This window comes from Dermacentor silvarum, chromosome 5 (genome assembly GCF_013339745.2).
Source record: "Dermacentor silvarum isolate Dsil-2018 chromosome 5, BIME_Dsil_1.4, whole genome shotgun sequence".
NCBI classification, from domain to species: Eukaryota; Metazoa; Arthropoda; class Arachnida; order Ixodida; family Ixodidae; genus Dermacentor; species Dermacentor silvarum.
Window position 1 is genome coordinate 20,383,228 of NC_051158.1, and position 57,607 is coordinate 20,440,834.

Genomic DNA, 57,607 nt, shown 5'->3' on the forward strand with positions numbered 1-57,607 from the left:
GGGAAGTTGGGCTTGCCTATTCTGGATGCCTGCCCATTCGCTACTTGGCGTTAATTAGGCAGTCCACGCGCACGCCCGAGATCTTGCCAACCGGGCACCATTGGAGGATGACAACCGAGCAGAACCTCCTCTCATTACTCTCAATGGCATCACTAAACGATACATGCCGTCCCGTTGCTGATCAGGCGCACAGCGTGGGAACACACGTACTTACAGACGGCGCTGTTTGCCTGTCCGTCTTGTATCCCCGAGTAGAGAGCCTATAATTACGTAAAAATTACGAAGCCCATGGGAATGTCAGACCTCTGCAAAATGAGGATACATAAAAAAAAAGTAAGTAAAATAAAAGGGGAATGCCTTACCAAGTGGACAAAAAGTTTCGAATTTAATTGCTCGAGAGAGGTAGGCTATGCACTTGAACGCTAGGGAGCCTCCCTACACATGCCCACATGGGCAAGACGCCACATCCCAGTTGGAAAGCACCGCCTAGCAAGAAGTAGTTTATTGATGTGAAAATGTAGAGAGGTCGGCCGGAATATGGAGCATCTGGCCTAGCAAACTATGCATCTTACAAAGTCGACAGCATTCTTGGCATAATATGCTCCTGGACAACTGACATTACTTTGTTCTTTGCTGACAGCCATGATATTTTAATTGGCTTAATTTAGTTACATGACGAGATATAGCAAACAGTATGTGCCAAGAGAAAATAAGAAAAGGTACAATTTACAATATATGGCATTTGGAACTTGACAGCAAAACATTGGGCAATGGGTGGCTGAGAGTGAGAAAGGCAAGCAGCACTGAGGGCATTGAGCTACGACAGGACAGCCTCTGTCCAATGTGAAATCGGACACTTTTTGCTAACAATGTGCAGTCAAGTGGCCCCTCTAGCCTTTTATGGAGCACACCAAGCAGGCGTGTATCCAGGCGGTTATCTGTAATCCTGGTAGCAAGTCCCAACTCGTTGCTCACTAAAGAAGCCCACACACACACACACACAAAAAAAAAGGAATAGTTGCAGACGTTGGCAGCGAAATGTGAAGGAGTCTTTATTATACTCATGACCGTCATGATTTCAGCACCAAGTGCAAGTGTCGTTGTGGCTGCGAAGACATCAGTAAAGCGCAGCACTTTATTCGCATGAGTAAAGGTCTATAAAAAACACAATTCAGCGACAAAAACTGCCAGATTCTTGCATGACAGCAATGCATATGACCACCAGCCAACATTGTGCAACAGCAGCTGAAGAGAAGCCTCACACTGTTGGCACGCCTGCGTATAGGACGCAGGCAGCCTATCTAATCAAGTCTTCCGGATGCCACAAAAAAAAGAAATGCACCCACTGATACCATGTCATGCAAGCTGAACAGGAGTTGCAGCGCAATGATTGCGACAGCGGGGGTGTCGATTGTGTTGCAACAATAAAAATATAAATACTGTACACAATTTATACAGTGCTCTCCTCGGAAACTTGCTAGCGCATGGAACAGTGTGGGAACCAAGGAGTGCCGTATGTAGATCTGCACTGCTGCTGCCTGTTGCACTCCGGAAAGCATTCCATGACCTTTCTTTTTTTTGTCTGCGGACACAACTGCACACTGAGTTGGGCCAACAAAACAAACACCTTATGACTGCACTTGTGGCCACGGCTGCAGACAGCACCATGCATATATACACAAATATCGACAGCATAGTGCCGAAACAACACTCCTCTGCTTGCGCCAGGGTGCAGCTCTTTCGTGCCAGTCACGCCAAATGTTCCAACATTCTTTGGTCGGTGATGCAAGAGTTCAATTGCAGAGGGCACTGGTCACATGGCAAGAATTGTATCCGCGATTGCAACAAAGTGCGTGCCGCAGCGACAACTCAACTGAAATCCCCTTCAAAACTGTGAATTCAAAATTCACAGCCAAGAAGACTATGTACAGATACTAAAATGAAAAAAAAAAAAAAAGACAATTCGAGCCGGCACTCGACGGAAGCCAACAGGAGAGTAAAGCCTGCTTACCGCACAGCGCCGACAATTAGGTACATTCTCGGAAAGTCAGTACAATCCTATATTTTAAAAACACTTACAAAAAAAAATAATATTAAAAACTCCCTAAGCAGCTTTTCATCAAGACATATACATATTCATCTCAAGTTGGCCAACAGGAAATAAAGGCAAAAGAGCCTAATTAAAAGAAATATCCCAGTGCTCACATCATACGATGCAATAAAACTGTACCAAGCACTAAAATGTCATCTTTCCATTCCAATTTGAGGGCGGTCGCTATATACATTCAGCCATTTTATGGCAGTGCTGTAAAATAACCACAGTTCCTTGTCTTCTTCCATAATGCAGCCAAGCATGGTCACAGACGCGACACGGGTGTCGTTGTTCATTGCAAATGAGACGGCCAGCCTAAACACACGATCAGAAGACTTGTGTCAAGGAGCAAGCGTGTGGCGCTTTGTCCATGGACTTGATTTCGGTGAAGCAAGCAACACACTCGCAAGTTGTCTTTTGGCCATGTGTGTTACATGTCAAACCCACGGTCTTTCCAGCTTGACAAACTACCTGCGTGTCTCGTCGGGATCTTTCTCCTGGTAGTAGACGACACTGCGATCTGCGCGGAGGTGTACAGGAACGTTATCAGTGCATCAACTTATAATATGACGTCATGCAGCAACTCAGTACTTAAAGCAATCTGTCACATTAACCACGTTCGTGTTTACTCGGCAGAATAAACTGTGGGTGGAACAGTTACTATAACAGATAACAGAAACTAAATAGAAACACTTAATCAGATTAGGCCAAATAAGTATTACAGTAGACATATTACTTCTACTTCTGGTCATTCTATCCCACCAAAGGCCCCGGCCAATGCTCATGTATTTCTATTGGCCTAAGCCTTCATTATTTCAATCCTAAATTTGGCCTTTGCCAGACAATGTGAACTTGACCAGTCAGCATGACCCCTATTGTGGCCCTAATAGCGATCCCTTTAGTGGAAGCATGTCTTGGCGGAGCTTAGATGACACGTTGACCATGTGTCATCTGCAGAAAAATGCATATTTCGGCCTGCCCCCCAAAGGAGATATTTAAGCAATAACAGTAGCTCACAATATGCGATTATGGTATTTGCCCGATTCTAACAACTGCACTTTCTTTTCTTTTTTTTGCTTTCCAAGAAAACTGGGCGGTACATTGCCTGTGTGTTGCAATCGACTATGAAACTAAAACAGTGCTTGTGGATTTCGTATGCTTTACCGCACAACACAGCTGTATTGCGGCAAAGCTGACTTAAGGAAAACGCCCACTACAGGGTCCTTGCCCATTTTTCTAGCTAAAAAAATCGGGCTCGCGTTAGGGTTCCCTACTTCGTTTAGGAGATTGAATCATTTCTATGTGGGTTTTTCTACTTTGGACATATAGAAAGAGGCTGCATATTTGATTTGATGGCATATTAGTATTGGGCAAATACTGCCAATATTAACGAGCGGCGTGTTTTGGCGTTATTTCTACATCTTGTTTATTTCGTCCAGCCGGATAATTCCATAAGCTTCGTCTGCCCCTTGATGGTCAAATTAACAGAAGTCGACTGTATTTGAAAATTCCATTTTCATTAATTCCATGGTATTAAGTAATTATTAGGGAAAAAAAAAAAGAACGCCAACTCCTACTTCTTCAATCTCGTGCCCAAACCCAAGTGCCACTAAGTCAGTGTTACTTTCTATCGTTTATTCGTACAAGTTGCTCTTGCTGTCTTCCACATAAGTTTTGGTGATTCTGCAGCTCCCTCAGATACAACGTGCAAGTTCAAGCAATGCCAGGTGCCATGGAATGTGCGACTCTCTTGCACAATGTAGTTGGCAGAACCTATGAGAATTATATGCACTGAACTTTTACCAATCTAGAAGTCGACAAGCTCCTCCTCCCCAGCGCATCTCTATTCAATCCTCTTAAGACAACGGTGTACTCTTGTCTGGACTGCGTGCAATGGCTTGGACTGTGCGGAACTCATTGTCCACAATTAGTCGTCCATAGTCCGTAGGCTGGTCTGTCCACGTCTAGGCACCTCTAAGCACTTTTTCTCTAGTGGCTTTTGTCGCTGGGCACAGCCAGAACAAACGGGGAATGACATACTGCAAGCACCGATGCCACCATCAATGTTGATTATAAAAGGAAGTGCTTACAATTTCCATCACAGGCTGCCGTGGCTTGTTGCGACTGCTCCAATTGGGTGCATGCACGCTTCCACACTGCAAGAAATAGAGGCAGCAGTGTCTTAGCACCATCAGATTTGAACTATATATGTGAAAACAAGCCAAGCACTTTTTACGACCTAGCAAAACACGCTCCAAGAAGCATCACTGGACCCTGAATTCAGGAGAAGTGGAGCATTCATCCTGTATTCGTGTGCGCAAACCAATAACACATGTGCAGGAGTGAATATAATGCCGGGGCGGGCTGAATGAAGTCTGAAAGAAGTTTTTATTATACGAAATTCTAACAGGTGTTTAATGCGACCTGGCAACATACAGTGTAGCAGCCACGGCCCAGCACTTGGAAAAATAGAACTGCCGCTCTCAAATACTTGCAAGAAAGGCTTGTAAAAGTTCTTCTGTCCACTGTTTTTGCTTAGTTCCAGCTACCTGCTGTTAAAATGATGATCATCATCAACCTATATTTATGTGCACTGCAGGACGAAGGCCTCTCCCTGCGATCTCCAATTACCCGTCTTGAGCTAGCTGATTCCAACTTGCGCCTGCAAATTTCCTAACTTCATCACCCCACCTAGTCTTCTGCCGTCCTCGACTGCACTTCCCTTCTCTTGGTACCTATTTTGTAACTCTAATGGTCCACCGGTTATCCATCCTACGCATTACATGGCCTGCCCAGCTCCATTTTTTCCTCTTAATCTCGATTAGAATATCAGGTATCCCCGCTTGCTCTCTGATCCACACCGCTCTTTGTGTGGTCCTTAAAGAGTCCCTGAAACGGTTCGGATAAATTTTGTAGACGCGTAGGGTACAGCTACAGTAAAACATTCGCGTCTCATATTAAGCTCTGCGTCATGTTGTGACGTGTTGTCGTCTACTTCCGGTTGTCTTGGAGCCAGCGCGCAAAGGCTCTCCAACCTCTTTGCTAGCCGCCCGGCCGTCGATCCCCAGCGAGAGTGATCAAGCAGCGTGGGCTGCGAGCGCTTTGTCGCCAGCGCCGAGCGCATCCGGTATTCCGGTAACCACAGGCGAGCTGGGTGTTTTGATGGATTGGCAGAGACGTAAACTAAAGCCCTTCCATACCGCTGTGATGAAGGAGCTTTGTAGACATACGTGAGCGGCCTGATTGCATGCACAGTCCAGCCATCTGGTAGCGCAGAGCTTAACCAGCCAAATACAGAGCTAATATTCTTGTAACCAAGTGCAAAACATTTTAAACATATAAAAAGACAACGTGTTCAACATTACGCTCCTGCCGAAAATTTCAGCCAGCAGCAAAGTAGAAATAACTTGGTTACTGCTGTATTAGCTGTGTGTTTGGTTGAGCTTTGTGCCACCAGGTAGCTGCACCATGCAAGCCATTCACGTTTGCGCCTCCGTTCATCACGTAAAACGTAGTAAAATGGCCAGTACACTTGCGCTTTCGTTTAGCTGAATACCGGACAAGTTAAGTTCTATTGTGGCAATCCTTCAATGTGAATTGACGGCCGCAAACACGTAGAGGCTGGTGCCGTTTGGATACCGACAGTCCGATGCGCTGCAGCCACTCCGCTCGTCTGCTGCCTTGCAGCGGGGCACTATGTTGCAGCTTGACATGTCGCCGATCGCTACGTTTGCAGCCCACAACTTAACAAGGGCGAACCATGGTGCTCGCGAAAAGAAAGAATGAGACCAACACTGACCGCGCAGCTCTCGTCAACACAAAGCACATTTTAACACAAGCAGACGACACTTGCTGTGGGCCGGAAGTGCTTTTAGTGTAGTGATACATGTCCTTGTGCATTCTCTTTCTGTTACTTTCTTTTTATAGAAACAAATTACTAACATCTAAACTATTACGAACAACATTTGTTACCCATAATGTTGGAAAAATTATCGATGATGCCCAGCCAATCGGATAGCTGGCCTCAATTCGTTCTCATTGTTGCTGAATAGAACAATGTCATCTGCAAACTGAAAGTTGCCGAGATATTCAGCATTTATCCTCACTCCTAAGCCTTCCCTAAGCTAAAATGGTGCAACCTAACGAAAAAATTACGCGTACCCAACGCACATCCTGGAATCTATTGAAGCAGTTAATCAAATGCCATACATTTGCCCATTTCATTCGTGCGTCGGTGGCGTAAAAAAACCATCTTTACTACCTTTATAGGTGTGCAGGTTGCTGGCCTTGTTTTTGAAATAATTACTCTGATAAAACAAATGATGCCAAAACATACTTATTGCAACAAATATATGTGACCAAGAGCACAATTCCTTTAGTAAAGCAAGCCTTTCTAACCGTTCGATGCCTACTTTCCTAACCATTAGGCCACAATTGCACATATACTTCTATTGTGCCAACATGAACTACCTCTTGGAGATCATCACTGCGTGTTGAGAAGCCGGGTAATACATTTGAAATAATTAAAAAGACATGAAGATATAGAAGAGAATATATAAGTTGTCACTTTGTGTAGCACAGTTGCACAAGAGCCATTTTACTTTACACCATAGATGCAGAAATGAAACAAGCAAATTTAGAGCCTTTCATTAGCCACTTCACAATAGCTTCGCTTCACAAATTCGAAAATGTACGTTGGGTCTAGCGAGCTCTCCCAGACATTCCTGACCATGGTGCTAAAGAGAAGTTTCGTAGATGGCTAACACATATATAAAGATAATAGAGGTCAGCAGTTCGTAACAATAACGTGGGGAGAGACGTGAAAAGAGAGGTTTCAAAACTTCCAAACCGAAACAAACATATTGCAAGAGGCCCATGTTGCACAGAAACAAAAGTTTGAAGGAAAGCGCAGAAAGAAAATGGCCACAGGCACAAACAAAAGCTTCAAGAACAGACAACAAGGAAACTGGTTACAGACACAAAAAATGGTATACAACACACAGGCATCACTAATATTTAAGCATGGGCAATGACACGTGATTGTTCCCAATTATAACAAAGCATGCTCAATGTTCAAGAAACTCGTCCCCTAGTACAAGTTCACGATTCAGATAGTTGACTTCCCTTAATTCGACCGTGACGGGGCAGACGAAATTGATCGAATTATCCGCCGGGTTGACTTAGACAAAATGCAGAAGACACTCCGAAACACACTGCTGATATATTTGGCAGTATTTGCTCGAGTTTACCATGCCTCCGAATTAAGGGCATGCCAATTTTCTATGCTCCGATGATGGACCCCTGGCAGCCTAGCCCCGGGCACCAACAGCCATAACCGTTGGACAAATAAAAGTTTATTCCTATCCTAATTTTCTATGTGTACAAAGTAGAAAACTAACGTAGAAATTACTTAAAACACCTAACCAAAGTAAAAATGAAACGCGCACCTGATTTCTGAAAATAATGGTTGGTTTCCTAAAGTCACCTTCGCCGCAATACAGTCATGTTATGTGGTAAAGCGTACGAACGCCGCAACGGCAGTTATGGTTTCTCATTGCACCGCACAGGCAATTTCGGGCTCAACTTCCTTAGAAAACTAAAGGCGCAAGTTAGAATTGGGTAATACTGTAAGCAGACTTTGTGAGCTAGCATTATTGTTTGAAAATGTTCCTAAGGCAGACCAAAATAGGTGTTTTTGTCAGGGAGATGACCTGTGTTCAACGCATCACGTTCCCCTGAGCTCCGCCGAGACAGATGCTGCCGCTAAAGGGGTTGCTATTGGAGTCAACATATGGACCGGACGTGTGCATGCAGGCTGGTCAAGTTCGAATTATCCGGCGAGTGCCAATTTAAGTTGAAATAATGAATGTTTGGACCCATAGAAATGCATGGGCGCTGGCCATGACCATCGGCCGGGATCGAACTAACTGAAATATCGAGTTAACCGGAGTTGAATTAATGGTAGTCTACTGCATTCAGTGATACGTGCACGAAGCCCCAACAGCAGAGGGTATATGGCCCTTTGCCGCCATCCACACAGAGCTGGTGGAGAACCATAATCTTTACAGATTAGATACCCGTCTCTCACGCACAGGTTAAACTGACAGCAGTACATGCGAAGCAGAGTTCAGTTTTTCGAGCGATCAGCAGCGGCAACTACTGCGAATGTCTACCAAGTTTCTATGTGAGTGCACTGGTAGGAACGGCAGAAGCTCACATGTGGACACAAAGCCTAAAAGCTCCGAACTAAATTTGTGGAACACTGCTTAAACTGTCACGGTCACGTGTGCAATATATGGCTCAGTGCGAAGCACGCATCGCTGATCAGCGGTCAAGGAAAGTTCTCTCAGTCGCTTAGACAACCCCCGTGCACCTGGATCGGGCTGCCGCTTTCTTTCTTTTGTTCATTTGTTCGCTCCACGTCTCCTTCGCATCATCCTCGATGCTTTCCCATCCCATCGGGGGTGCACATCGTAGAGAAGTGAGCACGCTACCGCGCTTGTCTGCAGGATTCTCTTGCAGAAGCCACATTATAACTGATAATGTGGCTAGCCCGCCTGCTGAGTCGGCGCCATAAACTGGACCGAGTGTCACGATGTAGCCGCGGAAGCGAACCTTGCGCGTGGTTGTGCATGTGCAATAATACACTGTATCGGCAAATAATGCATGGCTGAAGCAGCCTACAGAAGGTGAAGAGCCACGTCGGAAAGGCAGACGGAGCGGAGAAGCGGAGCAAGGAAGACGCGTTGGCTTGGGTCGGACGTCAACGTTCAGGAGGCCAACAGCTGTCAGAGGGACCCCGTTGAGCACCAACGCACGACGGGAGCTCTAAATGACTCGTCTTCCGCTGCTGTCACTCAGCAGATCAACAAGAGTCTGCGAGAGATAGCCGGCCGTCTCCGCTCGTGCAGTTCGCCATTGGGCGACGCACCGCACCAGCTGTTGGAGCGATCCGGTCGAGCGTCAACGCTCGAGGGGACCTCTTATCGGCACGGCTTCCGCTCCCGTCAACCAACCTACGAACCACAGTCTGCAAGGGCTCACCTGCCGTCTCTGCAGGTGCCGTTCATTGAGCGACGCAACACCACAAAAATTGTGAGTGCACTGTGGTAGTCTCTCTGAACGCTTGGTAGGAATGTTTGGTCTCGCTTGCCCCCATGCCGTGCCCTTGTACATGCATTTCGTGTATGTTTGAATATATGTTAGTGTGTCGTGATTGTTGCCATTCCTTCCTTGCTGCCCTTGGAGGCATCTCTTGACTTCTATCGACACCCTCTTGCGCAAAGCCTACAAGCTGGCTCTGGGAGTACTAATCAGTGCATCTACCGACAAGCTGCTGAAACTAGGGCTCCACAATACCACCGAAGAACTCATAGAGGCTCACCTGACCAATCAACGGGTACGACTTTCTACCACTACGACGGGACGAACTATTCTCAGTAGACTGGGCATTAATGCACCACTGCAGCATCAACCCTAAACGACGGCCTTGCTACCCAAGTGCGTACGGAGCCAGATCCTGGTTCAGCCACTACCAAGAAACATGCACCCTATCCACAACGCAGAAAGAAGGGCTGCAAGGGCTAAAGCCATCACCAAACAGTACGGCAACCATCCACTAGTCGCTTACACCGACGTGGCCCTGTAGCCCGGCACGAGCCTCCACATCCACCGTAATCGTAAGTCAAGAGCACCTGACAAGCGTCTCCATCTGTAATGACAACCCCGTCGTCTCCGAGGAAGTGGCCATCGCCTCGGCGATCGCACAGACGACCGCAGACACCGTCATAACAGACTCCCAACAAGCGTGTCGCAATTTCTCTTATGGCAGAATTCACTGAACCTCCTGACAAATACTCCAGAGGGACTCACGCAAAAAGACGAGTAAAGATTGTGTCGGTGCCAGAGCATCATGACATCCCAGGCAACGAGATGGCGCATCTCACGGCTCGAGGTTTCACTAACCGAGCCCCTGGCACAATGGAGGAGCCCTGGCGACCGCACCCTCTAGTCTCTTATCAGGAAATCACTATGCACTATAGGTTGCAACGAAGAATATTTCCGACCCCGCATAAAAAACTAACCAAAGGTAATGACCGCATGCCTAGAGCACTGCAAACCAACACCTTCCCCCACCCATCTAGAAACTGCCACTTCACCCCCTACATGTCTTCTTCACTTTGCCACTTTTGTGGAGCACTGGGCACCCTCTACCACATGGCAGGGGGCGGTACAGAATCACCTATTAGAGAATCAGCCAATCCATACCACACACACCTGAGCTTTGGGAGAGTGCCCTAGCCAGCTCCACCCTCGCAAGCCAGCGCCAGCTGGTAGCGAGGGCCATAGATGCGGCAAAACCCTATGGTTTCCTGGAAAGGGGAGACCACCCCAAAGACAACTCTTTAAATAATCTCTCAATAAAGATGTTTATTCTCTCTCTCTCGGAGGCATCTCTGACTCGCACAATTAAGTCGGCTCCTCGAACCACATCATAAGACTGGTATTTGTCTCACAAGGCTGCACTGTGAGCAGTATGCGTAATACATGGAGTTCTATGGAAGAGTAAATAGGAGTCGGAAAAGGCCACGTTATGGCCAGTTCTGCACTATAAGACGTTACGTTACAAGTGGTCTAAGCTGTAGCCGCAAGAACGCATAAGACACGAGCGCGATTCTGCTGGAACGAAAGAAAGCCCCACAAGCAGTTGTAAGCTGATGCAAAAACCACAGGGCGGACGAGCTACTGGCACCACATAAAACAACATAGAAGATATACTAGATTTGATAACGAATGAAGAGTTGACAGAAATCTTGCGGGCACCTGTAAACGTCGTTCCATGACTCAATGAAGGTCTGTTCACAATTGCGACGAGACATCACCGATGGCAGAAAGGCGAACTAAAACTTGCATTTCGTCCCACCCACTGATATCACTACTTTCTTTCTCGTTGCCTTGTTCCCACAGTGCAATGTCCTCACTTCACAACGCATTTAGATGTTGCACTTTCAGAATGCTCACATTTTCAGCTCAGCTTGAATGTGGCCTAATGCCGCCGTGATCCAGTTCAGTACTCCACTGAAGCAGACATGTTGAAGTAGACAGATGTCTGAACCCGCCAAGAACAGTGCCTCAGAACGTTTGCGAAATCATCGCATTTGCCTATGCACTTCATCTGTGTTCAAACAGCAATTCAAGTTTCACTCACTGCTATTAATGCTATTAGCATTCTTTGGGCATTAACCACAGTTCACGGTACGTCTGACTGTATCTATGTGTCTGTCTATATATATGTATGTATATCCGTGCCCTACTTTTTGCCCACTGACTAGGGTCACTGGATACTCTACGGTCAAATGTGCAGAGGGTTGGGCTGCTGTGCTGAGGGAACCGGGTCCAAAACCAACCGTTTGACCAACTTATGTCTCTGGGAATATTCCGCTCTTCAATAAACCTGTTTGATGCCAACTTGGGTGACTGCGTGTCTGCTGCCTTTCATAACCACAAGGCTCTCCCCAGATATGAAACTAGGGGCACCCAACAGCCCTGTCAGCATGAAGAGCGACACTGCAGTCTTATAAAGGTTAACGATATACATAATGCATGTACGGTTGCCCTACTAGTTTGTTAACAATGCTATGTGTGATGGACTTCCAACTGGATTGTACTGCGTTGGATTTTTTGTGCCAATGTGGCCAGACAAAGCGCAGGATGCGGATAGAGACGGGGCACAATGGCCATTTCCGCAAGATTTTCTCGTCAGCTGTACAACTGCATGAAATGATCAAAACCTGGGAGTCGCCTAGATAATTCTGGATACTTGGCAGGTATCTGACCCCAACCTCCACTTAGATGGATCTTTACATCACAGTTTGAATTTAACAAAACCACAGAACGCCAGATTGGCACTTTGTGAAAATACCACTGCTGCAGCAGTGCGCAAGACTAATCTCTGCACAATTTGTAGGTCCACGCTGAACGTGTTTGAGAACACAGATGTTCTGTAAGCTGAAAATGACTTTCGAAACCAACAGCGTATGTGTTGTGTCATCAGTCACAGACGCAGTGGCCGGAGGGGAAGGAGTGAGAATGAAAGGACATACCAAGCCACAAGGCGCTAAGTGGCACGCAAGAGATGCGCATACTCTTTAGAATGGTCGAGAAGTGGGGACGACTGGTTCCAACAGTAAGTTCGTTCCGAAACAACAGCTCGTCTGGCTGGTCGCGCACGTATGAAGATCAGTTGTTCAAACAGCATATTGTTGGTATTGTAATGGACACGCGGCTGGACATGTAGACGCATGATTCACAGTAAAGGTGTACTGATGGCGGCACGGCGCATATTCATACAGGCTAGTTTGCTTCTGCGGTGCATGCAATTCTACGTTTTCTTGAATAAAAATGTGCAACAAGCACTTCAACACAAGTGAGGGGCACCGCAGTCTCACATTATGGTGACGTGGGCTTTTAGGGTTAGTGTTGCGATCAGTACATCAAAAACCATTGTGCCGTACGAGCAACTTGCAACGTTCATGAGTAAAAAATAAGGGAACTTTCATGCATTCGACCCAGCCTTGGAGAATAAAATCAGTAAGTTTGCTTTTCACGATCTCTGGAAACTGTCTGAGACATGCGTAAATCTCAGATAAGCTTGAGATGTATTTCTAGTTTCAAATTATCGATATATCAAACTATTTCGTGATTCGCTAGTTTTCGATATATCTGGGAAGTCACCAATAATCTCTCAATGCACTGCCGATTTCTTATTTATGTCATTCTCTCGTTGAAGATTCCCACGCATGAAACGTTTCCTCACTACAAGCACATGCACTGAAAATTAGCGGCTTTGAACACAAACCTTGTGTTCCCTTTCATATTGGCGTAAAGTGTACTTTAATGATGCTTCTCAGTGATTCCTGAAAGGAGTTGCTTGGGAGACACCTTCATGCAAGTGCATTAATGTAGACACTGGAAAGAACCTGACTAAAAAATTCTCAAAATTGTCTCAGAGTGTTACAAAAGTGTTGTGATCGTTTCAGTCAAGTAGCAGTGTTTCCCCTGAAGTTGAAGGGGAGTCAAATGGAGGAACATTCAAGAATATCACACGTGCCAACTTGGGGACCTCGAAACTTGGGGCAGGGTGGATGTTAAAAAGAAAGAGTTTTTTTTTGTCTTGTTCCAGTCCACAGCATCGTCAAGAAACTATGCGGCCACCTAAGCAATCCTTATTATGTGTAAATGCGAGAGCATTACTTGTCACTGTGTCGCCGAGTTATTTCGCTGTTTACCTGTTGCGGCGAAATGTTGCTGGGTTTAGTGCTGCTGCATTATGTTTTCGAGTGTAATGTTGCTGCTTATGAGGTTGCAACAATCCAAGATGACAAACCGGCCCCACTGCGATCTGTCAGCTGAGTTTTATTAAGCAGAGTTCTCAATAAAGTAGTGTTTGACACCCATTGCGTTGAATGTACTTTCTCGATGACACCACTTTACAGCACGATGACAGTATGCTTCCGAGCGGCACCATGGTGTTGATACTACAGCTCGCTCTGTGTTTCACGTGCAACAGCTAGTGAATCGCCCGCCAAGCAGAACCCAACCACGTGCATAGCCTCGAAGATATTCATCACTGTCGCCTGTTGCAAAGGTGGCATAGTGGTTAGCACGCTTGTCTACGGAGCGGTAGCAGTGGGGTGGAGGATAGAATCCTCACTGGGGCCACTTTCGTCTTTAGTTAGATGAAGATGCTGTAATTTGCCTGCCGTTTTTCCGCCACGGCTTTCTGATGATGGCGGGGTTGCACAGAGAGCCAAATAATGATCTCCCATGAAAACATATCTGAATGGCTGCGAGTACAGTAAATAAATGTCTTGACCTGTGGCTGCAGGTGGCGTTGCAGGCGTTGTTAATTAAAGAGCGCATACTAAGCCCCGTCGCAGTCTAAAACGTACATGGGGTGCACAAGGTGAGCAAACGCAAGGCTTGGATCGCCACAACAATGGCAAAAACAGGTCTGCATGGGGACAAGTACAGTTACAAGAGGTCTTGGCCCTTGTACTGTGACCGGAGAAGACGCCTGCATGTGTGTATAAATAAGGAACATGTACTATGTCCCACGGCTTTTTTCTACTCTCAATATGTTTCACCGCATAACATGTGCACAGCGAAGAACCAGCCATTATGCAACGGATACCATTAGACCTTTGCCTAACGCACACTCCTTAAAACATGTCTATATTTGAAGTGACCTGTATTAGGCCTACACTAAATACCCACAAAAGGCTTGCATTTAAATCTACCTTCGGCTAGCAACTTAGCTCATAACGACCATTACAATGCGGCTCTGCTGTGGGAGGCGCTTCCTTTTAATTTGCGTGTGTGTGCTGGGGTTGGGGCAGTTTTTTGGGACATTAACGGCTGTGTCCATGCAATCGGGATGATTAGTCAGAATTTGGGAGTCTCCCAGACAATGTTGCAGGAGAGTTGGCAGGCATGAAATATGGTGTTACTATTTGCCTTCAGTATCCTATCATTATACTGTCTGCATCATTTCCTCATCAGCAAGAAAAACGGGATGCTCACTGGTTTGCAGGTAGCCGACGACTTGCTCGTGGTTCTGTGAGGCGACGTCAGGAGCGTCGCCCCTGACACCGCTCTGTGACCGCCGCCCGTTGGCTTGGCTGTAGGGCGGCCGTGAGGCACTGCAGCGAGATAAAGTGAAAAAGAACAGTGACACAAGTGGTAAAACAAAAACTAGACATATAGAGTTGTCCCAGTCATAACACTTCTGCGCAGTTCGCCTCAGAGGTGGCCTACAATTACAACTGAACATTGTACCCTAACAAGTACAGTCAGTGATACAAAAACAGCATTGGGGCAACAGGGTTCAGCAATCGGAGGAGGCAGTGGTTCACATTACTTCTCCGGGACACATGATAAACTGTGTTGTGCTAAAAATATGTGCTATGACACAGTTTAAGTTTTGCAGCAGCGAGGACATGAACTGAGTTGAGCATGGAGGACTTCTGCTTCATCCCTGGAATAATAAGCTTCTGCTTAGTTTTTAGAATAAATGACAAGAAAGTGCCCTTTTCTCCACTATGCTAGTATTTCATCCGCCACAGGTCCCAGAGCCTAGCCTTCTCAACCAGCAGGAGAGCTCCAGTGTTTTGCTAGTGCTGTAAAACTAAAATTGGGGGTGTTCCTGCATAAGTACCAAAGACGTCAATTCAGCTATCTGTTTGTGGCAAGAAAGATGGTTTTATTTTAACGGTGCTTATACTACACAAACATTATTACTTGAAGTGCTTGCTCATTCGTATACTATATCATGCGGCAAGGCGTCTCCGAGTCAACTATTTACAGCCCTGAGTAACAGACAACTAGCCCATGCACCGCGCGGAATGCAAATACATCGTGTCACTGCGCTTGCTCATCTGACTGGCCCACACAAATGCTAGCTTTTAGAATTTTGCCTGACTCAGAGCGACAGTATGTTAGTTATGACTTGCCGTGGCGGCTCAGTAGCGGTCGGCTGCTGAGCTGAGGTCACAGGTGTGATTCCTGGCCACCGTGGCTAGCTTCTAATGGCAGCAGAATGCAAAAATGCTTGAGTACATAGCTTTGAGTGCATGCAGAAGAAACTCGGGGGGTCAAAATTCATATAGAGCTGCTCACTCTCAGAGTGTCGCTTCGGGAGGTTAAAACCTACCAACCAATCAAACACTAGAGATGATTTATGCATTACACAAGACACAAAATATGGAGCACTCTTCGCAAAACATTTGAGTGGCTCGGATATGCTTCAAGTCCTATGAAATGCTGTAACTACTAGCATACGCTCTTGTGCACCAACCAACCATACTTCCATTTATACCCAGCAGGCAATGCCGTGAAAGCTACTCGGGTAGAGAGAGAGAGAGAGATAATTTATTTGAAGGAAGGCAGAGAGGTCGGCCTGAGCTAGCATGCTCTAGCCTGCTACTCGGGTAGCGTGGTCACAGAAGTGGTCACAGTACACGGAACAACTACAATAACTAATTACGACAACAACTTGTGGACACATGGTCATGTCAAACTGAACTACTTGCACACCTCTGTGCCTCCAGCATGTTACATACTGTTTTGGTAGTAAACAAAAGTGGTGCAATGTGGCCGCTGGTAGCAGAAATGTGCCATTCCACTCATTTCGTGGCAAATAGGTTCATACGTGTGAGGCTTTCCATGTAATATTTTCATCTAATTATTGCATCATACAGTCAAACCCGGATATATCGAATCTGAAGGGGATCACAAAAAGTGTTCGACATACAGGCAACTCGATGTATAAAATAAAAATTTTATACAAAGCTTTTCAAAAGATTTTACTGCTGTTCGGTATATAGAACAATTCGTTATATGTGGGTTCGACTGTTATATAATATGAGACTTAATTTTACATCGAATGACTTAGTGCATACTTAAGGTGACACACTATTATTTAGCTCATAAGAGTTTCCTGCAATAATTACTACAGAGAACCCTGGTGCTGCAATCATTCTGCCACAATGGGAATGATAGGTAGTACATGGATTTGCCTGATCATCGTGCTTGGGGCTTTAGACGTTCTTGTGGCTTTGTTCATTATGCTTTATCTGGGCCTTAATTGGACTAAAGTTCAAAGCAATGTATACTTTTTTTTTTAAATGCAGAAGGTAATAAGACTCTGCAAGCATGAATAATCGCTGCTAGCTGCAGTGGTTCCACTTATCCATGCGTCCATGCCGTAATGGTTTCTACATCGGACTTCTGTGCTTAGAGGCCCTGTGTTTGAATCCTGCCATCGGACAATTTTAGTAATCAGTAGGAGCTTGATGTGGGTGAGTTGGTGTAACATACATGAAAAAAAAAAAAAAAAAAACAGCGCAAAAGAGACGACAGGACCCGTCTGTTGTACCTGTCTTCTTTTTGTCCTCGTCTCTGTTGCGCTGTTTTTTCGTCAAGAATTTTAGCAATGTTTACTTAATTATTTATAACGCAGAACTTTCTTAAAAAGAAATATCACTTTGCAAAGTCATGAAGCCATTTAAAGGGACACTGAAGGAAATATTAAGTCGAGCCAGGTCATCAGAGTATTGGCCTAGCAGTCTATCATCGTTTTCTGTGTGTCAATATATGAATTTCTTGCGTAGGAAATTGCCGTCGAAGTTCCTGCTGCTGCTCCTCAATTTGAACCGCCCGTGCCAAGGCAGAGGACGTGTCATCTCCACGTGACCGCCCTCCATGCTGTTGTTATCTTTAGCTCTATATATGAAGCATGCTGCTTGGCGGGTGCAGGTGTTCAGCTTGCGTGAGTCACTCTGCGGCATTGCTTGGGTTTAGGTTACCACTTACGGTCACTTAAGCCTCCACAGCCGGAGTTGGCAGGGTGGCCAATTGGCACATGTTGCCGCCTTGGACGTTGTAAACGGAGAAAAGCGATGACGCTCGCAGTGGCGGTTCGTGGCCGCTGTCTGTGCATTACAGGTGCCGACGCCAAACATAACAGGTACCGTAGTCGAAAACAGACAGTGCCATTTCGATTTTCTCTTTACGTCATTTTCTCGCTTACAGAAGCTCCCGTTTTCATTACGAATGAAGAATTCGTTATTACAGAAGCCTTATCTTTCAATCTAGTTCAACTTAATATTTGCCTTTAGTGTTCCTTTAAGGCCGGAAGGATGAAATTTAGGCAAATCCATGTATGACCCATCCTTCCCACGTTGGCTGAACTGCCCTGCCTGTAGCTCCCGTAGACAGTAGTGCCACAGTTCCCTCTGGTAATTGTATGAAACTCTATCGTCTCGCTAGCTTTGGCATTGCCACCTATGTCTGAAGTGGAGCATACACATGGCAGACCACGGGGTAAAAAATAAAAAAATAAACAGTGAACCTCTGTAATATGATATGTATAATTGGTAAAAAGCTGTAATAAATCAGAACAGGGGGGGTATTCTGTAAGTGTCCATCTGGTGGACATGTCCATCTCGTCTGCTGCTAACGTTCTGATTGGCTGGGCTGGGGCATGCGAGAGACGGAGACAGGCGCCACAAGCCAATCAACGTTTCAGCAGCAGACGAAATGGGCATATCCACTCGGTGGACACTTACACAATACACCTCCAGGGGTTGTATCTCCGACTGATCACATTAGGGAATACTTTCACGTTTGCAAGACGCCACTGGTTATTCTTGCTGTTGACTTAGCACCACTCAGTGTTTGTCGAAAGTGATCGACCCAAAATAAGGCACTGAATGTCACTATGGTGTTCACTCCTGCCTCTTAATGACCCAGTGTATGAATCAAGCTGGCACTACGCCAATGCGCATCTTTTATCCTTGCGCTCGGAACAGCTAACTACAAAAGTAACGACACCAAAAAAATACCCTAAGGCACTCCGCATAACCACACGCCAAACACAATTAACCGTACGTGCTACAACCTCTTAGCTTTGGTACCATCGGATACCGTCACAAAACCACACCGTCACTGGGCGTAACCAACCTCCGATACTAAAGCACCGTCGCGATCTCTCGTCATCGCACAAGGCAGGAAACACTTCTGACCTCATTTCGCAGCGCAAAATACTTCGCGGTCCAAGGCCGGTACTTCACAGTTGATCGTAGTTCGAGCAGTTACGGAGCTGTAAACAGCGCACATCACGTTCTAGCAGAACGGGTTTTTCCCTCCCGAGGAGTCGACCTACTTTACGGACTTGCAGAGCGAACTATTCAGCATAATCCCACTGTTGCAAAGGGGAAAAAAAAATTATACGCAATTTGATTGATACGAAATGATAATCTTATCACTCCAACACGGAGCGGGAACACGTAAAACATTTTCTGACTGCACTTAGTGAAACAGCGAAACTATGCAGATGGCAGCAAATCTCCGTACGGTAAACGCATAAGCGAGCGATCGGCTGTAACAAAGGGGCTCGCGTTTTTTTTACAGCTTGCGATTTTGCTTCATCCGGTGCGCGCCCAGCGAGCGCACGTCAACAAAAGCGACGCCGACACGCCGGAGGCGTGACAGGAGATCGGCGATTTTTAGGCCTGACCCCGTGAACCGCGCGCGACAGCGGCGTGCGATGTGTCACGTCGACCGACGCGCGCGCCGGTTAGAGCCAACGACCGAGGAAAACCCCCTCAAATTCTAAAAAAAAAAAAAAAAAAAAGCATCGGCACCTCGCACCTCCCACCAAGCAAACGCGAAATAAAAAGACTCACCTCATCTCCGCAGGCCGCTGAAAGTTCGTCCGCTGCTGCTGCTGTGGGTCTTGGTTTCCCGCCTTGTACGAAGAGACGCCTGCAAAAGGCGGCAAGCGAAACGTGGCGTCGTCAGAATCGGATACACGGCCAAGATCCGAGATGAAAACACCGTCTCCTGCCGTTCATTCAACGCCCGTACCCCTCTCTAAAACACGGGCGGCGAGATCGCTTTTTTTTCCTTTGTATATTTTTGCTTCCCCCTCCCGTTCTTTTTAGCCAGCGCGAAATTCCTCGCACCGCGCACGTTCGCTAACTTGCTCGCCGACGGGGAGAGGCGAGAAAGACTACTACATCGGCCGCGTTCCCGAGTTAAAACAACTCACGATCTCGCGTGCTGCTGCAAGGCGGGGAAGAGGACTTACCCGAAGCGCGGCCCCTCAGCAGAGCGACATTGTTCGCGGGAACACCTTTCGAAACGGCGAACATGCTAAAAATGAAGAAAACTTCTCGCTCGCTCGCGCTTCTTGGTTCACGGCGATCGACGGACGGCCTCCCGATGACTGTTCGTCATTCTCCAACACAACTGTGCGGTCGTTGATGAATTCGCCGGGCAAGCAGTAGCGTATCGGTAAAAAGCCCTACGGTGGCGTATCGCCCATTCAGCAGACCACTGCCACGGTTTTCTCTTTCTCCTGTCAAACAAGCACAACAGTTGCAACAGCGGCAGCGTCGGTGGGCATTTCTAAAAGCCGCCGCCGATGGGGCGCATTGGCGCTGCAATCGACCAAATAGAGACTTAAAAACCACGTCAACAAAGTACAGTTTGTACAAAAACATATGCAATATAGCAATATAATTTTTTAAAAGAAAAACGCATTTTGCAAGCAACGGGGTAAGTGGTTGCGGACTAAACATTTTGGCACTCGACGACAAAGTCGAAACGCGGTCGAGACAAGACAGAAACAGGTAAAATGGCGGCGCCCAGCAGATCCGAGGAAAGTTACGACGAGGACTTCGATTATCGCGGAACTAGGAGAAAGAAACCGTGCCGAGCATGCTCAGACTTCAAGGCTTGGGCCAAGAGTAAGGGTGGAGCCACTCCCAAAGAAGCGGTAGGTACTGGCACGCTGTTTGCGCACGCTGCGCGTTCTGCAGTCCATGCATCATTTTGCTTGAGGTGATGTAACAATCGCACGTTGAGCGTGAAGCCATATAACGAAGCTTTAACGCCGAGTTTGAATGACCGTTGTTGACTGCTCAGCCTAGCTTCTGCATGTGCACACGTATGTGTATCACAACTTTTCCGGTAGAACTGCACCGTTGTTGCGGAGCGGTCGCTGGCACATGCTCCGTGTCGTCTGCTACGAAAAATAGTGTTTGAATGTAACGAGCTCTATGCGAGTGATGCGAACAGTTCTTCTGGTAACCCCGTGAATGTTTGTCTTTACTTTCTAATAGCTTGACTAAGCTTGTACGAAATACCACGTCTGGGGAGCTTGGGCGTCTTATCAGGGAGTGCGAGATAAACGCGAGTTACAACATTTGCTTCTGAGATAACGAGCGAGGTCGCCCACGACGTGCTGTCCGAAAAACCGCATTTACTGCACCACGGTTGAGTGGATTGAGTGGGCGGAATTTCGGCGGATGTGTGCAAGATGCATGGTTGTTTGAAGTGAAATATGATTTTATGTAGCATAAAAAGAAAGCGATCAAATCAATCGGAATACGGCCGCCGTGGCCGGGATCCAACCCGAGCTCGAGGATTGGATCTCAACCACGGCAGCTGCATTCCGATGGGGGTGCAATGCAAAAACACTGGTCCAGCGTTGCATTTGTACTCGTATATATCTGATAATTTTTGTCCCCGTTGTTTATTACGGGCTTCGACTGTGATAATCATGCGTGATCACTAAGCGCGCATCCCCCCCATTTCCTCTTTGTTTTTAAAAGTTGAAATTTCTGTTGTCTGTTGATTATATATATATATATATATATATATATATATATATATATATATATATATATATATATGATCTGCCGCTGCTATTGCATAACAGGCCCTGTTTCAATCTGCTATTGTCATCTTATGTATTGTGTTACTCCCTTCTGCAATGCCTGTGCTTGGGCGTATGCCAAATAAATAAATCTGTGGTCAGAGGTTAATTGGGTTTATCGCATAGGTGCTGGTATAGTGAAACTTTCGATTTTCTACACAAAAACGAAAAGCTAAACTTTGAATGTCAAATTGAATAATGAATATTTTTAAACACGGTGAAATAGAAAGGTTCCGTGGACTCCGTTTGGCCACAAAGGGCTTATTTCGTTACCTTACACATCTGACGGATGCCAGGTCAAGTGGAAAGTTTGCAAGTCGAGAAGTGCGAACAATCGCCTTATCGAATACGAATAGTCCATGCCATTCGATTCGAGAATGAATTATTCGAAGTTGTCAAATATTCGTTAGTTTCGAGGAGGTCAAAACACGCATTTCACTCTTGAGGGAGAGAGAGAGAACAATTGATTTGGCGAGGGCTGTTCAGAATGCGGCAGGATAGCTGTGGTAGATGGCGTGGCACCACCCATTTCTGCGCGAATGCATGGGGCATATAACTTCTGGGCAGTAATTTCCAGTAATTCATTGAAAATGACTCGCTTTTAGGCAGCCTATAAAGGGATTTGTTCGGGTTTATTTGGCCAGTCTCACCATGCTTGCAATCCTTTAAAAACTATGTGCGTTGATGTAGTGTCGTATACTTCTCTCATTCAGCGAACTGTGTACGTACATCTAGCAAAACACATTGTTTAACTACTGTCATTATCATGGTGCCCCAGATAATTGAAACCGGTTGTTTACCATTCACAATCTCCTCAATTGCCCGGACACTTAATTGTGAACGATATTAGATGTGTATAGTTGCCAATGCGTGAAAGCCCGATTTCTTTTTCTTTTTTTCTCAGACGGACTCCACGCAAATTTCTCATTTCGTGTTGCTTTAGAAATGCGAATATAATCGAGTTGCGATTGCATATTCGGTAGCCGTGTTTTTTCGAATATTAGCTTTCGATTCCTCTTGATTCTAGAAACAGAGAACAGCTGACTGTACTTGGTGCAACATGACAATGGGCGTAATAAACGCCACGTCTCCGGATGTCTTAGTTATCATAATTAGATAATTAAGCAAATTTAATTATCTGTGCTTCAGTTAACTTTGCCTTAATTACCACCAAAGGTCGGGGGTTGCCAGGTTGGTATCCTTTTTGTACCTTTCGTGTCGTCGACGTGTTGTCGCACAAGGTCGGCTGACTAATGAGACTTATAAGGCTTTCTTCGCTTTAATAACAACGAGCACAGTGTCACACCCTATTGAAGTCCGCCGTAGCACCCTTGCAGCAGAAAACAAATCGCGGCGCCTTTGAGAAATGAAATTACAGCCATCGTGGCCCACAGGTGAGCGCAACCACAAATGCCGCTCCCGTTTCTGATCGATCCGTTCGGTCGGTCGCAGGGCCCGACGCAAGCGGGCGATGCTGGTCCGGCGGCCGACCGCGAGTGTCCACCGGACCGGTCCCAGCTGGGCCGCTGCACGTGGTCCCTCCTCCACTCGGTGGCCGCCTACTACCCCAAGAGGCCCAGCGCGGAGCAACAGCGTGACGCCGACCAGTTCTTCCGGCTCTTCTCCAGGCTCTACCCGTGCAGGGACTGCGCCGAGGACTTCCGCGCAGAGTAAGCATTATATGAGGACAGTGGCGCAATGACGGGAGGTGGGGGGAGTTGTAACGCCATCTACCCATTTAGTGGTCATCCGATCCAGAGATCGCTTTATAATATAAAATGAGGCTTATTGTTCGGAACAGGCGGCTGGAGCAGTTACGTCGGGCAGCATACTGAACCGTAACTCCAGCGTCGTCTTGCGTGAAGCGTTGACGATGCCGTTGGTGGTGTCGGTCATCTTCATCACAAATAGGATGTGCTGAGCTAGAGTAGCTGTAAACCGACACTGCACAATACACACACCCATTCCTGGAAGTTGCCTTTTCGGGGTGATCACGCAGAAGAGAGTGAATATGTATATATTTACGTTATGGTCGGGGACAAATAAGTACCGACCATGATATTTACGACTATTTTTTTTTTGCATTGAATGAAGGTCCTAGACCTCTAAATCTCAAAAAAAGAAAACGCTGGCAAGCCTCGGAGCACCCAGGACGTAATATAGTTTTTGTACAGCCAGTTTCGGTTTCGTTTTGCAGGCAGTCACTGTGGCATGACCTGGGAGCAGGATATTTCGACGTTTTGGCACTCTCTGGGGCTCGCTCGATCGTGCTGCTACTCCTAGTGAGCGCCGAGGTAGCCGCGTAGCAGACGACCGATCGAATGTGCAAACCGCGCAGTGTCCTGCTTTCGCGTGACCACCTTCTGCGCCATGACGCAACGACACGCTAGAAACGAAACCGAAACTGACTGTCGAAAAGGTTTTTTTTTTTAAATTCTTTTTTCTAGGGTTGAGAGATCGCTGGCCGTCATTTAACGGGGGAAATGCGAAGAGTCGAATATATCTTGTCAGTGTGACTTTTAAAGAGACACTAAAGAAAAAAGAATTCTGTATTAGTAAATTGCCCTTCCGCAATACGAAAAGCACCACTCTTACCACGAAAAGACGCTTGGCAAGCCAGAAAAAGCGTGAAAACGAAATACAGGGGGCGACGCCTCCTTCAAGTTCCCGCACTAGCTTGCCGTGACGTCATAGATTTTGATGACATCTTCTAGGGCCTGCTTAATTATTTAGCGGTGCAGACTGACTACATTGTGTTCTAAAGGAGCGCAATATTAAACTTGGCAAGTTTCGGGAATGTTCACTGAGGCAACGCGGCCCAAATACGAAAAACATAATTTGAAATCAGTCACGTCACACTGACGTTTACCGGCGTCGGTGTTCTGGCGCGAAATTCAAAAACTGATACCTTGATCTTCATTTCCTCATCTGATGATGCACATATTATTTTGAAATTCCCGCCTGCAGGGTTCTCAAACAACGCTGTATCAGTCTAAACTGATTTAGTGTTTTGCTTTAGTGGCCCTTGAAGGATGTGAAATGTTGCTGAACTAGCTTTAAAAAAAAAAAAAAAAACACCGTCGTCAAGCGACCGCCAACAGACGCACAAGAGACACGCAGGTCACCCGAAATAGTGGCTTTGCTGTTGCGCGAAATGCCAAGACACCCGTGTACCTTGCATTGGATGAACGTTAAGGAACCCCAGGAGGTCAAAATTAATCCGAAGACCCCCGCTATGGTGTAACTCATAATCAGATCGTGTTTTTGATACGTAAAACCCCAGAATGTAATTTAGACACACAGAAAGTATAATTGCATAGTCGTGAGAATACACATTTATGAGAAACATAGATTGTTTTCTTTCAAAGGCATCAGTTTACCGCGGAATAAAGAAGGAAAAAAAAAAAAAAAAAAACGGGACAAACCTTACTATCGTTCAGGATATATGCAAGGGCGGGGACGCGTCAATAAAATAAAAAAAGGCCGAAGGATAGAAGGGAGGCAAAGTTGACAGTCATTTCAGCATACGCTGAAGAAGATGAAGGCGAAAGCCTCCGCGCTAACGAGAGATTCATTAAATTACTTGAAATTGTCATTCGAATGCGCTGTTACTTCCTATTGCTCGTTTTCTCCCACCAAAGGTCGTGGGGTTCGAGTGCCTTGCTTAACTCTACCATAATAAACTTCGCCTTAATTAACACCAAAGGTCGTGGGGTCGACCATCAATTTTGGTGCCATAACGTCGGACGGTCAATTTTTTTTCGACCCATGATCCACTTAAGGCTTTCGCCTTAATAACTTTGCACAACTCTTTGTTGGTGCTCAAACATTTTGATGAAATTCTGGGGTGTTGCGTGCCAAAACCATAATCTGTTTTATGAGACATGCTGTAGCGATGAAGTTGATCACTTGGGCTTGTCCTCAATATGCGTACATGTCTTTTTTTTTTTTTTTTTTTTTTTTCATTTCGCCCCCATCATTTCGAGATGCGGCCGCCGCAGCCGACCCCGCGACCTCGAGCTTAGCAGCGCCATCCACTAAGCTACCGTGGAATGTGCTTAATCGTTTCCTATTAAATGCAGTTATCGGGACTGGGTGTCATCACAATGGACAAGTCGTAAAGGCCTCACCACAAACAAGTACGTGCCGGCTCACGTCTTATGGCGAAAAAACAACAACAAAAAACAAAACAAAAGAGAGACTATTATTTCTGGGCTTCTGGATCCGAACCACTTTTGCGCAATACAGTGTTGCCCCCATTCCTATGCCGATGGCAAGCTGGTTGTCTTCTTCAGAAACGCCTCCGCACAACCCCGTCAAAAAAAAAAAAAAAAAAAAAAAAGGCGGGGACCTCGAAAACTTCTGGAATTTTTATATCTACAATTTATCGTGAGCACAGGGGTGTTTATATATATTTTAATAAAACCTATTATAAATATTGTATGTATACTAAATAGTCCTTCTTTACTTTTTCTTCTTCCAGTAATTCACTTTCTTTTACTTTTTACACCTTGGTGTTTCATCCCTCTTCTGCAATGGTCAGCGACCACCAGAATTCCGCTCTTCCTTCCAACAGCCGCAAATGAGTAGTCGCTTTTGCCACACTCAGAAGCAGCGCTCAAGAATTTCTATGTAGGCTGCCCTGCCAGGGTGTTTTCCCACAAAAGCTATCGTCGTCCACAAGTTACATTCCTCGCTCATGTCGCCCCCCCCCCCCCCCCCCCCCCCCCTTCCTCCTACACCAGGTAGGTATCGCGAACACAAAAGCATTCCGAGAAGCTACTCGAAACCTGTCATGTCGTCATAGTGAGTGATCGAGTGGGTGATCCTAGCTCATTTACCACCTCTAAACCTTTGCATAGCAGAGGGATGCTCAGGGTTTGACAATGGTAAAAGCTCAGTTGTTAGATGGCAACAGTGCTTAGTTCTACTGGTCGGTGGTGAACCGTAATGTTGGGTTGTCGAATACCTTTCTCGCGGCGCGTGCGGCAGCGTGGTTGCAAATTACACGTGCACGTGTCGTCACTACCTGCCTCAAGAATTAGGATTAAGTTTTCAGCGACGCGTAAATAATAATAAAAAAAGAATAATAATGAGAAAATTGAGACAAACACATAAATGAATCGAAATAAAACGTGTAAAAGAAGATACCTGTGAAGATTGGAAAATTCCGGGATAAACGTGAGTCGGCCGTCGTTTTCTTTGACATACCTCCGCCGAACGCGTGTTTTGAATGTACGAATCGCAGGGGATGTGCAATCCGGACTGCAGAGTGCTGGCCTCGAGCTTACGAAACAGGGGCAGCCACGTGGATTTAGATGCGTTGAGAGCGAAATGGATCTTACGCGCGCGCCTTGTGGTTATTGAAACGCATTAGGAATGTAGTCTTGGTACGTAGACTATATTAGCACTGTCGCAGTAAATGTTTCCTCGCATGTTTGAAGCAGAAGGAAAATACTCCGACTTTTTGCGATTGATGGGTTGGTATAATTTGTGGACAAACTTTTGCACCGAGACAGCTGTATACCAGCTCTCTCGGTGTCGCTTCTAGTGCCGGCAACACACGTTTTCCGACCACGCAGTGAGGCTTGCCATGTGCACGTACACAGGTCAACACACTTGTCTAGAACACATTCCTCGGGGCCAAAGCAGCCACCAAAGCTTAAGCCGACCACCACTGCGAGAGAAATCAATCTAAACTGTAAATATAGTCACGCGGTCTCATATACAGCCGATTTTGTGCCACGTGTCATCTTCAGATATTGCCAGCGCAGTCCTGAGAACGTGGTTCGTTCGTTCCGGAGAAGTGCGTTGACCTCTGTTCGCGGTAAAGACCAAATATGTGCACGGTGATGTTGTACGGTTGAATGGGTAAATTTGGCCGTTTCGCGCGAAACGAATCGCCTTTACAGCTAAGCGAGTGGTGATTCGCATGACGAGATCTCAGAACGAGAAGTAACAGGGAAGTCGTCAGAACTGATTGCACTAAGGAGACGATCTACGGCGCAAATTGAAGAAAGACGAGATTGCGACGTGGGGCGGTCGTGGACAGGGCATTACTAAATATCGTAACCGCCGGTCGTTGCCCTCTTGGAGCTGACCGGAAAAAGGACAGTTATGTTAACGACGAAAGATCCAGAACGATGGCGTCGAGCCGTTTTTACCGCACTTTATCCAAATTTTCTGTTGTCTGTGACTGAACATAAAGATGATTTTCTTCAAGGTTCGGTAACGTGGTGGCCGTGGCTTGGATCGACAGCCTGTCACCCAAAAATACTCCCGCTCTCCAGCCTAACTTACTTAACAAAATCGGCATGTGTTGCAGGACACGTGGTACCTGTGGGTGCACATTTTGAATTGCAAGATCTCGTACGAAACTTTCGATTATAAGGAAGCGTAGACTCGAATCGCGAAATCTCGCCGGGGACGACCAGGTCAGATGCGAACAAGCGCCCCAACTTCCAAAACTACATTTTTTATCAATAAACTCGGAGCGTAACGAAGAAAACAGTGACGATGAGTCGGACAGTGTTTTCTTCTTTGCGGAATAGTTAATAGTCATGGAATACAAATTAGGCCCGCTCTGAAGTCATGCTAAAGCTACACTTTACTGAGTGAAACAATTAATGTACTATCCAGCTGCCAACTCGAAAAAAAAAAAAAAACTTATTTGATATTACAAAAACAACGCAGCAGAAAAGTACAGACAGAGAAGGCGACGGCGCAAGCGCTGATCGGATACTAAAAAAAAAAAATAATAATAACAATAGGCAGCAAATAAAGCACTGAATCGGCGACTTACCTATGCGGCGGTGATAATTTCGTCGCTGGCCAGACATCGCAGGTCAAAAGGCTCGCAACGTGCGAAGGGACGGCTTGTCGAAATGACGTTCCCGCTGAAGGAGATGGGGTCGACTACGGCGGTGCACACTCGAGAAGACCGGGACAGCGCTATGAACAGGTCGGTCACCAGCTGCAAGTGTTGAGAGTCGAGGAGTGGCTGCCTGTCGCAACTAAAAGGACATGTATAGGCGGGGTCATTTCGCGAAGCGCCCACTGTGTTCTACGGGAGAAAGAGAAATTCGTCACGTGCTACACCTGCAAGAACAAGAACCCTTTACTCAACCTCCTGCCATTCTCAGCTGGCCCTTCTCTTCTCTCTCTCTACCCCCCCCCCCCCCCCCCTCTTGTCATTATGTCTCCTTTGACTAGAAGGTGAGAGACCGACCGGCTTACTCAAGGTCTCCTCCTTGGGATAGTCGTGAAAGGAGGACTCGACTACCATTGTGCCTTTGAGGCTAAGAACGAGCGTACAATTTGACTGGGACGAAGGTGGTGTACACAGGACAACAGCCTCCTGGTGTAGCGAGCACAATGGAACATTATTTTCAAAAGAAATGTTGATTAATTGGCTGCTGGAGGAAGGCTGCAAGGGTTGACTGATGGGCTAGTTGGTTCATCATCGCAGAAAAAAAAAAGTTGACAGTCATTTAAGTCATTTCGCAGGATGAAGGCGAAAGCCTGCGCGCTCACGAGACATTCATCAAATTACTTTGACATTTTCATTCGAATGCCGTTTTACTTCCTATTACTTGTTCTCTTTTTCGGTCGCCGAGACATCGCCGCTGGTTCTGCGTGGTTAATGGCACGTTAGAACGGTCGTGGCTTTCTTTTTCGTTCGTCTACTTTCTCGTAGCTCAGGCAGAATGAGAGGGAAGGCACATTAGACAAACGCGCTGCGCGAACTTTCAACAGATTTATTTCCAGTTCTCGCAGGCGTACTTATACTCCTCAAAACGTCATAAGACACGTGTTCATTGCTCGGCAAATGTGAACAAAACCGGGAAAACCAAACGCAGACACTTTTGTGGCCACACTGATCATTTAGAAGGGTGTCCGTTCAACGCGAACAGAGGTAATCGAGCTCTTTTGTTGATAAAGAAATTGATGACTTATTGGCCCACGCGTCACCAAATGTGGCTATGTTCGTAGCTTCCAAGGTCATTTCGAACTTGCTTCCACTCGTGATAAGTTCCTTTAATGTGTCTGAGACGTCACCTGAGGTGTTACTTGAAATTCGGTGCGATAACGCCGGACGGCAGTCGGATTTTTCGACCCATGAGCCATCTAAGGCTTTCGCCTTAAAAACAGCGCTCCACTATGGGTCACAAGGGAAAAACCACACAAACATACACTGCGCTGACTAACAACTGCGTGTTAATAATCTTGCTGAGCCTTTTATACAGAAAAGTAAGGCAGTACCAACAAGACCGTGAAAAGAAAACACACAAGGGATGAAAGGTAAAGAAGGAAAAAATAAACTGCATTGTAACAAGATTGCGTTGGGCGAAAAGGTATTTTTCTTATTTTCCTATCGTCCCTTGTGTGCTTTCTTTTCATGGTCGTGTTGGTACTGCCTTACTTCTCTGTATAAAAGGCTCAGTAAGATTGTGTTCCCGTCTTGAACCGCTGTTTTTTCTGTGATCGAGAAAGGTATTAACTTTACCTAACTAATCCAGACCACAAACTGGCAGAAGAAACTTTAGTTCCCATTGTGCACCCGCTCTACCGCTGTAGTTACCGCTGCCGCGGTAGTTAAGGGCGTCGAACGGTAACAATGCATCTGCCTAGATAAGTGTGAGGGGAAACTATGACGACACGAAATTTTTGGGCGAATTCTCGGCAAGCCTTTGTGCTCGCGTATTTTTTCGTTTTTTTTTCGGAAAGGGGCAGAGAGGGTGTGTCTGTGGCCGCACTTTTTTGCAGAATGACAAGGGGAATGTGGATGAAAATAAATTGTAAATTGAACGCTACAGTTCACAAACACCTGCGTGGACACGACATGGAGCAAGAGGTCAGGAAACTGGCAACAACACAACTGGTACAGAGATGGCATATTGGATGCAAAGGATGGGGGGGGGGGGGGGGGGGGGGGTATGAACACGTAGATTTACAAGTACGTCAGAAAAAAAAATTAGGAGGGAAAAATTACTGTTATGACACAAATTGTAATGTTTCCGTGGTGGTTTACTATTTGAGGCCCGAGCTTGCTGCCTAAGGTCACAATAAATAAAAAAATACATTCGTGAGCAATTATGCACCACCCGATAAGGCATGTGTGTTCTGCAACAATAGTCCAGAAATGACTCAGCACTTCGTAATAGAATGCCGTGATATTCACCGTGCGGAACCCGTAGGGAACGTCCGGTTTCCACAAGAGCTCTGATTCAAAGCGGATGGAATCATTAACTTGTGTCACCAGTCGAGATAAGCAAGATACATTTGCAGTATTAAAAAGAAAAGCTGCGAAGAGATTGATAGAACATAAGTTACGATATAGAGATAGAGGCTTTAACGAAGAGAGAGTTGATCAAGAAGAGATAGGCAGAATGCTAGACTGCGATGGATATCGCAAAAAACCTGATTCGATCAAGCAGGCTAGGCGATTATCTGCCGCCGCCCAGTTTCAAGGGAGATGCCAAGAGAAATAATCAAATCGTCATTAAGAGGGAGAAATGTAGCTTGTGGGGGAGAGTTCTGTCGAAAAACAGCCTTTCAGGGCCGCCGACTTGCAGATTCTTGCGAAACAGTTTCTTCTCGATATGGGACGCTGTGCGATCTCCTTAGTCTATCTCTTTTGTGAAAACGGAATGGGGTTAGAGTATTCCCTAAATTTTCGACGACAGAAGTCGCGTGATTGGGGCGAGCGATTCCCCGCTTAAACGACACTGCAGTCCAGCTGTCTCGCTCGGCGCTTCCATTATACCTGAAACACGTGTTCTCCTAGCACGCGGCGAGCCCCGAGGTTCCACATTCTGGCGCTAGAGGTCGCTACGAATATCGCGAATGGGTCGGTAAATCGCGCACCGCTGACTTCATTGCGGAACCGCTCGCTTCTTTTGCATCAGGTTGTTGTCAAGGCAAGCAAGCTCGCCGTACAAGAAGGCTTGCTTGCTTGCTTGTTCTTCATTTGTGGCGCTTACCCACTACGGGGGATTGGCTTAGAAGCCGGCGCTTAAAGGTTAGGGGCCGAGGGAAAAACGAGAAAGTAAATGAGGGTGGCGTATAACGCTTATGACAATTAGGAAATAGATTTATCTGGCAGATATAGAAATAAAGATAATTGGAATCATACATAAACAGCAAATTTTGTGGTTTCTTTTTTTTGGTGGTATTAGAATAATTTCGAACACGCGATTGGCGATTTAGTGAGCTTATTCCATTATTGATGTCGAGAATTAACGTGGTAGTCTTGTGTCGCAAATAGCCACGCAGATGTTCCTGTGGCCCAATGAAGAAGACCCGAAGGAGAGGATGGCTGAATTCGAAGGAAGGACGCTGCCACGTGCGGTTTGGCGTCCTCTCTTTCTTTCAACCGGTGCACCCTCGCATCGAAGTAACCGGGGAAAGGGTGGGGGGGGGGGGGGGGTCGGTGGCACGTCTTGTGATGCAGCCGCATTCTTACACCGTGGAGGCAGCTTACGCCTAAGCAGTCTCCGTTGCTAGCAGCGTACTTCAAGAGAGAGCGAGCGAGGAAAGGCAGGGACGTTAACCAGGGGCGAATTTCCGGTTTGCTACCCTGCACTGGTGTGGGTGCTATAAGGGCTGGACAGAGGGCAAAGAGAGTGTATTTCAACTTGCGCGACGAACCTAGGCTCCGAAAAAAAAAAAAAAAGCAAACGCCTCTGGGCTTAGCGAAGCGTTTTCGTGTCTCTCGATCCACAAGTGCTCGAGAAAGGAACGTGAATGAACCAACAAAAGAATTTAGACGGGAAAGAGGCGGCGATTACATAAAACAGATAAGCTCGTCGCCCTTCCTGTTAGGTTGCCAAGTATATACATATTGCCACCTGTAGGTAGTGGGTCGAGGGCAAGCGTGGGTCGAGCCCAAGAGAAGAAAGAAGACCGCGCGCCCCCTTCTCTGCTCGAGCCAGCCCCGACGGTCGCGTCTTCCGAGAGCCAGCTGCTCTACGGGTTATTAAACCTTCAAGTCCACTTCTAGAGGCTCGTGACAAACTGGTGGAGGTGCGGGGTAAGCGTCCTCACGGATGTTGCAGACCCCTCCAAGGATCCGCGCTACGAATCCAGTGCCTGTCGACACTCCCGTGCATCGGGCCAGCCGCAGGATCAGGGGACTGTCCCCAGAAGTCGTCGACGCTACGGTTCCCACCACATCGACCGGTATGACCAGCGCCACCCTTCAAACCGCCCCAACCGCTACGGGAAGCACGATGTCGAACCGTTACACACTTGAGAGCCCACGGATCCCAAAGACGTTTCATGGCACAGTGTTCGAAGACGTCGAAGACTGGATGGTCGAATACGAGCGCGTGGCCTCCGTGAACGAATGGAACGACACGGAAAAACTCAGACACGTCTACTTCTACCTGGAGGATGGCGCGCGTACGTGGTTTCAGAACCGCGACGGGCAACTGCCATCGTGGCGCGAGTTTTGTCGTCAGCTCCTGGAGACCTACACCAGTTCTGATCGCCACGAACGAGCGGAACGAGCGATTCAGGCCCGTGTCCAGTTGCCAAACGAAACTGTGACCACGTACGTCGAAGACATGACGCGCCTCTTCCGACGAGCGGATCCAAGAATGACGGAGGAGAAGAAGTTACGTCATCTGATGCGCGGGGTCAAGGAGCAACTCTTCGCTGGCCTCATACGGAGCCCTCCGAAGACGGTCGCGGAGTTCTTGTCCGAGGCCGTAACCATGGAAAAGATGCTTCTGCATCGCTCGAACTTGTATGAGCGGCAAGCGAACAGCATGTCTGCTGCTGACGTTTTCACGGCCATAGGAAGCAACGGCGACTCACTGCGAGAACTCATCCGCTCTGTAGTGCGTGAAGAGTTGCAAAAGGCCGCTGTAACACCGCAACCTACGGTAAGCTCCATAGCGAGCATTATCAAGGACGAACTGCACCAGGCGCTTCGTGATACCTTGCCTCCTGCTAACGCTGCGGCAGTACCTCCTGAATACCCTCGTGCGACCTACGCGGAAGCCCTGAAGCGCCCTGCTTCCTCTCCGCCGCTATTCGTTCGTGCTCCTCCTACGGTGTCAGTTCAGTCGGTGCAGCCGATACCGTACTACGACGCTGGGTACACGCCGCCGCCCGTTGTTCATGCCGCTCCATTTGCCCATCGTACGGAGCAAGCGGTTCACTACGTCGACGATAGACGCCCGCCCCCTCGGAAGTCGGATGTTTGGCGCACACCCGATTCGCGGCCTCTGTGCTTCCACTGCGGTGAAGCTGACCACTTGTACCGCCAGTGCCCATACCGGCGCCTTGGGATTCGCGGCTTTTCCGCATACTCGCCGCCGCCCCGATACGGCCAACGACCCCGGGACATTCAGGAATACCTGTCCCAGCAGCGCTTGCCACCGCCTGCCCGGCGGCAGTCGCGTTCGCCGTCTCCGAGACGATTTTCACCTCCGCCCCAGCGGTATTCTCCCGAGCGGTCGACCAGTCCCCGCCGGGAAAACTAACTGAAGCGATCTTTGGGGGCGAGGTCGCTGACGGTCGAAGCGCTGAAGACCTCCGACGGACGCAGTTACGGAAAGATACCGACCCGACACCACCTGCAGCAACTGAACGAGACGACCGGCTTTCGCTCGATATACCAGTTACTGTTGACGGTTATGCCGTTAGTGCTTTAGTGGACACCGGCGCAGACTACACGATACTAAGCGGCAAAATAGCAACGCAGCTGAAGAAAGTTATCACGCCCTGGCATAACTCGCAGATTCGGACGGCTGGCGGCCACATCGTTACTCCGCTGGGCGCCTGCACGACTAGAGTTGAGATTCAAGGATCTACATTCGTAGCGAGCTGCCTTGTCTTACGCGAATGCTCCCGCGACGTTATCCTTGGGGTTGACTTCCTGCAGGAGTACGGCGCGATTATCAATCTGCAAGAGCGTCGTGTCACTTTCTCTGCCGAACGAGCAATCGACGTGCAAGACGGCCGACGGCGCGACGACGTACTTCGTGTTTCTGCTGACAGTGTAACGCTTCCTCCACGTGCCAGTGTCCTCGTCGACGTCACATGCTGTGGCTTACGCGATGGCCAAGCGGTGGCCGAAAGTAACTTGGAACACCTACTGAAACAAGGTGTTTGTGTGGCTCGCAGTGTTATACAGATTCGTGCTGGTCATTCGCAATTGCTTGTTACCAACTTTAGCTACGAGCACCGACACCTGTTCCGCGGCACTTCGTTAGCGTTTGCAGACGCAATAGCAGACGTTAACAACTGTTTCACGTCAGAAGTAGTGGAGACAGCAGACAGGTCTCTGGGCCATCTTGACATCAATTCTGAACTGTCCACCGATAGCCAGACAGCACTGCGCAAGCTCTTGCTTGAATTCAGGATCTGCTTCGCACATTCTTCCAAGGTACGCCAGACTTCCATCACTAAACACAGGATCATCACGTACGACGACGCACGCCCGATACACCAGCAGCCTTACCGCGTGTCGGCAAGAGAACGCCAAGCCATACGTACGCAAGTCCAAGAGATGCTTGACGATGGCGTCATCGAACCTTCCAACAGCCCGTGGTCATCTCCGGTCGTTCTTGTCAAAAAGAAAGACGGAACGCTACGCTTCTGTGTCGACTACCGCAAGCTCAACAACGTGACTAAAAAGGACGTGTACCCGCTGCCGCGTATCGACGACTCGTTAGATCGACTACGGCGCGCCCAGTACTTTTCTTCTCTCGATTTAAAAAGCGGGTACTGGCAAATCGAGGTAGACGAACGCGACCGCGAGAAAACAGCCTTTGTGACTCCAGATGGGCTCTATGAATTTCGAGTGCTTCCTTTTGGCTTGTGTTCAGCCCCGGCTACTTTCCAGCGAATGATGGACACTGTCCTTACTGGACTGAAGTGGCAGGCCTGTCTTGTGTACCTGGATGATGTGGTCATCTTCTCTGAAACGTTCGAGCAGCATCTTCACCGCCTACGGAGTGTGCTAGAAGCCATCCGATCGGCAGACCTCACACTTAAGCCCGAAAAGTGCCACTTTGGTTACGAAGAGCTCAAGTTCCTCGGTCATGTAGTAAGCGCCAAAGGGGTCCGACCCGATCCAGACAAGCTTGCCGCTGTGGCCGCGTTTCCAGCTCCTGCCGATAAGAAGGCCATCCGGCGCTTCCTGGGTTTGTGCGCCTACTATCGCCGGTTTATTAAAGGCTTTTCGAAGATAGCGGAACCCCTGACACGCCTTACAAGAGACGATACGCCATTTGTGTGGCATAATGAGCAACAGGCGGCTTTTGCTGAATTACGACAGCGCCTTCAGTCAGCACCCGTTCTTGCACATTTTGACGATGATGCTGATACTGAGGTGCATACCGACGCCAGTAGCATTGGCCTTGGCGCAGTGCTCGTCCAGCTTCAAGATGGAGTGGAAAGAGTTATAGCGTATGCCAGCCGCTCCCTGTCCCGTGCCGAGGCGAATTATTCGACTACGGAGAAGGAGTGCCTCGCGGTCGTGTGGGCGATCATCAAGTTTCGCCCCTATCTCTATGGTCGTCCCTTCAAAGTAGTGACGGACCACCATGCCCTCTGTTGGTTGGCAAGCATGCGCGACCCTTCAGGACGACTGGCACGGTGGAGCTTGCGGCTACAGGAATTTGACATCACCATCGTTTATAAGTCTGGCCGTAAGCATGAAGACGCTGACACGCTGTCCCGCGCACCCATTGATCCTGCCAGTCAGGAAACAGAGGATGATGACGGCTTCCTGGGCGCCATTAGTTCGTCGGACTTGAGCAGACGGCAGCGTGACGACGGTGAGATTCGACCGATCATCGATCATTTAGAGGGTCGCGACACAACCATACCACGCCATCTGTCCCACTCGCTGACGTCCTTCTGTCTGCGAGATAACGTGCTGTATAAGAAGAATGCTCGTTCGACCAGCCGTGCTTACCTCCTGGTGGTTCCAAGGGACATGCGCGACGACGTCCTCTTCGCTTGCCATGACGAACCGACATCTGGTCATTTAGGCTTTTCACGAACACTCGCTAGAGTAAGCGAAATGTACTATTGGCCCGGGCTTTCGGCAAGCGTCAAACAGTACGTTAAAGGCTGCCGTGAATGCCAGCGCCGCAAGACACCATCCGTTAAACCGGCTGGCTTACTTCAGCCAATTGAAGCACCTCACACGCCTTTCGACCAAGTCGGCATGGACATTCTCGGACCGTTTCCCCTTTCTGCCGACGGCAACAAATGGGTGATCGTCGCGACTGATTATTTAACACGCTATGCTGAGACGCAGGCGATCCCACGAGCCACGGCCTCAGAGGTAGCGCACTTCTTCATGCGCCACATCGTCTTGCGTCACGGTGCTCCCTCCACTGTAATAACTGACAGAGGGACAGCATTCACAGCGCATCTTATGGACGAGGTTTTTGAATTGAGCAACACCAGGCATCGCAAGACGACCGCGTACCATCCGCAGACCAACTGACTTACCGAGCGACTGAATAAGACGGTCACAGATATGCTCGCAATGTACATAGACGTTCAACACAAAACATGGGATCGGATCTTGCCTTACGTGACCTTCGCGTATAACACCGCCGTGCAAGAGACGACGCGCTTCACGCCCTTTCGCCTTCTCTACGGTCGCGAAGTCCAGACGATGCTGGACGCTATGCTGCCGTGTCAAGACGCTGACCTATTGACAACTGACGCCGAGGAATTTGCAGAGCGTGCTGAGGAAGCCCGGCAGCTCGCGCGGCTGCATATCGGCCAGCAGCAGCAGGCAGACGCACGACGCTACAACATCCGCCACAGGGACGTGTCCTGCAACCCCGGGGACCAAGTTTGGGTGTGGACCCCCGTTCGCCGTCGTGGTCTCTGTGAAAAACTGCTAAGCCGGTATTTCGGTCCGTATAAAGTGCTCCGCCGCGTCAGTGACGTAAACTACGAAGTGATTCCGGACTCATCATCGCAGACACGGAGTAGGACACAAAGACAACCGAGCTCAGACATAGTTCATGTTGTGCGCATGAAGCCGTACATTGCGCGTCCGTAACTTTTTTTGTTTTCGTTTTTTTTTGTTCTCTCATTCCCTTCTTTGTTTCTACTTTTCATTTATCTTTGGGAGATTGCTTCTTCGTTCATTGACTGTGCCGGCGTGACGGCTACTTTTTATTGCGATAGCAATTTATGGACACTCAAAAGCAGATTTCTGCCGTCGCCGTCGCCGTGAGGTTCCGTATGACGTCAATGGAGATGAAATCGTCGCCGCGCGCCGAACGCTGCATGTGCGAGTGAAAGGGCACGAGGGGCGCGCGCTTTCACGGGGAGTGAACGCACGGCGGAGAACAAACGCGCGCTCTGCGCCTTGCTCCCTTAAGGGCTGCAGAAGTAGGCGTCTATTTCCTCCTTTACAATCACCATATATGTAGAGCAAACGCGCGTTCTTCGGACGCGCGAGAGGCCGTGGGGGAGGGGGGTGAGGGGGAGGGAGGCGACGTTTAGCTGTGGCACCAAGTGCCTATTTATATCAGAGGCTCCGGCAACAGTCACCAACGCCGCACGCATTTTGAGCGAACGCGGGCAAAACGCCGACGGCGTCGACAACCGTTCTGCGTGTTGCCGGGGTGCTGCATGTCCAAATTTATACAGCTGATAAAGCTAATATCATTACTCCGTATAGCTCTCTACAAATTTGCTATCGCAATTGATGCTTCGCCTTTCAGGTGAAACTGCGACAACTTTTTTTTGTGTACTTTCGCTTTGCCTGCCTTCCTCTTCTTTGTCTTCTACGCCTATTTTTTTTATTTTTTTAGCATCGAGGCGATGCTTTTGTTCGGAAGGGGGGATATTGCCACCTGTAGGTAGTGGGTCGAGGGCAAGAGTGGGTCGAGCCCAAGAGAAGAAGACCGCGCGCCCCCTTCTCTGCTCGAGCCAGCCCCGACGGTCGCGTCTTCCGAGAGCCAGCTGCTCTACGGGTTATTAAACCTTCAAGTCCACTTCTAGAGGCTCGTGACAATATCACAATTCTTTGGCTACTTTCTATGCTTACACGAGTGCAAACTACACTTCGTCGTTTTTAACGTCACTTCATAACGCGGCGGCAAAACGTGCCGTATTTGACACTGAACTTACCTAAACGTTACGCTTAGAAGTATAGTGCAAGCAAAAGGCCATTCGCGAAAATAAAAACAAAGGTTGCAACGCATACGTGAGAAAGGTATTTGGGGAATTAAATGTCTAATTTGGCTGTGAAAGTCGAGGGTGCAAAAAAATGGCTCGATCGTGTCGTCGGTCGACGGTGGACACAGCGTCAACCCGTCTGTGTATACCGTCGCGTAACCAAGAAATGGCACAGGGTCAATTATTTCGATTGAATATACAATGTTTTATTGCCTTTTAATTGTATTGTTCGCGTTTTCATTGCGCGAGAAAGTGGCGCTGCCAGCGTGCAGGCGAACGGAACGCTGTATTGATGGGTCTTCAAGTATGTCCTCTTGACAAGATTACGCCCAGCAGTGCGATTATAGCGTTTTAGGAGTGGTGCGAGCGTACGCTGCCTTTTTAACACGAAAGTGTTTTATTCCGGGGTCCACCAAGACTTCACTGACGTATTTCCGTCACGGAAATACGTCATAGAACATAATACAAAGAAAGAAACCAGAAGAAAAAGTTCCACAAACATGCAAAATTTGGGAATCGAACCCACGACCTCTCGGTCCGCGACGATAGATCGCCGAGCGTTTAACCCATTGCGCCACAAACGCATTCGCAGAGAGCTACACAGACGCGCCTTATATATCTAACACTCCTCCGTGTACCCGCGCTCTTGCTCGGGGCGGTGCCGCCGCCTATGAGCAGAAAAGAGAAGTACTGCATTATGACACTAAAGCCCGGGATACATGGAGCGAACTTTCTCGACGAACTTCACGCGTCAAGTAACGACGCGGCGACACGACGCAGGATGTTTGCTGTGTTGCAATACATGCGGCGAACGCCGCCGCGCGTTGGCCGCCGTGTTGGCGGCGGTCCCGGCCGCCCGCTTCGAACTGAATTTGGCGTTGTCCTTGTAGAATTCACTTAGTTGGAAGCAAATGACTGCGTAAACGGCTTTCGCTTAGTCTCAGGCCGCTTCGACGACAGAGTATTATGGATAACCTTGAGTAATTTTCGAGATCGCTTCTCGTTTCGAACGCGTCTAAGCCTAGCGAAAGAAATATCCGATGCCAACGCCATCTATCGGGGAAGTCGGGAGATAGGCATGACGACAGCATGTGGCCTCTGAGATCAGAAGATTTCTGTTGAAGGTTGTTGTAGAGAGCTTGCACTGCTTGTCTGTTTCCTCGCAGATCAGCGGATATGGGATGTACAAATACAACGCGATTCCTGAGAGATCATACTAGGAACTACTCAATCGGTGCAGAGACATGCAGACACGGCAACACCAACGCGATTGCAGACGACGCGAAAAGGCGCGCGCGCGCGAAACACCAGCATGCATTGCGACCGGAACTAGTGCCTCCTGATTGGCTGTCGTCCACCGCTGCGCGCTAGACGCTTCCGGCGGCGGCGTTCGCCCGACGAAAATGTTTGGACAGGCAGATCGGCTGCGGACGGCAAATTTCTTGACGCCGGCCGTCGGACGTTCGCCGCCCGACGAAGTTCTTCGCTCGGACGCCGGTTATTCGCTCCATGTATTCCGGCCTTAACGCGCACCGACAGTGAACGCTTCGGTGGTCTCAGTACTACGACGCCTCGATGCCAGCATTCGAAGGGACGCTGGCATCAAGAAGCACTACCAACGCCACCTAGGTGGCGTTCACCGTACTCAGCACAGCGGAGCGTGGCCTCCGCAATTAGCTCTGAAAATGTTTCTGAAGTTGATCGCGGAGGCTGCAATTACGACGCGCTGTACGCGCTGATTTGACTCGGTGACGATTCAGTTACGTGCTTTGTCTTGCGCGTTGTATTAGTGTGTCAGTTACGTGCTTCGTCTTTCGCGTTGTGCTAGCGTGTGCAGCGTAGTGCAGCTTCCATATGCACGACGGTTGCTCATGGTCATCGACGTTGGTAGTCGTGATGGAGGAGACGTGCCACCAGGCGTCAGCGTGGGTGCATCAACGCCTAAGGGCGCTTTAGCCACAAAACACCAATAGACATTATATATCAATGTGCAATAAACATTACACTACTTCTGTGAAGACACGTTTCACTTTCGTGTTCTATACCGATTCCTATATAAGAGGGATCAACCACATTTTTTTTTTCCAGAATGTCGATAAGCCGGCGTCGTTACAACACCAGTGTGTAGACATTCCTTACGACAATGTGCCTTCTTGACGGTCGTGTACAAAAGGCTTAGATTGACTACTCAGACTAGGAACCTCTAGGAAACACTTAGGTTTCTTAAAAGAGAAGAAAAAAAAAAAGACTTTGGCATATGCAACTGATACGGGCTGATTAGAGTCAAAAGTGTTTTACACAGAGTAACCACACTCCCGCTGAACCCCCATGCGATTTCAGTATCTCGCCTTTACCGCGATATGACATTTCTTGTTTATGATTGAAATGATTAATAGGAGAGGCTGACGTCTTTGTGGCGGCGCCAGCTACTCCTTGTCACTTAGCGAAGGAAACAAACACGCGAAAAAAGAGTGAATAATGTCACAAAATATGGCTCTCAGTAGAGCACCAGATGTATAGACACAGTGCAGTTATAAAGTCATATATAAAGTCAAATAAATTGAACGGCCGAAACACAGAACACAAGTAATTACACTCCAAAACACAGAACAGAAATAATTACACACAGCGTAAAAAAACACGATCACAACATAAATCAATTTTGAACACAGAACAATATTTATATCACTCATTTAGCTTATTAGGATAAGACTGAAATTTAATATTTCTCCGAAATGTCGATGTGTTTGAAAAACCTTTTTCAAAGCAAGAAGTGCTCTTTTCTGAAGGCCCGCTGTTATCCATGAGCCAAGTATCTGTATCTTTTTTTTTAAGTGAATCGTCTTCTATCTAAAAGCAACAAATTTGCTCGCAATACCCTTCGTGGTGAATCATATTTTGTGCACTCGAGGAGGCGATGATGTGCATCTTCGTCCGGATGGCCACAAGAACACTGTGGACTATAGAGGCACGTTTTATCCTTTATAAGTGTAGTGTAAGTGCAGCACCAAGCGCAGGCGGTACAGTAATGTTCCAAACTTTCTTTTTTTTTTTTTTCTCTCAGATTTGACGGAATAGGTAGGTTTATACATGGGTCTATAAAGTATAACTCCTAGTTACTAGATTACTGGCCAGGCCAGGTAGTTTTGCTGATGCTGCAGTGTATCTGTCTCAGGAGCAAACGGATTTCACTTCGCGAAAGAGGAAGGTTAATTGCGTCTGCGTTATTGTGCGCCCGATTCGCAGCTGCGTCCGCTGCCGTGTTGCCAGGAATATTGCAGTGGCCAGGGCATCCGCTGAAATGCAATCACGTCATTCATTGCGGTTGCTTTTGTGCGTTCTTTGAGCGTCTTGTGCAATGGCAAAGTGTTCAAACGAGTTTTCTAGCGGCCCGTGAATCGCTAAAGATAACCCATTTTCGCGCATTTTTTACCGATGTTATATATAAAACGCAAAGCACACGGGATCGCAAACAGTTTCTGCCATTTTGAAAGATGCCTCTCGGGATAATTTGAATGTTTGCTCTAGCGCAAAATGTGGAATGACGAATGCTGAAGCCGAGGAATTTTTTATGACGTGGGAGCCGTCCGTATATGCACGTGGATGTACTGCGGATATAATGAGTAAATTTAGAATAGTGCCAGTTGCTGTGCGGCTACCATTAACACGCCTCTCTTAGATGTAATCCCGTCGACCGATAATTCTATTTTGGCACTTGTTAACATCCGTGGAGGGTAATTAAAATCCACTTTGCATAATTCAGATCTTGGTGATAATACTTTATGTTCTTGAACAACACCGTGAATGTTGAGTTTGTTTCGTTCGTTAAGCGCGAGTTTTAGTGGAAGCTTCTCGTGTTGAGTTAAGGTTCCATAAATACGTCGGCATGTTTCAACCCTTTCGTATGACTGAAACTGGTGGGTTGCAAGCTTCAGCAATTACTAGAGAACTCGAGGTAGCCTGTGGGACCTCAAGACACGCTCTCAGCCCCCTTGCCAGTAAAAGTTAAAGACGCTCCTCAGAAGTTTGCGACAAACCATGGAGAATAGGGGCCGAATAAGCAATTTCTTGTTTTCGAGTGCGTTATGAACTTGTAATCATAGTGAAGAGGCTGATTACCCCCCTCCTTGTTGTGCCAGTGAGTCGGCCAAGTACGTTTATTACAATATTGGTCTGCTTTTCAGTTGCGCGGATTTGTGATATGCCCATGGCAACAGGCGGTCTAGAATAACGGCACGAAATTTATGCTCTTTCACGAACATCAGAGTTCTCCCTTCAAGCGTACGTTTGAAGTTATTCAGCTGTCGTCTAGTGAAAGGAAGTACGGCTGTCGTTGGCGTTTGACAGACTCGTGCCTTTTTTCTTTTAATAAGGTGTCGACAATATCAAGATCCTCTTGCAGCGTTGTTTGAATGTCTTGTATATGAGATCCAGAGGCCCATATGCAGATGTCATCTGCGTACAGAGACATTGTCATCGTGTCTAGTGATCAGTGTTCCGTGCGTCCTTACGCGGGTTTTACAAAGAGACTACGTAGATCGAAAAAAAAAAGTTTTAGAAATGTCTCCTCGCTTTCCAAGGAAACCATACTGCACGTTGAGACACTTCGAATGGTAGGCTTTGTAGTACGCTACAAAATAGGAGGTCCTTGAAAAAACGGTAGATAGAAGGACTCGGATAGCAGGTCAGGTCCGTTGATTTCAATAAAGTCATAAAAAGCGCGCGTAGCTCTCTGGATTGATGGATGGGGGAAGTCAAGCGTTTAGGATTTTCTGTAAATGACAGTAACGGGCTTTTCAGCGCCTGTAACCAATCCGTGTGCGGATCATTTAGTGTGAGCGAGACTTTACCAAACTATAGCGTGGTAGCAAAAAAAAAAATTAAAAAACAACAATCGATTGCAATTTCTTCATAAAAAATTAGTTTACTGTGAGCGACACTTTACCAAACTATGGCGTGGTAGCAAAAAAAAAAAAAAAACGATTGCACTTTCTTCATTAAACAATTTAATTTACTACAGTCACCAATTACTGCCCCACGAAAGTACTCGAACAAACACTTTCCATCCAGCCTTTAATTGTTAACATTTCACAAATAATGCAAGCAGAACAAGCTGGCCTGGCTCTTTCAAAACGTCCCCTGCAGCCCCTTCGCACGTCGTTTAACTTCGCTAGCGTTGGGCAATTTGCCAAAATGTTGCTGCGCATGCGTCAAAAAGGTTCTACATCCTACATACTTCTACATCCGTATTTGCAATGTCTACTATCGAGAAAGCATGTACTTGCAAAAAAAAAAAAAGGCTTCTGCCCCGCGCCCGTACTAAGTGAGGTTTTGTTAGCACGATATACGTCAGGAATTTGGAAGGCATTGGCAAAACTCCAATATATCCCGGTATGTGGATGACTGTCTTGTGTTTTTTTTTTTTTTTTTTTTTTCTCAAGACTTCGGGCTCCTGACTATCTTTGCCCACTGCATTCCCGACCTGCCACTAACAAAAGGGCTACCAGCTGGTCTGCAGTTTAGCTTCCTCGACTTTGGGCTTTATTTTAACAAGGGCCACCCACGCATGCTGGAAGTACGCTCAGCGCTCACGAAAAGGCTTACTTTTGTTTGCGTCAGCCCATTCCAAGCTAGCGAAACGTGCCATTGCTGCGAGCAATGCCATATGCAGGTAGTGCACGCATCAAGTACAACCAATCTTTGTAACACAACGATTGATTGCGATTGATTTGTCTATACGTATCCGCCCATGCCAGTGACGCGATTCATTTGGTATGCAAGCTTGCAATGGGGGGTGTGTCTCTGATAGGGATAACGTGGAAGCGCTTTAAGTATTTATCAAGGTTGTGTGGCGCGTATTGACCTTATGTGAATTCATATAGGCTAGCTTTCGCGTTTTGAAATATAGTTAGAAGTTTGCGCCCGTCCTGTGTATACGTACCTTTCTTCGTCCTTGTATTTCGCGCTGCCCCGTTATGTGTTCAAGAATGTGCCAGCTAGCCAAAACAAGAGCTTTATTGTATCGCAAGTTCGTCGCCCAACTACCGCCGGGCTTCCTGATGACATTTTGAGGAGCCTCGCCGAACATATACTGGTCAGCATTCCCGGGATTCCTAGACAACTAGACAGGGACCTATAGAAAACGGCACACGTATCCGAACAGCTGTCATTCCTTATGTCCACGCTGTATCCGACAAAATGTGGGCCGATCCTGGCGGTAGCGCAGAAAGGGTCCAAGCGCAATGGCACATACCCCTGTGAACTAGCGAAGCTGAGCCTCGCTAAGTCTATAGCTAAGCATGGTTGTGACCACTTAGGCTTAGTCAGTCATCGATAGCCAATCAAGAGATAATCCGGAAAATTCCGGAAAATCCTGGGGATGACTTGGTAGTGCTTAGCCTAGCCCAAATACGTGGCCAATACCTTGCGATAGCCAATAAATAGCTAATCGAGAATTGATCAATAATCAATAAATTTCAGAAATTGCTGGGGATGACTTGGTAGGGGCTTAGCCTAGCCCAAAGGCCAGGACTAGCTAGGTGCCCATCAGCTCCGCTGTTTCTTTAGCATTGCGCCTCCAGTGCAAGCTACGCTAATTTTTTTCTTCTTTATTGCCGACTTTGACACTATACACCAACAAAAGACAAGATATAAAACGTGCCTACCGGTAGAAACAGAGGGTTTTTCATATGACTCTATAATGCTCCCGGGCCTCCACAGTTTGTGGAAAACTAGAGTGCAGTTTAACAATGCTTATGTCATATAGTGAGTGTGTACACGATCACTTCATTGAAAGTGTAGTTCGGTTTAGGGATGTCCGTGGGGCACTCCCTGAACAGCCAACATGAATTGAAATGCTGGGCGAATCGGCAGCATCGCAAAAATTTTAATATGTCGTGCCCGTTCAAGTTTTACCGAGGCACGTCAGCGCTTGCTAGCTTGCAGCGGGAAAATGCACTATAAACGCGTCCTAGCGCGCGAGGAGACACGCGATGTGACATGCGCGCCGCGTACCGTCGATACGTGGGCACTTTGCATTGCAGTTGCATATTATTACACCAGGTAGAACGCCATGTAGCAGATGCACAGGTAGCAGTACAAGGTTTGAGGAAGAAAAATAAGTTTAAGGAGATGTATAAATATTGAGGTAATGAAAACCATGTATGGCATACCCGATTTATTCAAGCAGCCTAGGTTACTGTTTGTTACCGTTTCGTTTCAAAAGGAATACCATTGAGTCATCATCATTAGCACCGTATCGTGCCATTTGACACGCGATGCGACATGCGCGCAGCGTCGATACGTTCATACGTTCGATACGTTCGATGCGACATGCGCGCAGCGTCGATACGATAGTTTTGCATTGCAGTTTCGCTAGATTCCATCAAGCGTCCCGACATGTAGCAGTCGCATATAGCAGTTGCATGCTGCGTGTAGCTGGACCTGGTTAACTCACGCAAGCTATACGACTGTCACCACCCCGTTTCGAAGGGGATGTCAATAAATAATCATCATCATCAACAGCAACGTACCGTGCCACTGGTCAAGGGATATGTGACTTGTGCGCCACGTGTAGCCTGGATGAGTGTGTTTACTCTTCGGTACACGTTATGGCGCCTCATCGCAAGGTGCTAACCGCTGCTGAAGACGCGAATCGTAGAGCTACGCGCGCGGCTGCAACCAGGCAACATCGGGCTCAGCAGACCGCTGTGTCAAGCCGCAGCTCGCCCTCGACGCCGGGCGGACAGTTCAGATCGTTCTCGTGAAAACGACTCGAAGATACTTCGCCTGCGAAAGTGCGTGGCGCCGAAAATGGAAGCTCCTATGGAGCCTCTCTTCCAGCTTACGCTGTGACTGTGCTGCGTGTGCCGCATAGGCCTGTGACTTTTAACAGCGAAGCTCTTTAATACCCCTGTTACGCGGGCACTTTAACGGCCGTTAAGGAAAACGGCAGTAGCCCTTAACGGCCGTTAGGCGGAGTTACGCGGCAGCGCGAGCTGCCGTTGGAAACCGTAACGGCGATTGACACCAACGGAGCTCGCCGGTCTCCGTTCCGCCGCCGTTTCCGTCCGTTCCGTCGTGAAATAGGCAAGATGGCAGCCCCCAGCAGCAACGTGTCCCCCGCTGCAGGCGAGCAACTCTTGCAAATAGTTAAAAAAACACACTGTACAGTATGTAGCGCAGAAAATAATTAGAGGAACAAAGATTTTTTTGAGTTGGCGAGGTAAAAATTTTAAGAGTCATGTGATAAATCGTCCAAACGGAAGTGAACTGACTGAACATGGAAAGTGCCGTGTGAGCGCAGCCACCACCGTTCCGTTCCCACGGCCGTTACGGCGTTCAGCTGCCGTTTGCGTTAACTGCCGTTGCAACTTGCAAGTACCCGTGTAACAGGGGTATAAGCTATCCGTAACTCCGTTAGTAGTCCCCAAAAAACTGCGCCGAGCTATGACGTCACCTCGCGTTGCCTAGTAACCGCCGGGGCAGGTGCGCGTTCGCTTCGCCCGACACAGACACGGCTCCTCCAAGCTCTCGCCAGCTGCGCTCTACTGCGCATGCGCCGTGACGTCATCCCGGTGCGTCCGTGCTCGTCGCCCGTACAGTGTGCATAGCTTTCGCCCCACTTCCCCTACGACTTCGCCACCAGCTGCGAACTAGTGCGCATGCGCCGCTAGTCAGACGTGACGTCACGGCCAACTGTGCATGCGCTCCTTCGTTCCGTATGAAAGCCGGTGCGCGGTGGCGGCGCGCCAGACGTAGACATGGGGAGACCAAGGAAGGTTCGCACTGCCGAGGAAGAAGCCTCGTACCAAGAATCGCGGCGCGCTGCTAAGCGAGACTGCCAGCGTCGACGCCGATTGGACCCAGCACGGTTAGCCGAAGAAGCCGCTGCAAAACGACGATGGCGAGCCGGAGACCCCGAGTACGTCCAGCGAGAGAATGCTAGGGAACGGGAGAGAAAGCGTCGGCTGGTCACTTGGCATTACTTCGTATACCTTAGCATCACTTCGTATAGCCAGGACCAGCTAGGAACCGATCAGCTCCGCTTTGTCTTTAGCCTTGCGCCACTATTGCAAACTACCCCAAATTTTTAACACGATAGCGTTAAGGGCCCCGTGTCGCAGAAAATCCGGCGTCGGTGTCGGCGTCAATCATCGGCGTCTGGCGGAAATAATCATGCCGAACCACATCATCCCGAACCACCCCGACCGGGCGAGCCCTTCGCGTGGCACAAGGCGTTAGTGAACAAAAATTGAATTTCTCAAAGTAAAATCCCTCAGAAAAATCGTAAAGTACGACTTGACCACAACACACAGACGTGATAGCGTCGGATTGTAATTTCAATATACGAGAAAAAAGCCTGATAAGCAGCCAGGGATCTCTGAATGCCATCGCGTTCCACTCTTGAAGACGAAGCTTAAGCGTCCTCCAATTCTGATAGTGTTTCGCTGTACTTTGTTTCTAGGCAGCACTGAGGGGAACGTTGAAAACCGAGCTTTTCTAAATGTTTTGTTTTCAACGCCCAACAAACTTGCAGCCATATGCAGACGTGTAAATAGATGATAAAATGCGAACAGGCTATGACAAGAGAGAGAGAGAGAGAGAGAGAGAAAGAGAGCACGTGACATTTGGGAAGCGTACTTCCTTAAAAGGAGACCTTCCGTTTGTGTTAGCGTGCCGTCTGTTTGAACTGCATGTCAAAGAGTTTATGTATCTCGACAATCAGCATCCGTTTGATCTTTAAACACACATTGTCACTCACCGCCCTCTCTTTCACTATTATCCACCTTTACATTTGTTTTTATTGTCCTCTTGGGTATTAGTTGTTTACATGTGTTTTTGTTATCCTTACTTTTTGTTGTTGTTTTATTTTGTCTATGCTTGCGTTTGCCTGTTGTTTAGGAGTGCCTTCAGTGTGCTGGCGTGATAGATAAAGTTAGCGATATTCGTCGGCTGTCGGTATCGCTTGCCTCATTCGATACCTGATAACTCGCTGCTGTAGTCTTTTTTTTTTTACGTTAACGAAGACGATTTTTATTGCTTCCCGCATTTTTCTTGTATATGTTTTCGTTCCTCGAATAAAACCACCAGTTGATAGTCAGTCCCAGTGTTGTCGTCTTCTCGTAGTCCTGTTGTCACCGCTGTTTGTGATCAGTATGTCGATGTTCATCCAACCAGCTCTCAAACCAGTACTCTTGTACAGAGAGGGGGGTATAGTCTTCCCCAGTTCTCGACGGCAAAAGGTCGCGTAATTCCGGCAGGTGAACATGCTCAAACGACACTATAAACGCACCAGCCGTATCGGCGTTGCTTATAGCGCGCGTACTGCCGGCAACGTTGACGTTTTCCAACCTCCTGGCGAGGCACTAAAGTTCCAGATTTGCGGCATGCAACATATTTGCAACTGTAGTTGCAAAGAGTAAACAACGGAAAATCCTTCAAAGCCGCAGCAGGTCGGAAAGCTAGTTCAATTGCGACGCGTTGTTTGCAGTACGTGCTTCGTGCCGTATTGCAGGCAGTGGGGACAGAGTAATGTATGCGTTCTGTCGCATTAGAACCGTGCAGCCTTGCTGCAAGCTGAAAGCCGTCAATATGAAAACTATGCTGCCGATTTTCGCTGCTACGTGTACCGTGTATATATATATATATATATTATCTTGTTAAGCTTATGACCGCCAACATTAATTTACGAGTAAATGGGAGGGCTAGACACAAACGTAGCTTGTGACAGTATGCTTTACTTGTCGTCTGCTGTTGTTGTACGGAGAGCAGACGATCGGGTCCCTAGTCATGGGAGCACACTATGAACTCGTAAGCTCAATCTGCTGATTGGGTAATGCAAACTGCAGGTTCTGGAAACGCCACGGGGTCAAATTTTACGAGTCATGCCGTTGTATAACGATCATTCATTCTTGTTCCAGAGGCGGCGAGGCGGTTTAATCCGACGGTGCTCTCTCGCACCGCGTCGTCTGCTTCTTGTGGATTCCAGACGATGCACCCGTGGCCGAAAATTGCTTGGATTATGGCTTGGATGAACGCTGAAGCTTGGTCTTTGGATTGGCTTGTCACGCTGGATAGCTTCTAGAACGCTGCGTCGTTTTAGGAGCGTAGGCGAAACGCGCTCCGGCATAAGTATCGACTAATTATGTCGGCAGGTCTTTGCCATCTATCTTGCGGATATATAGGCTTAGAGAAGTTCATCGATAGCAACAACAGCGCGAGAATCGTTATGACTTTTTCGCACTGTCTAGGTGCCTTCACCGGTTGTACGTGGTACATGATTTTGACTGTGCTGGTCTAGCTTGCTGTAGTTACGTTTTTATCTCGATGTTTCTACGCTGCCGCCGTTATCGCATTATCAGTGCCCAGACACACGTATGCACTACGGCCGCTCGGTGGCATTGACTATCTGCTGCCGAACACGAGGTTGTGGGTGCGATTCCCCGGCCGCATTGGTGGCTGCGTTCCGTTGGGCCCGGAATGCAAAAAAAAAAAAAAAAAAAAAAAAAAACATCCGTTTACTGAAGCTTGGTTGCACATAAAAGAAAACGCAGACGAGTGAAAGCTTGCTCGAATCACTACGCTACGGCACCTGCGTGTCTTTAGCCCCTATGTAGCTTGGGAACATTAAAACCCTTTAATTAAACCAAATCAAATGATGCCGAAACATAGGTGGGAACGTGGCCTCCGAAGGCTCACCGGTGCGATCTCTGAGGCCACGCCAGGAGCAGTTGCCTTGGCGCTGGCATTTTGTATCTAGCTTCCCCTCGGGGACTTGGCGACAAGTTAGTAATTTGCTTACTCGTAAGTGCTTGGTAGGCATTCGCCAATGCATGCGTCGTTTCTTTTAAGCGATTACTTTAGCGTACATGTGCGCGTTCATGTTTCGGAATGGAAGTTAGTCGGCGCTTGGCTGCCAGAAAATACGTTGACTTTTTTCGCATAACGTGCATACCGACATGCGTATATGAAAGGTTATTTGGTAAAATTGTTAGTCTGGTGCTTCGCACCAGTTCTACTTTAACAGGAGTTTTACGTCAGGAGTTCCTATCTAAACACACGAGAACAGAGAAATAGTTTTGCTTATTATTCACCGCACCGAATTTGACGAGGTTTGTTGCATTTGGAAGCAAACGTTTAAATATCCGAAGTTTATAGAGTATATGTCTGATCTAAGTCATCATTTTTTTTTTGAAATTGCTGAAAATCGCAAAAAATAAGAAAAGAAAAATGAAGGAAAGGTTTGCGACTGGGCAAGACAAGATTGAAGAGCAATGTCACAATCCCGTAAACTGTAATTATTGAGACATCTAAAGCGTAAAAAAAAAGTATTAGACACCGCTCCGAAAAATACCGAATAATTTTTGAGTAGGGCATTTGCAATACATTCGTAACCGTTCTAACGATTTTACGTAACCTGTAAACTCGTATGCCACATTGAAACTGCACCGATGGATGAGTTCCGTACTTGTTATGTACTCGGTGCTTCAATATGAAAGGGTAACACCACGTTTGCGTTCATTAACGGCCGCAGTTTCCCCTAGTTCTCTCGCTGAAATGAGAAAAATGACATCTTCATCATTATAATTATGTGATAGGCAGCGAGAAGTGAGGTTCGAAAATCGCATGCATTTTTCCAGTAACCATTATTTGAACAGAGATCAGATATTCCGTTTCACACTGTTCCGGAGATTATAGTGTGACACATTTATCTTGTCGACGTCCTAAAGTCGATCACATTCGTTAGAAACGCGCCCTGAGTGGTTGGCTTTAATTGGAAGCCTTTTCGACCACGTAGTCTCATTGAAAGCCTTTGAAGTCGGTGCTTAATATGTACTGCAAAGGCTTCGCTGATTGCGAATAGCTTGTATGCTGTACGTAGCTTGCCGTGGAAAGTTCCAGCGCATCCCTTCGAGTTCCCGCATGCCTCTTCATACGGGTCGACGTCAGTTGTGCCCGTATGAGGGTTTTGCCCAACACCCCTGCCCGCATCTTGTATCGCTTAAGCCACGACGAAGAGCTTGAGTTGCCGTGAGCTAATTAGAACGGCGTAGAACAGCAGTCAGAGCAAATTATTGCGCAGCATCTTCGCACGTACGTCGGGTAAATATCGTCTGTCACGCCGTCTGCCTCCGAGAAGAGGGCGCTGACGACATTTTTTTCTGAGAATAGTGAGCAGACGACGTCTGTTTCTGAGAAGAGTGAACAAGCTGCATCTGTTTCTGAGGGGAGTGAATAGTGACCAGACGACGGGGGGGTCTGTTTCTGAATAGAGTGATCTGGCGGCGTTTGTTGCTGGAAATAGTGAACAGACGGCGTTTGTTGCTGAGAATAGTGAACGGACGACGTCTGCTTCTGAAAAGAGTGAACAGGCATCGTTTGTTGCTCAGAATAGTGAACAGACGACATCTGTTTCTGAGGAGATTGAATAGCCGACGTATATTTTCTGAGAATAGGGGACAAACGACGTGCTGCACAATTGCGCGGCGAGGTCAACGTTTTGTTGGGAGTCCGAAAAATAAGTTCACGCACCTCAGCAAAGGCTATAAACTGGTTGAGTTTGTGCACATCAGAGTGGCCGTCACGCGAGCGTAAAATACGTTGTGTGTGTGTGTGTGTGTGTGTGTGTGTGTGTGTGGCGTTCATTTTGTGTTAGTAATTAGCCCCCGGGTAAGCCGCTTCGTAGTATTCACGAACTCATAATGGCGCCAAGGAGGCTTACATGCGATTCTGCAAACGAGTACACCTCAGCAACGTTCATTCCTCGCTGCAGGGTATGTAGAAAAGGAGGCCATTTTACAGACGTTCGTGGCGAATATCGCAAACCGCTACATTGAAAAGAAATTTACGCCATCCGCCTCGAACGTCTAAACCAGCTGCCGCCGATAGCGTTCGCCGTATCTCGCATTTTTTTCTATTCGTCGGTTCTGTTCTCACACTCCGCCACGAAGATCGTTCCAAAGCTTCAACCTTCCTTCCCCCATCCCGAACTTTTCTTCACCAAGCTTCAGCCGCCAGGCATCGCATCGATTAAATCTCCCGGTTTCCCCCCTCCAACTCCCGATCCTTGCATTTCCGTCTGGATGAACACCTTTGCTTCCCTCCAGCTTAGGGATGCATGCCGCAAGTGCTGGTCTAGCTGTTCGGGGCCTCGGTGGCGAGGGAGGACGCGTGCAAAGGCGCCGAGCGCTCTTGGGGATAAATCTTCTCGGACGATGGAAGCACGATCTTGCATGCGAAAGCAGCAGCTCTGTATATATACGTTTAGTTTGGACGCTTTCCGCTAGCTCTCCTGGCGTGGTTGTGTTGGCGGCCTTGCGTCAGAAGAGCGCATAGTGTTCGGGGCAGAGCGAAAGGGCTTTTCCTCGTTGAACCATTAGCAGATTGGCTTGGCCCGTCGTTGGCTCGGTGTTGGTGTAGGGCAAGCATAGGGTCAGTCGTCAGCGCCCTCATACGAGTAAGTGGAAAGGTGGTCAGTCGGTTTTGGGGCGGCTTTCTGGAAAGTTCACTTTGGGTGGTATGGAACTCCCAAGTCGCTGGAGCATCTTACTCGCCCCGGCGGTTCAGTGGACGCGGCGTTCTAATGCCGAGCACGAGGTCGCGATTTGGATGCTGGTAAGCAAGCAATTACACGAACAAACACAAACATACATAATTTATTTATTTATTTAATTCCGCACCAAGCCCGTTCGTCCGTGCGGCTTGTATGCGAGAAACAGTCAAAGGCCACAACAGTTCACGGTTGGTTTAAGATGGTCACACGAAAAGGGGGGAGGGGGGGGGGGGGGTCGAGCGACCGGTGGTCGCGCAGGTCGTATTTTATTACCGACGATCGTATTACCAATGATCGTAATAACCTTCGGCATATTGGACCATAGTGGTATACAAGGATAAATCGAATACCAGATCCTCAAATATAATGCTCAAATATGCTAATTTCCTTCTTTCCTTCCCTATACTCTCTTCTCTTGTCATCTTTGTGTTCCCTTTCCCATTCCCCCGGTGTAGGGTAGCCAACCGGACGTTATTCTGGTTAACCTCCCTGCCATCTGTCTTTCTCTTTCCTCCATATTCACAACGAAATTATCCGTACTCGAAATTTCGAATTATCGCGCACCGCCCTTGAAGCAGCGGGATGATTTCTCCTGGAAGCGGGCTCCGCGAAATGGTGCCGTGCGTGCGGTGAAGCATGCCTCCTGGTCGACGTGTCCGATGCGTGAGGCGCTCGGGCAATTGCAACTGCACATCGATACGCGTGCCTCTTCTGCCTGCGCACAAGTGATAGTATGTACTGGCGTACATCTAAAAACATGGACGGACGGACAAATACGGTACATGCAAATATTGAAAGTAGATAGGCAGATAGGGAGGTAAATAGATGGAGAGATGGATATATAGCTGGATAGCTATTTAGATCGATATGTACGGACTGGTAGAGATATATCTGCAGGTAGATAGACATAGAAACAGACATATATATTTAGAAGGTTAGATATATAAAGAGACATGCAAGAGAGAGATATTAGATAGATAGATAGATAGATAGATAGATAGATAGATAGATAGATAGATAGATAGATAGATAGAGACCGATTGAATAAGCATAGAAACGTACAGATAGATGTGTAGATAGCTGGATATAGACGCAGACAGACGTACGGACGGATAGGTATATGTATACAGACAGTCAGATGTATAAAGATAGAGAGGGGAACAGACTAGATACTACATAGATAAATAGATGGATGAATAGGTAGATTGATATATATACGAGGGTAGGAAGCGCGGAAAGTATGCCGTGTTTTGCCGTAACAGTGACAGACAGTTCCACCATTCCTTTCACCGAGAAAATTTTACTTGTCTTTTTTTCGTCCGGCACCGCAATTGAAACGTACTGCTGGTGTTCTTTGGATAACTTCGAAGGTCATCGTTCGACTTGGTCTCTGAATTTTCTTGTGATGGTTGCGTGACGTAGTTTTAGAAGGCAGCGTGTGCTTAAATATGCGTCGCGCTATACGCATTGTCCTAGAGTGCGAAAATTTTTTTTTTCGTGGCTGCTTGTAACATTCTTCTTTCGCGGGTTTCACGTGCCAAAACCAGTTCTGATCATGAGGCACGCCTGCTTGTAACAGTTCTGTGTGGGTCTCCTCTGCTGTTCGTCTTGTATTTTGTACGCACCAATACGAAAGGGGCCACCTAATCAGTACTTAATCAACGATGATCGATCGACTGCCACTTGTTTGACTTCAGTCTTCACTCACTAATAATAAGTAGCTCTGCTCTTGAAAAACGCGCACCTCTGTACGTTCGTCCTTGCTGTGTAACAAAAAAAAAAAACAGAGAGAGAGAGAGAGAGAAGAAAGAAAGAAACTCACTATCCCGGCACTGCGGAAGTGAATGTCTAGCGAAGCTGTTGAAACCCACCACTACAACTGTTGAAGGGGGTGTGCAACGCTTTGTGATTCTAGAGTAATGTTAGTACTGCTATTTAGAGTAATGATTGGAATTGAAGTCATGGTAATTTTTACAGCACGGCCGCCGCCAATAGCGGTGCTGCAACATTGAAATCAGTTTCTAGGCTGGTTATTTTATATAGGAGAGCCTAGGGACGTCACTCCCCACGTCGCAAGCTGCCGTCGCCACGGCAGCTTGCGCAACAGTAATCTTTACCACGAAATGTCTGCGGGGAGCGTTACGTGCTTTGCATTGCTATCACGAGCGCCTTATCATCAGTTATGTGGTTCGGATACTTGTTTTGAGCTTGTGCTTTATTGAAACGCATGCTATTCGGTATGTTGTATGCGTGATTCCAAAGAATCTATGCACTGTTTGCTTCACTTTGTTGAGTGCTTGTAGCCTCTGCCCTACGCGGGTATGAGCTATTACAGTTTTTGCTTGATTACGGGGGTATGATCCACTGATGATGATGGTTTTCGACGTGCTGTTCTGTATGTTGTATGCGTGGTTCCAAAGAATCTATGCACTGTTTGCTACACTGTGTTGAGTGCTTGTCGCCTCTGCCTTACGGCGCTGTGAGCCATTGCATACTTTTCTTGCTTACGGGGGTATGAGTGATTAAGCGGGTATGAGCCGTTGATGATGATAGTTTTCTGTCGACGGACGCGAAAAAGTCTCCGGGGTCCTAGTCATATACAGCTTCGCTGCAAAAAAAAAAACAAGCAAAAATTCTAGTCCTTGTACTGCAGGTCAGGTGTTCTATTTAACATTTGTCCCGACTGTACGTTCATCTGCGCGTCGCTCTTCTTTCGCGATGCAGGCTCGACTCCAGCCCTCCCCGTGTGGCGAGCCGCGCGGAGCTGGCCCAGTGGCTCTGCGAGCAGCACAACGTGGTCAACCGGAAGTTGGGCAAGCCCGAGTTCGACTGTTCGCGCGTCGACGAGAGATGGCGCCGCGGTTGGGACGACGGCTCGTGCTCCTGATTGGCCGCGGTGACGACGAACTCCAGCCCCTCTCCATTCCCGCTCGTCGCGTCGACGGACTATATATGCCGACGCCATTTTTGTAGATAACGAAACACCCTTCGGCGCAGCAGAGATGTGCAGTGACGTCATTCGCGTGCAACGAAGCTGCTACAGCGCTAGTCATTATACCGAGATTGATGAAAGAGAAAGCCTACGCTGTCATTGTGCTCTTCAACCAGCATTAGTAATTAACAGTGGTGTAATAAGGAATGTCGCTGTAGCTAACGTTTCGACAAGGAGACTTGTTTTCCTCAGGACATTGTTTGACTACAACGGCTAAGTTGCGTTAGACAAGTCCCCTTGTGTCGAAACGTTGTCTGCAGCGACATTGGTTGTTCTACGCCATTTTAAATTACTTCGAGCCTCCATCTCCCTGTGAACCTGTCTTTTGTTTGGACAACCTGCACTAGGTGCGATAGCAAGCGCACTTTGCAGAGCCCGGCGTTGGTGGTAAAGACAAGTTTGCTTCCTACTGATACTTTAATTTGCAATGTTTTGGCGGAGTACTGAGAAATGACAGCTGGTACATGCCGATCAAAAGTGTGATCGGGCTACCACACGCTATAGATCAGCTACTTTGCGGCGCATTATAGTAACTTTATCGAATCAGCTTTTTCACTAAAGTTGTTCATGGGGTGCAGTTATTGGTTAAACTTTAACCCGAGCGCCACCGGTCGAGAGATTACAACGCTTCCCTAGAATGTAAATTGTTTTACTTTATCAAAAGCAACTTATCACTATCTTATCTTAATTATCTTATCAAGGTTTGGCGACACACTTACACTAAACATTAGGTCAGCTTTCAAATGTACTGTCAATTTCGTGATAAAAAATAGTTCTGAACAGTAATCAGTCGATTGAGGTAGGAGAACGCGGTCCTACAAGCGGACGACAAGGCCTAACTGCGAGAAGGAATAACAGGAATCACGTTGACATTCGCAGCTAAGCCGATGACCGATCCAAATATGAGTGTAGTTGCACTCACTAACAACTCAAGTGCGGTTCAACAATTCAGGCGCCCAATTGGTCCTCCAGTATTTTTGGCGTAACGTTACGAAATGCCCGTGACGTCAAAGTCGTGACGTCGGGCGTCTGCAAAACAGCGCCGTCCAGAAGGAAAGTGCAAGCAACCTGCCTAGCGTTTTGTTGCCGGTTGTTCCTACCCCGCTTTGAATTTATTTATTAATTTATGCACATTTCGGATGCTAGAAGGGTTCACGCGATGATGGGCACTACATCAGAAAGAATGGGGACTAACATGTTATCAAATCTCGACTGCTCGCAGTATAACCTCAACCAGAACAAACGATCGCCAAAAGAGTGTGAAACGGTAACTTGACCGATGATCATGAATGGCTATGGCTTGCACTGACGTCATCCTAGGCGCCATCTTGGTGAACCAGCACGCTGAGCAGCAGCGTCCATTGGCGTCCCGCGCGGCTCCAGAGGAGAGATAGCAAAGAGAGGAAAGGCAGGGAGGTCAACCAGACGAGCGTCCGGTTTGCTACCCTACACTGGAGGTAAGGGAAAGGGGGAATAGGCAGAGGAAAACAGGAAACACAGCCGGTATAGGGCAGGGTC

At 47.6% G+C, this 57,607-nt stretch overlaps 2 protein-coding genes across 2 annotated transcripts; one reads left to right on the forward strand and one right to left on the reverse strand.

Moving 5' to 3' along the window:
• Nucleotides 1-1,032: 1,032 nt before the first annotated feature.
• On the reverse strand, nt 1,033-20,072 carry LOC119453010 (uncharacterized). The gene is made up of 5 exons (XM_037714985.2): nt 19,743-20,072; nt 19,339-19,417; nt 14,675-14,793; nt 4,183-4,248; nt 1,033-2,612 (listed from the first exon to the last, which is right to left on the reverse strand). Exons 1-5 carry the CDS (start codon nt 19,804-19,806, stop codon nt 2,560-2,562), a joined length of 381 nt encoding a protein of 126 aa, XP_037570913.1. The 5' UTR covers nt 19,807-20,072; the 3' UTR covers nt 1,033-2,559.
• A 211-nt stretch (nt 20,073-20,283) lies between these two features.
• LOC119453011 (FAD-linked sulfhydryl oxidase ALR) lies at nt 20,284-56,175 on the forward strand. Its single transcript, XM_037714986.2, has 3 exons — nt 20,284-20,432; nt 22,827-23,044; nt 55,822-56,175. Exons 1-3 carry the CDS (start codon nt 20,292-20,294, stop codon nt 55,982-55,984), a joined length of 522 nt encoding a protein of 173 aa, XP_037570914.1. The 5' UTR covers nt 20,284-20,291; the 3' UTR covers nt 55,985-56,175.
• The last annotated feature ends 1,432 nt before the right edge of the window (nt 56,176-57,607 follow it).

Excerpts from the sequence above, each read along its gene's own strand:
- LOC119453010 (XM_037714985.2), bottom strand. The coding sequence starts at position 19,806 with ATGTTCGCCGTTTCGAAAGGTGTTCCCGCGAACAATGTCGCTCTGCTG. Across the intron at positions 19,418-19,742 it reads GCTGAGGGGCCGCGCTTCGG|GCGTCTCTTCGTACAAGGCG; the intron begins GTAAGTCCTCTT and ends CGCCTTTTGCAG. Across the intron at positions 4,249-14,674 it reads CGTCGGCTACCTGCAAACCA|TGTGGAAGCGTGCATGCACC; the intron begins GTGAGCATCCCG and ends TATTTCTTGCAG.
- LOC119453011 (XM_037714986.2), top strand. The coding sequence starts at position 20,292 with ATGGCGGCGCCCAGCAGATCCGAGGAAAGTTACGACGAGGACTTCGAT. Across the intron at positions 20,433-22,826 it reads GAGCCACTCCCAAAGAAGCG|GGCCCGACGCAAGCGGGCGA; the intron begins GTAGGTACTGGC and ends GGTCGGTCGCAG. Across the intron at positions 23,045-55,821 it reads GCCGAGGACTTCCGCGCAGA|GCTCGACTCCAGCCCTCCCC; the intron begins GTAAGCATTATA and ends TTCGCGATGCAG.